General features: G+C 37.8%; 6 protein-coding genes across 7 annotated transcripts; 4 read left to right on the top strand and 2 right to left on the bottom strand.

Annotated features, from left to right (window-relative positions):
* Positions 1-10483: 10483 nt before the first annotated feature.
* LOC112172130 (50S ribosomal protein L7/L12) lies at positions 10484-12884 on the top strand. 2 transcript variants are annotated; one of them, XM_040507599.1, is made up of 5 exons: positions 10501-10639; positions 10867-10924; positions 11152-11282; positions 11530-11576; positions 12234-12884. In XM_040507599.1, the coding sequence occupies exons 3-5, from the start codon at positions 11190-11192 to the stop codon at positions 12700-12702; spliced, it is 609 nt and encodes a 202-aa protein (XP_040363533.1). In that variant the 5' UTR covers positions 10501-10639; positions 10867-10924; positions 11152-11189; the 3' UTR covers positions 12703-12884. The 2 variants fall into 2 exon arrangements, with proteins under 2 accessions (XP_024165093.1, XP_040363533.1); XM_024309325.1 differs by lacking the exon at positions 10867-10924 and having other exon boundaries at positions 10484-10639.
* Positions 12885-14458: 1574 nt separating this feature from the next.
* LOC112172337 (glutamyl-tRNA reductase 2, chloroplastic) lies at positions 14459-17144 on the bottom strand. The gene is made up of 3 exons (XM_024309633.2): positions 16720-17144; positions 16016-16257; positions 14459-15890 (listed from the first exon to the last, which is right to left on the bottom strand). The coding sequence occupies exons 1-3, from the start codon at positions 16949-16951 to the stop codon at positions 14763-14765; spliced, it is 1602 nt and encodes a 533-aa protein (XP_024165401.1). The 5' UTR covers positions 16952-17144; the 3' UTR covers positions 14459-14762.
* Positions 17145-32230: 15086 nt separating this feature from the next.
* Positions 32231-34633, top strand: LOC112168862 (peptide methionine sulfoxide reductase B5). Its single transcript, XM_024305781.2, has 3 exons — positions 32231-32615; positions 34066-34222; positions 34327-34633. Exons 1-3 carry the CDS (start codon positions 32272-32274, stop codon positions 34489-34491), a joined length of 666 nt encoding a protein of 221 aa, XP_024161549.1. The 5' UTR covers positions 32231-32271; the 3' UTR covers positions 34492-34633.
* A 1026-nt stretch (positions 34634-35659) lies between these two features.
* Positions 35660-46256, top strand: LOC112173533 (K(+) efflux antiporter 3, chloroplastic). Its single transcript, XM_024311168.2, has 19 exons — positions 35660-36169; positions 36829-37215; positions 37435-37536; positions 37804-37884; positions 38387-38488; positions 38849-38926; positions 40275-40343; positions 40551-40601; positions 41112-41225; positions 41306-41407; positions 41496-41630; positions 41904-42085; positions 42199-42334; positions 42719-42790; positions 42882-42983; positions 43649-43810; positions 44706-44795; positions 44899-45060; positions 45696-46256. Exons 1-19 carry the CDS (start codon positions 36134-36136, stop codon positions 45990-45992), a joined length of 2460 nt encoding a protein of 819 aa, XP_024166936.1. The 5' UTR covers positions 35660-36133; the 3' UTR covers positions 45993-46256.
* A 748-nt stretch (positions 46257-47004) lies between these two features.
* Positions 47005-51251, top strand: LOC112173534 (disease resistance protein RGA2). The gene is made up of 2 exons (XM_040508928.1): positions 47005-47964; positions 48001-51251. The coding sequence occupies exons 1-2, from the start codon at positions 47178-47180 to the stop codon at positions 50802-50804; spliced, it is 3591 nt and encodes a 1196-aa protein (XP_040364862.1). The 5' UTR covers positions 47005-47177; the 3' UTR covers positions 50805-51251.
* Positions 51252-51345: 94 nt separating this feature from the next.
* LOC112173535 lies at positions 51346-53729 on the bottom strand. Its single transcript, XM_024311170.2, has 2 exons — positions 52653-53729; positions 51346-51815 (listed from the first exon to the last, which is right to left on the bottom strand). The coding sequence occupies exons 1-2, from the start codon at positions 53494-53496 to the stop codon at positions 51442-51444; spliced, it is 1218 nt and encodes a 405-aa protein (XP_024166938.1). The 5' UTR covers positions 53497-53729; the 3' UTR covers positions 51346-51441.
* Between the last annotated feature and the right edge of the window lie 17057 nt (positions 53730-70786).

The following is a 70786-nucleotide window of genomic DNA, read 5'->3' as shown; positions in this document are numbered from 1 at the left end:
TTTCAAGCTTGATAAAAATTATGAAAGCGGAAGAGAAAGAGAGGATGGGAGCTCACCTTGGTCGATCGAAGCGAGAAGACAAGAGAATAGCAGAGAAGTGAATAGGGAACCAGATTAATCTATCGATTTTGACAATGAGTTTGCCGATGTCATCTGCTAGGTTCTCTAGATCTATTTTTTTCTGGGACTCTGGTGGTCCAAGTCGACATCTGTTGGAGTACTTTGAATGTGTGGTTCAACTTGAATTGGAAACCCATATTCCAGGTCAAATGTTTGACCGGCATTGGAAACAGGAGTAAACTATATTCCTATAAAATGTGCTTATTAATCTTATTGTATATTATAGTAGTCTTCATATATCTTCTAATAAAAAAGTCTTTATATATAATTTAAGTCTATATATAGTTATATACTCTTTTTTATATTTTTATATGCTATAAAAATAAATAATAAATTAAAAAATACAAAACCGCCTAGACGCCGCCTAGGCACCCGCCTGCGCGCCTGGGCGCTCCTCCCCAGCCCACCGCCCGACTAGTGCCTAGCGATTTTTCGAACCTTGCTTTGAACCAATCAAATCTTCTCAAGGTCAAAAATCTCCGCACACTTGTATCAATTAGGATGGTGATGGAACATGTAAGACCACACCTCCATTATGTACACTTGGACCACATCTCCACACAATTGTGTTGTTTATATTGGGCGTAATTTTCATTGCTTTTCCTGGGTTTCCCTGATTGTATTAAATCGTTTGGTACGAACATGGACAAGTAGAGCTTTACCCTATCTATAGCAGCATGGACAAGTCTAAGAATCAAACTTGTACCATCCAAAATCATCTAGTACTTTGGGTACGAACAAATTATACTATGTACTACATGTCGAAAAATGTGGCAAAGTTATATGTATCTTTCCCAAATCAACTAGAGAATCAACTAGAGTCATCAACTTATTTGTTTAGAAGCGAAAATGAATGGTAAATATGGGAAGAAAAGAGAAGAAAACTATTTGGGAAATTTGATTTGATACAAGTAATTGATCTAGCAGATGGGAAGATTTCAAGACAAACCAACATAATTAAGCATCAAGAATAAACTCTATTTTGTGAAAAATTATGCGTCACGTGGATATTATCACTAGCAAATTTTAATTTTCAAAAGGCTGTTAAAAAAAAAAAAACAAGAAGAGAAAAGACCGACATATGAACTACTTAGTTATGGTTGAAGCCGACCAAGACTACGTTGGGAGACCACCCTTCCGGTCTCACTGAGTTGCTTTATGAATAGCCTCTTTGTACAACTAGAATAGCCTTTGTACATTAAAATAACATTTTTGTATCCTATATAGAAGATAAGGGAGAGAAGAAAGCCTCTCTTACATATAAAAGGGGACTCCCTTACACTTAGATAACCTTCATTACTATATAATATAATATTCAAGTGGATGTAGCCTATGCAAAATAGGAAGAGAACAGCTATATATTGTGTGTCCCTCTCTCTCATCTCCGAAATCACTCATAAACATTTACAATCAATTTAACCTTTAATTTTTCGCTTATATAAAATGACTAATTGCCTTTTATTTCTTCCTTTTTGACGTGAGCTATATATTTATTTATATTTTTTAAAGTAAACTTGTGCGCATAACGTTAAAGTGTGTTATATTAATTTTATATAAATAATTATCATTTCGACGTGGTTAGATATTCTCACTAAGGTGGCACTTAAACTCTAGGTGAGAATACCCTTTATCATCAAACTTGTAGAATCTATTGAGAAAAAAAAAAAAAAAAACGCCAGCGATGTTGAAACACATGTTCAATAGCATAAACCCTAAAACAACAAAACACAAATCACATATACCTATTGGGGCGGAATTAACCTACAATAAATCAGATATGCATACTTATTTAGATATCTATAACTTGGGTATCTACCTAACAATTAGGTATTATAAATAACCTCCTATCTAGGCCATTTTTTTCTGATTTAAAAAATTCTGATTCGTGGCGTCGCGTATTTGATCGAGTTATTATCTTCTATCTAAAATAGTAAATCATAAATACTTGTATCTAAAATTTTGCAACTGAAACTACAAAACCAAATAGCATAGTAAATGGGGGTTTGGTGGTAAAGGATGAGAAAAGTAATTTCCTTTTGTTGTGAAATAGGACCAATTTGAGTAATTTAAGTTTCTTTGATTTCTTAGGTATTTTATTGGATTTTTTCAGATTCTTTCATTTAATATATCAGATTATAGTGAATCTGAGATTTACTCATCCTCAATAGGTATCAGTGATTTGTGTTTTGTTTTCTACACTAAATCAGATATGCATAACTATTCAGATACCTATAATCTGAACAACTTGAACTGTTTATCTTTTTTGACGTGGTTAGATATTTTCTCACTAAGGTTGCACCTAAACTTTAGGTGGGAGTACTCTTTATTATTAGACTTGTAGAGTCTATTGAGGGAAAAACAAAAATTAAAAACGCCAGCGATGTTGAAATACATGTTTATTAGTATAAACCTTAAAATAACAAAACAACAAAACACAAAATCACAAATACCTATTAGGGAGGAATTAACCTACACAAATCAGATATGCAAACCTATTTAGATATCTATAATTTGGTAATCTACCTAACAATTGGGTATTATAAATAACCTCCTATCTAGCATAAACCCTAAAAAACAAAACACAAATCACAAGTTCCTGTTAAGGAGGAATTATTCTACACTAAATCAGATATACATAACTACCTATAATTTAGATATTTACCTAACAATCCGGTATTATAAATAACCTCCTACTTACTTATTCATTCATACTGGCTTAAATCAAGAATTTAATTATGTTATGTGAGATGTTTGTGAGCGTCAGTTTTATCTATGATATATTTGAGGCTTGTGACATCTTTCATAATTTTTAACAAAAATAGGTTTTCATTATTTATTCTAGTTAATAGGTTTTTTATTTTGAGATGAACCTAATTAATAGGTTGGACTTGCTATCGTCATTAGAAACATTTTGCAAAATTCAAGATTTAAAGTGCAATTGAAAGAGTTTGGCCCTTCTATCACAGTACAGTAGATGCTCCAGAGCCTTGGCTAATCTCAGTAAGAGTAAAGGTATCTTACAGCTTTAGGTCGCTGCGTCTCAACCTGGCTGCGCTTGATACGAAGAAAATCTTTGGTAGGCAAGTAGAGGTCTTTATGGTGATTTCGAGATCACACCTGAATCTATTTGCCAATTGCCACTTCCACTTATCTTACAAGAAGATAGTTAACTGATTTTATGACCAGGTATATGCTAACTTCACGTTGGTTTATATTACAAATTAACAAATTTCATATGTTGCTTGTATGACTTTTGGGGACGGTGTTTGCCATGTTGTTTATAATCACGGGGGTGTAGTGCATATAATTATGGACTCGCATATGTGCTACCGTTTTTTTTATCCTGATAAATGTGAAACGATGATCGAAGGGCAGATATGCCAATTCTCCAAAGAGTTTGCGGTATGATTTTTATTCTATTTAGTAGGTTTTTTTATTTTGAGATGAATCTAGTTAATAGGTTTGGGTGTATTAAAAAAAATTCTTATGGATTGTTTTAGGGAAACGGTAATTGAGAGAGAATTGCTATGTATATATTTTCATTGATAATAGGGGCCTCTTTATATAGAAGATTACAATGCATAGAATCCGAATCATACAAGGAAAGGTAATCATACATTGAATACGAATATCTAAGATTCTTCTAGTTAAACCCTATTACCACTAGGTTAAGTAACCTAGAGTTTGGGCCAGACACATAATCTGGATTTCCTTAAACACTCCCCCTTGTGTCGCCAAAACGTGGTGCTTCTCTCGTTGCCTCATTAAAAATCTTGCCGAGTAACAAAAACCCAGTGGGACAAAAATAACCTTGGTCAAAGGGGAAAAAGAGCACAACACACCCTTCACGTTTCGAGACTATACATGTAGACATCTCCCCCTGATGTCTGCATCTCCCCTTGATGACTACGGTCATGGGAGTTCGGATAACTTCCGCAAATGATGCTACCAACATGTTTCTCGAAAGTGGAATTTAAGCAATGACTTAGTGAGCAAGTCTGCCACACTGCCCTCAAATCGAACATAGTTCACTTTGACCTTGAGGAGAGTTTGTTGTTGCTGATTATTCTTGGTGTTGTCGCCTTTTGATGTAGCCTTGCTTCATTTGTTTAAAACAAGCAACATTATCCTAAATGCTGATAGGCTCATCAGTGGTAGACTTCAAACCACAATTGTTCGAACATGTGTACTTATGGATCCAATCTGTATACATTCACGAAACTCTTCGTGAAGAGCGAAATCTTTGCATGATTCGAAGATATAGCGACAAGGGTCTATTCTGTAGACTTCCAAGATATCACAGTCTTTACCCATGGTGAACACTTAACTAGTTTGGGAAGACATTTGTGTGGGTTAGAGAGATACCCAATATCAGCAAAACCTTCCAAAATACTTATGTCGTTTTGGGGTGGGGATAGTGGACGCAGGCCCTAGTGTGTGATGGGTCCGAATCCATCATCTCTCTGTAGGGATAGAACAAGCTCATATCAATCGTACATTTCAAGTACCAAAATATACCTTTTACACCAATCCAATGGTGTCGCGTTGGCGCAAAGCTATATCTAGCTAACAAGTTCACAACATATGAGATGTCCGGTCTTATGCATTTAGGTAAGTACAATAATGCGCCTATTGTACTCATGTAAGACACTTCTGCCTCCAGCACATCTTCGTCATCATCCTTCAGGCGAAGATGATCATTTTTAGGATCAAGACTACGAACGATCATGTGGGTGCTTGGAGGCTTGACCTTGTCAAAATGACTAAGCATCTATCAACACGATGCTCAAGTTCCAACCTGAGACATAATCGTGTTCTCCCAAAATTCTTCATCTCAAACTCGGATTTCAAGTGTTCAGTGGTTTTCCTTAACTCTTTAAGGGCTTCCAATGAAGATCGTGTCCAACATGAATCGCGATGGAATCCGAAACTGTTATGGAAACTGATAAGCTCATAAATGTACATGATTTTGTGTTGATTTCTTCATGTTTTCTTAGCTATTTTTTCATCTATTTGAGTCATTTACTTTATTTTTATGTTTTGTAGGTGTTATGGAGCAAAGTAGAAGAAAGGAAGCTAAATCAGTAAATATGCCTGTGCAGATCAGTCAATTTCGACATGAAACTGAGAGAAGCTCATAATGAACTAGACAGTGAGCTTTATATTCTTGGAAAGCCTTGGATGTCTAGTTTCCAGAACTTTTAACGGTTCATTCATATCATTTTTCTACAAGAAGTTATGGCCGATTTAGTACAGCAAGGTCGAACAGTCCGAGAATCTGACACTTTGACGGAAATCCATGATTTGAGGCCCGAATTCCTTTTAAAAGCCCACCGACGAGTATTAACTGAATATCTCTATTTATTAGAGATATATGACATATTTTTATGGGTGAAAATTATTAGGAATCTTAAAGGAGAAGCTACTTGATTCCTAAAAAGAAAAGAAGTGAAAATCTTCTAAGCAATAAAAGAGGGACGTGATCAGTTTGGACGTAGGGAGGGCCGCACAAGAGAAAGAAAGAACGACATCTTCTGCCATCAACTAGCCGCCATCTCTTCCTTTTTCCTTTCTTCTAGTTTTTGTTTTGTTTATGACTATGTCTATCTAAATACTTTTGTAGCTAGGGGCGATTTCAAAGACCCAAACATGTTCAATTCATATTGATGATAATTCAGTTTTTGGTTTTCTATATTATCAATTGAGTGTTTGTTTCACCGTGTCTACAAGATGAATCTTTGCTTGTTTGTTTAGGTGCGTAGCTAAATGAATAGGTTAGGGTTCTAATGCTAGGAGTAACACTAGATTCGTATATGTCGTGTGTTGATTCCAATTGAGTAGCAAAATGTTTTCTTGAATTACATGTGACTCAAACCCTAGGTTTAGCAAGACTACCAATGTACTTGTGCCCCTAGATTTATCCAAACCCTTTTATTGCTTAATGATTTTGATATGTTAAACTTAGCGAGCTTGTGTCTAGGTTGCATAATCAGAAATAGATTAAGTGGTGAACTTGTATTCACTTAACGAGGAACTAAGAAAGGGTAATGGGTTAATTCGAGCTTGTGAGTTAACTTCGGGTAAATTCAATTGAGAATTAAGATTCCATAAATGAGATTTGATATGATTGAGTGTGTTTGGTGGTGGAGAATGAGTCCTTAGCTTTGTTTCTGTCAATAGTTTTAAAGTTATAAAATCTGTTTCTGCTTTGTTATCTTACTGTGTTCAGTTTTACGTGAATTATTTCATATACCAAATCAACTCCGATTGTTCTGAAATTTTGTATACGTGTTAATAAATGTGTCTTTAGTGTTCTGTAAAATTTATAGAAAATTCCATCAATTCTAGGTTAGTTAATTAATTTATTTTCGTTAACTGTTCAGTAACATGGTTTAGAGTAGTTTGTGACATTTGTTTAGCAGTTTAGGAACAATCTTCAGCGGGTAATGACCCTTGCTTGATCACTATATTACCAACGATGATATTTGAGTGTAAGTTTTAAGTTGTACATCTTTCAGACGTATCAGAAACACGTGGGCATATCCCTTCCCAATCAAGTAGTCATTTTAGTGAGGGTTTCAACCTCTTTGTAAACGTGCTTCGTGGTCTAGAGCCACTTGACTTGGGTATATGAAGTTCACCATGAACCTTCATGTATATTCCTTATCTAGATTCCCATAGAGATACGAAGTGACCACATTTATAAGCTGCATAATCAGTTATTCAGAAACTACCAAACTGACAGGGTAGTGGAGTGCAATGACATCCATTACGAGAGAATATGTCTCATTGTAGTCGATTCCATGGCGTTTTATGAGAAGCCTTATGCCATAAGGCTAGATTGCCATCTCTTTTTCTCATCACGCTTTCTAACGAAAACCCATTAGTCAATAGGTTTTATGTGAGGGGCTGTTGGCATCACTGGCTCAAAGACCTTCCTCTTCGTTAGATAATCCAACTTAACCTGGATCGCATCTTTCCATTTAGGCCAAATTTCTCTACGTTGGCATTCATTTATCAACGGAGCGTGGTTCGATATTATCGGACTCAACAAACTCATGCGCGACAAAATGCGGACCTACATTATCAATTATGATGGAGTTTCTATCCCACGTCTCATGTACACTAGTGTAATTTTCAGAGAGCTCTATATTCTCAGGAATAGGTTCTGACATTGAGGCATCCCCTATCGATAACCATAACCCGAAAGATACTCATGAGACAGATTTTGAGTCTTGATGATCAAATGATTGGAATGTGCCAAAGTATCATTCGAACCCATGGGCCTCCCACGCATCCTAGCTGTGGCCATGACCTGTAACGCTAGAGTGCCACTCTTTGGCGTTGGAGCCATGCCTACCTCCGTGTAGGGTGGCGCACGTCCTTTCATAGGGACGTTTTGCAGGCATATTTGCAGCAGATGTGTGATCTCGTCACTTTAGTGGGAATCAAGATGAGACATAGTGGGGACAGACCACGACAATTCCTGTCGTTCCTGCTGAACATCTATGTTCTTATCTCCCCCTAACGACGGGAAGACTGTCTCATCAAAGTGACATCCGCAAACCTAGCGGTAAGGAGATCGCCTAGCAATGTCCGGACTACCATCGTAGTCGTTTCCGTGAGACCATTTGGGTGTGTTCATGGGAATATGATGTCCAACATCAGTTCCAATGCAATAACCATCGAAAGTCTTCGATGTAAACTCTTTAGCAATGTCAAATCCAATTGACTGAATAGGATGATCCGAATATGTATTGTGTCCAGTTGGTATGTTTTGTTTGTGTGAACTGAAATATATGTCCAGTTTCTAAATTATTTATATGTTTTTGTGCAGGTTCTTTATTTGGTGAAGACTTGATTGTGCAAATAGCAAACCTTTGCAACTTTTTGGGAATTGATACAATTTTTGTATCAAACATTACAACATTTCTGGGAATTGATGAGGACTTGATCAGTTCTTGTATCAAATCAGTTTTTGTAGCCTTAGTGGCTTAGTACCTCAATGCGATTAATCAGTGAGACTCTGAGGAACTAAGAATGTGAGTTTGAGACTTGAGTTTATGTGGGATTTGTAATTATTTGTATCAACTCAGGTTCTGAAATATCAAAGTATTCAGTTATGTATTTTTTTTTTTTTTTTTTATAGTTAGCAAAATTTTATTTTATGTGAGTTAGACAAAAGCCCGGCCCGACCCTATTCGGAAGGCTGGCCCGGCCCGACTCGGCCCTTTTGGCCCTTGCAGAATGGGCCTGAAGGGCGGGTAAGGGTTTGCATTTTGAGGCCTTGGCCGGCCCTAAGTTCCGTTGACTTAGTCAAAGCCCGATCCGGCCCTACTCTAAGCCCTAAATTTTATGGTAGGGTTGGCCCTAGCCTGGCCTATGATGAGGCCTAGCTAAACTCTTCCTCTCAACATGCCCAACAACTTTCACAACTAGCACAAGGTCTAAATCAAAGTGGATAAGCCAGAAATTACCTCAACAGCCACTGAGATTGAAAATTTTCCAGTTTTCTGAGATGCTTTAGTTCGTGCTCCACACGTTGATTCAGTTAAAGCCGCTTGGTGAGCATGCTTAGCGTTTTCAAGGGATTCCAAAACTAGCAGTGGCTCGAACTATGGTGGCAGAAGGAGGAAGAAACCAGCGTTGACCTAAACTAAGTTTAGAATCGGGTTCTCCTTACAGCGCCATGTAGCGGCTGAGATAGGTTGCAAAGCCACCACAGATAGGTGCAGGAGGAAGAGGCGAAGCTAAAGCAATTGGTGGCACGTCCAAAGGTGGCTGGACGGCAAAGTTATGGCCGGACGAAAAATGGAGGCGATTTTCGGTCGGGAGAGAGAAAGAGAGAGAGAGAGAGAGAGAGAGAGCGTGTCGTGTTTCCAAAAAAGGAAACCTAGGGTTTTTTTTGGCAATTTTCTGAAATTTTTGTCTTTATACAAAAATGGAAACTTTTTCCGAATGTCATAACTTCTTCATACGGACCCCGATTTTCACGTTCTGCATATCCACGAACTCATATCGACGAGCTATACAACTTTCGTGAAGGAAGTTTTCACAAAATCATAACGTACAAAAATTCAACCCTTGAATCGAAGCATTTTGAGTAAATAATTGTTCAAAATAATAACTATTTCTCGATTAACCATAAGAACAAGGCATTGAACCCATAATTTGTACTAACTGAGACATTTATTAATTGCAAGAAACATATGAGAAATTAATACGAAAATCTAGGTCATTAAATTTCCCTCATCTGAACCAAAAAGGATTTCGATTTGCCCATTGTTAGGATTGAATTGAGAAGTCGGTTTGCTAGCTTGATGCTTAGCTTTACTGGATACTGTGGAATGGCACTCTCTCTGCTTTCACTTTCCACCTCTTGTATGTCTAGTTTCTCTTCATTATATAAGAGATTTCTATTTCTGTTGTTGGCTTTTGGTCTTGAGCCAATTACTAAACACTTCATCAAGATCCACGAATTATGCCAATAAGAAAAAGCTTATACAAATCTATTTAGGGTTTAGGTCAAATCTATAATGTTTATACTCTTATCATGTGAGGTCAGATTTATTATCATAGTTTTATTGGTATTACCCTAACCTTTGCAAGAATTGAAATCCATGATGAGTTCCTTTTATGCAAAGCATACATGGTCTCACCTATATGATCGACAAACCATATCAAATATGCATAGTGCATGTATTTTGTTACAATTATTGAAGCTTGCAACAATCATGGGGAGATTCTCATCATGGGGAGCATTCAAAATTATGCTATCTAGGACATATGAGCGTTGTACTCTTTTTCTCCTTCGATCAGGGTTATTTTTGTCTCACTGGGTTTTTGTTACCTATCAATGTTTTTGATGAGACAACATTAAGCGCGTCCAACACCATATTACAAATTTGTGGACATCTAAGGGAGAGTGTTGTAAACATTATAAATATGTGGTTGTCCACGTAAATTCTCATCTTTTCTGTTATTTGGATATAAACTCAACTTCTATATAAAGGGGTCTATGAGAATGAATAATACAAACTTCTACCTCCTCTTATATTCTCTTTCTCTATTCTATCTCTCCCTCTTATTTTCTAGTTTATAACACAAATCTATTTATATAAATAATCATGACAAATTTTAAAAATTTTACAAATCTATCATAAAAATGATTTCTTTTGAAATCTATCACTTAAGAAAAATCCACCAAAACCCAACTACAATACATTCCCCTCAGTTTTCGGAAGTCTCTATTTTTAGGATCCATTAGTCATATTTAAAATGCTTTTAAAAATTTAACCTTAAGCCTTAATTGACTTAATTAATAGTGATATTTACACGTGTGCCACTGTGCATTCTGGCTTTTAGATGCTCAAATGGATACCCACAGAATTAAGAATTAAACCGGAAACTCTGAGCCACCGAAATCGTTACTCACAAACCAAAACCCCCAATTCGAAACCCTAACCCTCCAATCCAATCGACCCCGGCTTCCTGCTTCAATTCGGCTCGGGCAATAAAGGTACGACTCTGCTTTTATATTATCTCTAATTACCCTTTGCATTCTGAATCTTTATTTTTAAGTTCCAAGGCCGACTTGAGGACTAAGATGGCATTGTTGATGATGAAATTATATTTGTGTTTATGCTGAAAAGCCTAAAATTTTATATACGAAACTAAGAATTATGATGATATGTTGTTGTTTGATCCCAAGTTGGATTCTCTCTCATATCTGTTTGTTGGCATTAGGGAGTCTGACTGGTTTCAGCATTACCAACACAGCCCCACCCATTTGTGCCGATTGACCCTAAGTATTAACCAGAAGCTGCTTTGATTTTTAACCCATTTCTTTTGACAGTTCAGTATTGTTATTTTAGTTGATTTTTTTAGTTACTCAGTTGAAAATTTGCTAACAGCATAAAAAGTATACCCAGAACTAAACTCAAGGGGTTAAGAGTTAAAGCTACTGGGATTTATAACTGTCATACTTTCGATTTTCACTTTTGTATCTAATGTTGATTTTGCGTGCGACAGGGTGCAGGTTTGGCTTTCCAAGTGATTTCTAATTTCCAATGGCATGCTCTTTACGACGCTTCTCCAGTCATGCTCGCATTTCTCAAACCACTATTACCGCCTTAGGGCCCAAAGACCATCTGCAAAGCAAGGTACGGCCCTCATCTCGTATCTTTTCAAAATTTACTTTTAGAGCAATATATCCTCAACTTGCTCTTTGAAGGTGTACTTACTCCATGTACTACAATGTATTCATCTTTCATACTGTTGGGTTGTTAATCTTCTTGGGGCATATGTATTGCATCAGTTAATCATTTTTGGGCTTTCTCGAAATTAATGCTTGGTAATTTTTTCCTTTTTTTGTTCTTCCTCTAATTCTTTGCTTGACATACATTCCAGGCTATAATACACCCACCTGCCAGAACTGTGGCTCAACAAATATCAGGGTAAGTTCGGAGGTGGAAAATCAACTTTAGTTTGAAAATGCATGTTCCTTTTTTCCCCCCTTCGGTTTTGTTTCGTTTTACTTATTCCTGTTGTGGTGCAGTACTGTGGCTGGTGTTGAATTTGAATTTACTTTTGGTTCTTTGGGTATTCTGTAAAGTTTTGCATTACAGAGTCTTGTGCACCAGAATTTCTGTGAAATAATTAATTTGATCCGTAGAAGTGCTTATACTTGAGCCACATACAGTTGGGAGATAGGTAATAAATGTGAGTATGTTGGTAATTTTTCGTTTCGTGACAGTTATATATGTTTTTGCTAGATAGTTAGTGGATGTAAGTATATAGGTAAAGTTTTATGTTGTAACAGTCATATATGATCTTGGGAGGTGTGATAGGTAATGAATGTGAGTATATAGGTAAAGTTTTGTTTGGTAACAGGCTTATATATGTTTTTGTAAGATAGTTAATGAATTTGAGTATACACATACAGTCGGAATACTTGAGCCACTGTTATTATGTTTTGATACGGGTATGGCACTACTTGGCTTCCAGAAAATGTAATTACTATCTTGTAGCTCAGCTAGGTAGAATCTTTGTTGTATAAAACTGCAATGCCTTTAGTTTTCCAGTATGTCCTTAGCCACAAAAGTTCCCTGCAGGTCCCTATCCAGATCCGCCACATTCAGTCACTCTCGCACCCTCTGCACAGCCACTGCAGCAAGCGAGACACGGACCAAGAATCTTGAGCGCATTGCTGATGAGCTCTTGGACCTCTCAAAGATTGAGAGGCATGATTACTCCATCCTCTTCAGGCTCAAAATGGGCCTCAACCGGTATGGCCCCGCAATCTCAGGGATGAGTGCCGCATCTTCTGAATCTGGGCCTGCTTCCACAGACTCTAAGGTGGCAGAGAAGGTCGCATTTGATATAAAGCTTGAGAAGTTTGACGCAGCGGCAAAGATCAAGATCATAAAGGAGGTTAGGACTTTCACAGATTTGGGACTAAAGGACGCTAAAGAGTTGGTGGAAAAGGCTCCTGTTGTGCTGAAGAAGGGTGTGACCAAAGAGGAGGCAGGGCCTATTGTTGACAAGCTTAAGGAGTTAGGTGCTACTGTGGTATTGGAATGAAATCACAGTTGTCTTTCGTTTGATTCTTTTTGTCCTTTTGGTTCATGTAGAATAGTTATCGATGAGTCTAATGATAAATGGAGAAATTTTTTAGTTGGTTCAGTTAGGACTCCTTTTGTTTTTATGTTGATTGGAAATTGGCTTTGAATGAATTATACAGTGCATGCCTAACGTTTCAGACATTAGGATTGTTCCTAAATGTTTCCTTCACATAATTGTATGTTTTTTTTTGGGTCCATTTCCATGGGATTCTCCCTTGTTCTCACTGTATACTTTTACACAACCACTAGGAAAAGATTCTCAGTTGTTAGGACTTGGTCGAATCAAGTACTACATTGCTGTAGATTTTTTTTTTTGGGGGGCCTAAAAAGGCTTGTAAAAAAATCAAATAAAAAATAAGCAAATCAAATGGAGTCTACATTGTTTGTATTAATACGGTCAGTCTCAAGGACTTTAACCCAAGCAGATGTCTTTGCATTTAGCATAAAATTTTGTCACTTTCTTTTATCAATTCACTAGTTTTGATATTTCTCAAAGTCAAAATGAGACGGTGGATAAATATCTCACACCAATTCATATCGTTCTTCAGGAACAATATTTCTCTCCCTCATTGCAGGAGGATTGTCTCATTAAAGTGACAATTCGCAAATATGTAAATAAACAATTTGCTTGTGAGTAAGATTAGCAATCATCAAACTTGTATGTGATTCCATGCAACATGGTGGACAAAAGATGACGTAACGGGTCATGCCAAAATAGTGTATCTGGTTCAAGGAACTTCAGGTTCATGACATCATATGCCTTAATTTACTGCAGAAAATTCGATACAGTATATATCTGATGACATAAAGTCTTCTCCAACCATATAGTAAGCAATTAATGCAACAATATTTCAAATTCGGTAACATGATAGTAGCTCATTTGGAGCCATACATCAAGATCTACAGCACTTGATATGGTTGTTACCTTAGCTTCAGTAAACATTAACTATGAAATACTGATAATTGGAATGGACCAACTTCATTTTGAACTACTGGCCAAAATGATATACTCGAAAATTTCGAGTTAAAGACTACAATCCATAAGAACAAGTAACTTTATCATGTGGAGAACCTCAAGTTCTGTGTCACATATAAATGTGTAGTCATAAAGAGGAAGGACTTCAGGCCCTCATATAATTGGAGATCCAAGAAACTTGAGGTTTCAATTTTTTTTCAATTTATAACAACCTCTTAAGGAACATCAGGTTCCTAGATAATCGGATTAAGAAACATTTAGTTTCAATGGGAACTCAAAAGGATACAATAAATCTATGGAGTAGCACAATAGTGCTGTCAAGTTGCTTATTGTAAGCAAAAGACATCAGGGATGTGTGATGATCTCAATGTTCTTACTAGTCAATGCAATTTAATTTGACCAGTGCCCTTTCGAAATTGGCTTGATAATCATCCACCATATAGTGTACCATAGGTGACACACACCCAATTTACAATTTCCTCACATATGTGGATATTAGGACAATATTTACATTGACTCCTGATTTTTCTCTTGCCATGATCCACTTCTGAGACCCAAGGAGAAAAAAAATGTTTTTGATTCGATTCAAGTAAGAACTTGGAAGCTCAAAGAGAAACAAAGGAGGGGAAATCAAAAGAGAAATTTGGGAGGTCTCAATAGGATCTCTCAAACAAATGCAATGTTTTTTTTCCTGGTTTGCAATTCCACATTCAGATTCCATCAACTTCACAGTAAAAAGGAAATAAAAGATGGAAGTAAAGTAACTATCTCAACAGTTACATTCATCCTGAATTAAATGTTAAGTACAAGAATGAACTAGTTATATGTAAATATTAAGCATCAAGATATACCTCAAAATTTTGGCTTGTTGCCTTCAGGCAAAATATCTGTTGCTATGTATGAGAGAGACAGGTTTATTGTCCCAAAAAATGTATCAATAAATGAACAGTACACCTCAATCTATATACTCGTGTCGATCAGTAGCCGAAGTTCCAATGAACTTGCAACTGGAGAAGGAAAAAAAATGCCAGCTACGAAGACCATTACTTCTGGGATCGTTCCATCTTGGCTCGAATCTTTTCTTCTAATAGAGATATATCCGTCTCGAGATCAAACATTCTGTTTATAGCATTCATATTCTCTAATATCTCACTCAAAGGACGATTCTCACTTCCGTCACACCTGAGGTGTTGCATTGGACCATGAAGGAGTTTGTTCACTATTCCCATGCTAAGGTCGTAAATTGCTTTTTGTTGCTTTTTTGAAATGTCATCGCCCATCTTTGACAAACACTTATCGACCTCGGAAGCCCTAATCCTCTCAGCATAAGCTCTAAACTTCTTGATGGTAGGAACAGTCTCAAGAGAATCCTTCCAAGCTTCAAATTTATTTAACTCCTCAATGATAATTGTCTGAGCTTCCATAGCCTTTCGGAGCCTATCTTCCTTGTTGGCCGCCACAACCTCTTTGAGGTCATCCACATTGTATACACATGCAGTTACAAGATCTGAGACACATGGTGCTATGTTCCTAGGGACAGAGATATCAACAAAAAGCCGTTTTCCAAGTTTTGGACTCACAGAAGGAAGCATCTGAACATGTTCTTTCAAGAATAGTGGGGTTTCTGATGCAGTGCTAGTGAAGATGATATCAGCTTCACCAGCACTTGCTTGCATATCTGAAAGGGGTTTGTAGATTATTTCAACATCCTTGAACTCTCCACGTATGGCGGCAACTCTATCTTCACTCCTATTAACAACTACCATTTTTCTACACCCTTTTGCAACCAAGTGTTTAATCACAAGTTTTCCCATCTTACCTGCACCAATCACCAAAACTCTAGCCGTAGAATAGGAAGGTTCAGGAAGCTTCATTAGGGCTAGCTCCACAGCAGCTGAACTGACAGAAACTGACCCCGAGGCAATGTTGGTCTCTGTTCTAACTCGTTTACCAACAGTGATTGCATGTTTGAACAGCCCACTGATTTTCCTATCAAAACCAGGTACTCCCTGTCCAACTTTCACGACATGTTTAACCTGAGCTAGGATTTGGCCTTCCCCGAGGACAAGAGAATCAAGCCCAGCAGCTACTTCAAATAGATGCTGAGTGGCATCCTTGTTGAACAGCAAAAATCGGTGCTCAGAAAGCTCAGATACAGGAACACCACTTAACTGCAAAAACAGAAAAAATTGCAACATTACTTGCCCATTACAAATAATTTTGTTCCAACTAAGAAATCACTCAATTAGGTGCGAAAAGTAGATGCTGAATGTAGAATAAATGAGAGAGTAAATACCTTTGACATCCATTCAGTCACTTCTTTAACTCCACGGTTTTGGGAAAGAGCAACAACATATATTTCGATACGGTTGCAAGTACTAAGAACAGCAGCTTCTTCTATATGGTTCAAAGCACAGAGCTCTCCAATGGCTTGAGACCACTGAGCTTCAGGAATGGCAAGTTTCTCACGTATTTCAACTGGAGCTGTGTGAACGTTTAGTCCTATTACCGCAATGCTGCTCTTTTCCTTAGTGTATCCTAAATCAAATTAAAAGATTGTTAAGAAAATGAGGCCCCTAAATTAATTCGTGAACATTGTACATTCTATTCAAACTAAAAAAAAAAAACTAGTGGCATCAAAATATTATATGTCATCAAGTCTTTGTAGTAAACATAATCCTTGATTTTCAGAAGTTAAAAGAGCATAACCGACTTAAATCAAACAATCTCACCCCAAAAAATAGATGGAAAAAATAGACGATTTTCGGATACAGATGACAGAATGACTAATCAACAGTTCCAGAGGTACAATACAAAAAATTGCAAAGAATTCCTCAATTACAGCTCCTCACCAATTTCGAAACTATTTTTTTTTTTTCTGTGGCTAAAGAAATTAAGGTGATGTACTAAATCAATGCAGAGTTTATGAATATGAACAATGAAAAATGCAAAGAAATGAGAAAACTAATCAGAGATGTGTGTTAATGGGAGAGGACTCACTGTCAGCTGAGGAGGTCTTGAGGAGCTGGAGAGCGGATGAAGATCTGGAGCCGATGGTGACGGCCTGAGCCGGATTCCGGGAAGCAGCGATTTCACACCTAGGGGCTCTGATTCGAGAAGGCCTGGAAGATGAGATTCGGATTTGGAAATGCGGAGACGATTTGCTGGTGCGGTGGTCTGCGTTGTTCGGCCACGGAAGACGGGCGGCGAAGCCACTCGCGGCCGCCGCCATCAGAAACCCTAGGGTTGAACTTGAAAGAAAGATTGGGAATTGATTTGAAGCAACGAAAGGAAAACGGGAATTGGAATTGGTGTGTGTTATAAATGGATCATGATCATGATCATGATATAAATGGAAGGAAGGGAAAGGGCGAGAAAATGTGGAATGAGTTTGTTTGTGTTTTTCAAAGGGTTTGGAATTTGGTGCCAAAATATTAAAAGGTCAAAAGGAATACACGTTTTCTGATAGTGGGGGGATTTGGTTACCAAAACCAAAACTCGTTTATTTTATTTTTCTTAGTGTGAAAATTAAAATATAGTAAAAACACGTTATGACTTGTGACGGCCACGTGAAAGTCTGACCGGACCATACCCGCTCTAATCTGTTGACCACCGCCCAGCCGCCAACTTTTAACTTGTTTAGTGTGCTGTACTGCTGTAGTTGCAAGTACTCAAAATAGCACAACGAGTCAACAAGGTTTTAATTTTACCCTCGCTCTACCATTGGGAAAAATACACAAATAATGTCTGGAGACTCTGAGGACTAATAAAATGATACCTAGACTTTCAAACGTATCAATGTGATACCTGAACTTCTATTTTATTGTCAATGTCGTACTCACGTCAAGTTTCCGTCACGGCTCCGTTAAATTTATCACATGTGAGGCACGTGAGATACAAAATGAAGGTAAAAAGACTGATTTACCCATATAATTTACATTTAAAATTATTATTTTTTGGTAAAAACATTTTAAATATTTTTAATAGAAAGGATCTATTTACCTTTAATTCTTTTAATTAATTTTTTTTACCCCTCCACCTCTCGTCTTCTTCCTCTCCCCTCGATCAACCACTCTCTAAAAAGAGTGACTTCTCTCGCCGATTACTCCCGCAAAAACACCTCAGTACTCCTCGATTTCAGGCACACGGCGCCAACGCAGTTGACCTCGATGAAAGGATTAGCGGCGCACTCCATTGACCTCCTTCATCTGTCCTTCATTTTGGAAGACGAAATTGAAATTGAAATTGAAATTGGGATTTGGATTTGGATATGGATTGGGTTCTCTGTTGTCACGCCCCGAATTTTGAATAACAAATTCAAATCCGAAACATGAATAATAACCAAAACAAATAACGTCCTGAATTTTTTCTTAACCAGCATCTCGCAAACCATAATACAAACCTCATAGCAAACTATCTCTCGAGACAAATATTACAATACCACCATAAATAAAAGTTACGCTCAAAAGAGTCTACAACACACCAAAATAGGTTAAGTGCTGACGTCAACCCCGCTGCTCTACTCAGCTCGCTCTCCACCCTGATTATCCTGACCTGCAGGATTATCCGCTACACCGTTTGAATAGTGTACCGGGATTGCAACAACACAAAACCCGGTAAGCTTTTTGCAAAGCTCGTGAGTAAATAAGAAATGAACGGTTGATTTAATAAATCACAATTCTTTTAATTCAAGTAAAACAATCCAACAATCCGAACACACACAACAACCCCAACAATTTAATCACCAACCCAACTCACGTGGCACAAAGTACTCACAATGCAATAACCTAGTTACCACCATGACCGTACTCCCACAACAGACTAGAGCTCTATCTGAATCGTTACTTGTCACCTTGGCCCAAGTGCAAGCATCCGATATACTTCGGTTAATACTAAAACCGTCGAACTTTGGGCATTTCTACCCGCAGAACAAAATATTTCGTTTATCACAATGATAACCGTCGAACTTTGGACATTGCTACCCTCAGAACAAAACACTCTGGTTATTATAACCATCGAACTTTGGACATTTCAGTCCGCAGAACAAAATATAAACAGAATCTCACCCGTTTCACAATATTACGTCTCCACCCAAATCATACTCACAACAATACCAATTATCATAATAATCATGGCAAATAAATCCTTCATTCAAGTATAAAAATGAAATCATCAAAAAAACCACATATTTCAATGTCACACCATTCCGTATAAAATCAAGTAAATATATATATACGTAATCATCCACTCAGGAATGACCACTAATACCAACTATAGTTCACACGTAGTAAAACCAAGAAATTCATTTTCCTATATACTTTAAATTTCATTTTCTTAAAACCATTTTCTCACACATAACAAATAATTGTGCACTAAGGAAATTCGGTTCGTAAATGAACCATGTGAGATTTACTCACCCCCAATCCCGCTGCGTCTTCTCAACAGCTTAAAATACGGTTTCCAATCGTCCACCAACTCAAACTGTCAATCACCTAACCAAATACGATAATTAACTTAGCGTACAATTCAAGAACGCACTTATATGAATATCCAACGGTCGGATCTTCACCCGTGACAACATAAAGTCTTCGGGACAGTCCTACGATCATTATATCAAAACTATAAGTCTATCGGACGGTCCGAATCTTCACAGATCACAAATCAAACGATAGAAATCAAACGAAATCATAAAATTCATAACTAAATCATACGATATCCAAAATTCACATGCTATATATCGAAATGATTGTATGAACACGTAGAACATAAAAATGGGCAGAAACTGCCCTTGGGATCCCCGGAGGTGGCCGGAAAAGGCCGCCGGAATTAGGGACAGATCCACTGCCGACCACCGCCTATGGTGTCGGGGCCGAGCTTTTCCTCTTCGTTTAATCATTTTGAGCAACTTTCATAACTAGCTCGAAGTCAGAAAATGAACACAAGTGATCGAAAATACCTCAAACAGTCCGGTTTGGCAGGAAAATTTGTAGAAAACGGCGAAGCCTCCGATGAGCGTGAAATCGATCTCCCCAGGTCCGGGCCTTCTTGGTGCTTGTTCAGAAAGTTTAGGCAAGTTTAATGAGCCAAGAATATCTAGTTTTGGTGGCCGGTAGCTCGAGATATTCACTTCGCATTCAAAACGGCCAGAAATGGAAACAAGCTTCCTGCCGCCGCTACAAGCCATGCCACGGCGCAAGGCTTCCAGTAAGGTCAAGAAGAAGCCGTTGGAGGTGGTTTGGTGGCCGGAGGAGGGAGAACGGAGCCGGAGACTCCTTGCTCTGTTTTCGGCTCGGGCTCGGGAGGGAGAGAGAGAAGAAAACGGTGCGGCTGCCAAAAATGGAAACCCTAGCTATTTTTGGAAATTTCCAAAAATAGCTAGGTCCAAAATGGAAATTTTTCCAAACGCAATAACTTCTTCGTACGAACTCCGATTCTGTGTTCCTCATATACACGAACTCGTATCGACGAGCTCTGCAATTTTCGTGAAGGAAGTTTTCCCAAATTCCGTACGTACAAAAAGTCGATTTTAGTGACCCCCCCTAAATAACGTTTGTTTCGAAAATAAACTCATTCGAAACCAAATTTCTCATACAACAACATACAGTCATGCCCAAAATTCATATATCATATAATTGAACAAATATCGAATTACGAAATATTTAACTGAGAATTTCGGGTCTTCACATCTGTAAACTTTAACAATACTCAAAGCGGGATTGCGGCTCCGACTACCGCTCGGGGTTCTGATCATAGTCGCTGGCTTGGTGTTGGATTGGGCTAAAGCGGTGTGTTGGGCGACGGCGGGATTGAAGTCTGATTTCGAATGGAGTTCGAATTTGGGGCCTAGTGATAGTTCTTGTTCACCGACCTTGGTTTGGATCGGATTGTCCGGATCTGAATTTAAGTAGGTGGGTGAGAGTGATTCAAGAGGTCTCCTATTGGTCTCTCTCCCCTTTATTCTCCTTCAGCCACGTTCTGCACCAAAATCACCCTCTTGATTGTTGGTTCAACTAAATTTGTTTCTTTCTGTTTTGCTTTGCTTTGCTACTAATGATTCAACTTTCAAGCAAGCAGCTTTTGTACTTCGTTTGAAAAATTTGCTATTTCATTCCCAGGAAAGTTAGTTGAGCTTTTATGAGTGGACTTCCTTTTGGATTTTGATAGTTTGGGGTTGGGTTATGTTAGCTATTGCAACAAGTTGATCAGTTTTCTAATCCTACCCTGTTACCATTGTACTTTTGGACTGATCTTTGACTTGTGTTAATTATCTCTAGATTTAGCCCTGCATTCTCTGAAAACTTATCATAATACTCGGATGATGATGATGATGAATATCTAGTGCTATTTCGCCCCCTTGATTGTTGGTTCAATTTGAGATCAATGGCTGGAAGTTGATGGGTTTAAGAAGATGAACATGAATGGGTTGAAGAACATGAACAATTGCTGGGATTTTTTTTTTGGGCATTTTTGCTGGGTTTAAGAGGATGAACATGAAGAATTGGTAGGTTCAAATACTTCATCTTGATCGCTGTCACTAGGGTGGGAGTGGTTGTGGAGGAGGAAAGGTGGCTAAGCTAGATTTGGAGATGGAGTTTCTAGATTTGGAGATGAAGTTTCGGGAGGAGATTCAGTGGGTATCCAAATCCAAATGAAATTTGAATTAGCTCTAATATATTCCTAAAGAATCCAAATCCAAATTGAAGAAGATCATAATGAATAGATTTCTTTGAATTTCATGGTCAGGGAAGTTTTGATTTTTAGGTTTTAATTCATGGTCAGAGTGTATTGGATGTAATAGAACAAAGCAAAAAAATTTATTCAACTTTTATTTTTAATGTAATAATTATTCAGTTTTTATTTTTAATTTTGAATTAATTCATTCAGAATTTGATGGAGAGAAAAAGTCATTTTTGTCCTCATTTTGCACCCCACGTGCGTCACACGTGATCAGAATTAACGGCACCGTGACGGAAAGTTGGCATAGGTACGACATTGACAACAAAATAGAAGTTTAGGTATCACATTGATACGTTTGAAAGTCCAGGTATCATTTTGATAGTCCTCAGAGTTTTCAGACACTGTTGGTGCATTTTTCCCTATACCATTTACCATTACCTAATCAATTTTTATTTTTTTATTTTTTATTTTATGAAATAGAGGTGAATTAATTTTTGAGAGAAGCGTACAAAAATAATGACCTCTTAGACCATCTCCAATAGATCGGTCTTTTGCCACCTACAGATCCCAACAACTAGTTTTGATATATTTGTTTACTCCAACTCATGTGTTAATTCTGATGTTGCTGGTGTCAATTCCGACATGACAAAAGACCAATTATAGGCATTGTCAAATTTAACAGCCCAAAGACAATTGTCTTTTATTTTTTTAATTCTCTCTTCTCTCTTCTCTCTTCTCTCATCTCTGATCTCTTTCATTCCTTCTCTTCTTCGTACCCAATATCTAGATTTCTAGCTAAAGCAAAATCAAGAAGGAGAAGAAGATGGAGATTTCAACAACACCCACTTCCTAATTTTTGGGTTTTCCAAGAACAACAAGAAACAAGTTTTTCCCAAACTATCAAAGCCCTAATTATAGCCCCAAATTGTCTTCTCTTTCTCTGATTCTTTGTGATTAATGGCTTGTACGAAGGATTGGTTGCAAATCCACCGACGGCAAAGCTTTGAGGAAGCAACTCACCACTCAAACTGCTCGGAAGTCAACTTCGACAACCGCAGGTGTCAAGAAGCCTCATCGCCCCCAAAAAAATATAACTAATCCATTGGACCAAAAATTTGTCAAATATGACTATGACAAGTCATCCTTCAAATTCAAATTTGACACAAGGTTTTTGACCAACCTGTTAGAGATACTCTTAGAGACAAGTCGTCTCAGACCACCATTTCTTCTCCATGAAAAAGAAATCTTCTTATTCTCTTGTCTGGAAAGATATATATTTTGGAAGCTAGGGAGTTATTTACCGATTGTACTAGATAGGTGGTAGGTAGAAGCTTTAGTATCAATCTTTGGATCTTTAATTGGGTCTTTCATTTTCTCTTTACCATCTTATTCCTAATCAGGATAGGTGTCATATTGATTGGTTTTAAATGTAGCTCATTTTATTCATAATCAATAAATCAACTTTAGAAGAAAGAGGAGCTTCTTACTTTTTTTCCTGAAGATATTGTGCAAAAAAATTCTTCCATTCTTTCAATTCCTATTCCTATTCCACGAAATGATATGCCCACTGAGATTGTTTGGGGCCATTAAAAGTGCTCATAAACCCCTAAACCCTAAACCAAACCCTAAAGTACTTTTGCCATTAAAAGTGCTTCTTGGTTACAATCTCATAATACTCATTCTCATTCTAAAGCAAAGCTCCTTAATGCTATGTGGAAGTTGAATATTCCCCCTAAAGTTAAATTTTTTAGTTGGATCTTGATTAGGGGTAGATTAAAAAGAGATAAATTATCTACTTATAATACAAATATCCCCTCTCTTTGCCCTCTCTGTTAGGCTCAGGTTGAAACCACTGATCACATTTTTATGCAATGCTCTTTTATAAAGAAAATATGAAATTTATTACCTGATTGGTTTTACCCTCTGAATTGGCAGCTCTCTTATATTGATTTTTTATATTATCTCTTCCAAAATCACTCTACGGATTATCTTAAGAATGCTTTTTATCAAATCTTACTTTTATGTTGATCTATTTGGCACTCCAAAAATAAGTTAGTCTTCCAGGAACTTGTTCCTACCCCTACTCAAACCATTTTTAGGGCTGCTGTGCTGGGGGCAAGTTTCTGTTAGGCCAACCCTTCTCATACTATTCACATACTTTCCAAATCTTTTAATATTAAATGGAAACTCCTTGATTATAATGTTGTGAAACTTAACTTTGATGGCTCTGTTAGGCAAAATATTATGGCATCTACAAGCTTTGTTATTAGAAACTTTGAAGGTAATCTTCTGATTGTTGCATCCAAAAGAATTGGTTCTGCTCATATTTTGGTTGTTGAGGCTACTACTTTAAGAGATGGTCTTCAAACCGCTGTCTTTTATGGTCACTCAAGAATATGGGTTGAAAGAGACCCTAAAGTGCTTATAATTATCTTCCCCTCTCTGTGGAGAGCACTAAATTCTACATGGATAGTGGTTTTGCCGCCATCGATCTTTTGAGGGGACTATCGCAAAGGGAATTGGGTCGAGTCTAACCGCACAGAGGGCACCTCAAGGCCAGTAAAAATCGGGGAGCAATGCTGGACTTAGGTCTTTGGGTTGTGACTGATACTGGCTGGTGGTTGAGGGCGACGATTCAACCCTGTCTTTGTTCGTGGCAGAGCTAGGGTTTTAATGACCAAAATAAGGTGACATGGCCCCTTGCACTCTAATTTGTAGGCCGATGAAGTGCCAAGAGTTTTTCAATTCCGATCTGAGGATATGACTAAGAAAGGCTTTGCACCTAGCGGGGGACATGCGGCGGTGAGTTTGATACGGGTAGCGAACATGATGGTTATAGGTGAGGAGCTGCCATTTTCATGGTGGGATGTCCAAAACAAATTGTCGCCCCAACTTAAATTGGAGGCGTAGTGACAGACCCACTCCCGGATTCCAAGGTGGTATCCGAGGTGGATCTGTATAGACCAAGTTAGAGAAATGTTTTATCAAAAATTCGACATAACCTCCCCTAAAAATGGACTACCCAAGAACATGTAAATCCAATAATATACTTCTAATATCATAAATCTTCAATAACATCCAAATAGGACCTCCTGTCCTTCACAAAAACATCCACCACCAACCAAATACGAGGGTTCTAACCCAACAATTACAACTTAGGAATCCAATACTCAATTTATGGTTACATCAGAGCATAAGTTACATGGTCTAATTAAGTAAGAAATATAAAAGTACGAAAGGAAACAAATCCTACAAGTTGAGATGGATGACGGTGGATAAGGAGAATGCCTCAACGTGGTGCGGTCCGACCTCAGGAAAATCTACTACCTGGGCAAAACAGAAATCCAAAGAGCCCTGAGAAAAACATAGAAAATGTGAGACAAGCTTAGTGAGAGGACAAAAATAATATAGTATTTGAAACTACTTTTGATAAATCTTATTTTTCTTAAACTCATTTCTCTTTCGTAAACCTTTGGCATGCAATTGACCACTTATAGTAAAAAAACAAGTTTAAAGGTTATAAGTCACGAATACTTTCACATACCCATTTGTAAGATAAACTCGTAACAAAATAAGCACTTTGCTTTAGTAATGTCTCATAAGAAAACTGAAATAATAACTGGGGACTAACTTAATGTTTACTTGCAAAAGGTAACTTAGTCCAAAAACATTTTTCATAACCTTCTTAAGCCCTAGAGTAGTCTCCAACATAATAAATGTGGAATTCCACCTAGTTGGAATATCTAAGACACATATTTTTCTAGACTCCAGCTTCTCTTTCTCAACACATTTCCTGAAAGCCTCAAGCATTGCCGAACTGCTCCTCACACACTTAACTGCATTCCTAATTGAGCTCACAGATTTATCCAACATTGTGAGTCTTGATCTCACAATGAGATTGAGGATGTGAGCCATACACCTCACATGCAAAAATTTGCCTCCTATAGCTGGTTGCTTCACCCAATTTACCATTTTCTTTCTCACAAACTCAATTGCATGCTTATTAGCAGAGGAATTATCAACACTAATCGACTAATCATCAAAACTCTCTCTATACCCCATCGAATCAAACAACTTTCTATCAGCTTCCCTATGCTTATGCCCTGGTGATTAGAGATTACACATAAGTTTAGAATCCTTTTGTGCATTTTCCATCCAAAATCTATAAATTGTGCAGTCAAGACCATATAGTTTATGTTTTGCACTGATGTCCATGTATTAGTGGTTAAACATAAAGTATGGCTCTGCAACTCCTTCCTCAACTCGAGTCTTTTTTCATCATACATTTTCAAAAACAACTTAACAATGATTCTCCTATATGGAATCTCTCCCACTTGGGACATGCACTGAACAAAAGTGCCTAAACCATTTCCTCTCAATTGAACTAAATGGCAATTCATCCATCACTATCATCTCAACTGCTGCTATCTTATAGGCATCTTGGCTCCAATTTTTCAAAGCTAAATTAGGTTCACCATTCAGATTCCCATAACTACCCAAAACCTGCTGCCCTTTTTCTATATCAGCCCTACCCGGATACTTCTTACACACATTGTTAGTGTGTCTCCTAAGACAGCTAGTTCCATTATCATAAGGATCACAAGCTAAAGCAGTTGTGCAGTACTTACATTGGGCACGAGTTGCAGTCCGGGTTTCCTGCATCTTCCCATCTACCATCTCGAAAATAGGCTTCTCAATTTTGTCAAAGTGCTCCCAAACCTTGGAACGAAACTTTTTTGTCGTCTTCTCAGCCTTCTTCCTCTTCCCCTTCCCTGGGTCAACTGGTGGTCGAGATGCTGGACTTGGGGTGGAGTTACTTGCATCTGCCGTGGAGCCTGCCAGAACAATAGTGTTTAGATTTGCCGACGCACTACCTGAAGCCATGCTTGTTGCAGTTGCACCATTTGGTAATGACTGATTTGAAGCCATTGGAGTTTCAGGGTTTTCAATTATGGGACAGATTGAAACATGTTGAGAGCTCGAGTCAAAATCCTAGGTCTAGGGAAGGATATGATCGATGAATTGAAGAAATTAGACCAATTGATGCAAGAAATTACCCTAAATGGGATGAAATTAGGGTTTGGGGATGAAAATTGCCGAAGAATAGTTGAGAGCTCGAGTTGAATGATCAAGCAAATGAGAGAGAATGAGCTAAGGTTAGGGTTTTCGGTCGTCCACATGTATAAATTAATGACTAATAAAATACTGCCACATGTATAAGTGTATATCGGTCCAGGTTGGTCTACCCGAACTCAGTAACATCCAAAACCAACACCGACCAGTTTGTTTAATATTCGGTTTGGTTTTGACCCAAACAGTGAAGAAACAGACAAAAACCTGAACTGACCCGTCGGTCTATCGATTCTTTTGTTCGGTTCCTCGATCTATTGGCCTCAAACGCCCAAGCCTAGTAAAGATCAACAATTCATCGTGTAAATTGCTGAAGGGCTGGGATGAAGTTGGATTTTGCCATCTGACAATACTCAGCACATTGATCTGCCCCAGCACCGTAAGCAAGCATTCGCAAGGAAGTTGTCACCTTCTGCTCCAGAAGTAGTCCGACTTTCCCCGTAGCATCTGTCTTTTGAACAAAGTAACGATCATACTGGCAAAGGTCAGTAGATATACGCTTGAAGACATTGAGACTCATCCTGTAACGTGTTCGGAACTCCCAATCTTTGCAAACTAGCCGATCAACAAAGTAGTCGGCCATCAATTTTTTGCCCCTTTCTTCTCTAAGGCCATCTCCAACAGAAAGGGCTAAAAATAGCCTTGGGGCTAAATTTTAGCCTTGAAATCTGTACTATTCATCGATTTGACAGCAACCGTCTCCAACTCGTCAAGGCTAAATTATAGCCCTAAAATATATTTAACATTTTGGATATGTTATATATATATATATGTTCTTATTTTTTATAGTCAATTGACTTATAGTAATTGAAATCATTTTTATGATAAAAAATATTTTTTCGGTTGTATTTATTCATAAAAAATAAAAGTTACAAGGAAAATTTATTCATAAAAAATAAAAGTTACAAGGAAATTTGAATAGATTATAACAATTTATTTGGGCAACATTAATTACTCATCCGAGTCATTGAATGACATTTCCGGCCGTACTCATTCGACGTCAAACCGGATGACGGAAACAACTCACGGAGCCGAATTTTCTCCATTATTTATAAAAACATAAAACTAAAAACAAAAACAAAAACCAACGGCTATAAAAAAAAAAAATTTCAAAACCAACAGCTGTTAAAAAAAAAAAAAAACCCAACGGCTAACGTCATGTTTATGTCACATTCCACTCTCAATCCGTGGGCCACAGCTTTCTGATCCCATTTGTTTAAAGGGGTAAAGAGCTATCTTTAGGGCTAAATTTAACCCTTTATACTCACCTTTAGCCCTAATTTTTAACACTTTGATCACCTTCTTATTGGGTTGGAGTTGGATTGGGCTAAAAAATGGCCCTTTAGCACTTTGGTTTGTTAGGTTGGAGGTGGCCTAAGTCTCTAGGGGTGGGCATTTAGCCCGAAAATAAACAAAGGGGCCCGGGACAGACCCGAAACCAGCCCAAACGGTCCGGGCTTTTGAAACAAATTTCACAATTTTGCAAGGCCTGGGCCGAAAGCAATATAAAAAGGTCCGGGCCCGGTCCTAAGAAATAAAAAAAAAAAAAGCCCGAAGGCCCGTTTTCTGACTATTTATTAACTATATAATTCTAAACCTATTTACTCTACTCTCTCTCTCTTCCTCTTTTCACTGCTGCACGTTTCTTTTCTCCTCCTCTTCTTCTTCTTCTTCTTCAGTTCTTCTTCTCTCATCTCCTCTCTTATTCTCTTATTCTCTCATTTCTTTTCTCCTCCTCTTCTTCTTCTTCGTCTTCGTCTTCTTTTCACTGCCGCACATTCTCCTCCTCTTCTTCTTCTTCTCTCATCTCCTCTCTTATTCTTTTCTCTTCCCTTTCTTCTAGCTATGATTTTCGTCATCTTAGACACCCAAGATTTTCATATCTATTCCTCCATACCTCAACTTTAAGTTCATGTGTTGATGTAAACAGAGTTGCAAAGAGGGGTCAGTTTCGGTTCAGTTTCCAGATCCATGCCATGTTGGGGAGAGGGCCAAGAGAATCAAGAGTGAGAGGGGTCAATTACTTCATGTCCTCAAGTAATTTATCATGTTTTCTCCATCTATGTAAAGGGGATTTACTAATTGAGGGGTTAATTGGTGGACCTAGGATTTTGATTTTTTTTTTTTTAGGGATTTTGGATTTTGATCAGGGGCTTGAAGGCTTGTATATTTCGATTTCGATTGCAATATTCTTCAATATCTTGTGTTGATCTTCAATTCGTGAGAAGTAAAACCAGAGCATAAACCAAATCTCAAGATGATGCAAAAGGCCCGAAAACCCGACCCGGAAACTTCAGTCCGGGCTCTCTCCAGTCCCGACCACCCGAAAGCTTTATTTGAGAACAACCTGAAAACTTCGGGCTCGGTCCTGGTCCCTGTAAATATGGTGCCGGTTTGGGACCGTGCCCAGCCCTATAAGTCTCTCCTCATTTGGTGCACGACCTGGATGAGAACCGGTCCCTCGAGTTTGGTTTCCAGATTCTTCTATAACTGCTGTGATCACAATGATGTTGGTGGCCATCATCTCTTCTGTCACACCCCAAATTTTAAATAACAAATTCAAATCCGAAACATGAATAATAACCAAAACAAATAACGTCCTGAATTTTTTTCTTAACCAGCGTCTCGCAAATCATAATACAAACCTCGTAGCAAACTATCTCTCGAGTCAAATATTACAATACCACCATAAATAAAAGTTAGGCTCAAAAGAGTCTATAAAACACACCAAAAATAGACCAAGTGCTGACGTCAACCCTACTGCCCTACTCAGCTCGCTCTCCACCCTGATTATCCTGACCTGCAGGATTATCCGCTACACCGTTTGAATAGTGTACCGGGATTGCAACAACACAAAACCCGGTAAGCTTTTTGCAAAGCTTGTGAGTAAATAAAAAATGAACTATTGATTTAATAAATCACAATTCTTTTAACTCAAGTAAACAACCAACAATCTCAACAACCACAAAGAAAACGTCAAACCAACTCACGGGAAAACAACAAGGAATACAATCTCAAAATCCTCAAATCACATATATCACCACTTTGGTCCTATCCCACCACACGTTAGAGCTCTAACCACATCGTCACCTGTCACCTTGGCTAGGTTCAAGTAAACGACCCAGGTTAACTTGGTAACCCTCGAACTTTGGACCTCCTTGTCCTCAGAATAATATACTTCGGTTAACATTAAATCGTCGCTCTTTGGACTCTTCCCCTGTCCTCAGAGCACAAACACTCCGGTTATCATTAACCGAAGATCCTTAGACCATTCGATCCTCGGAATCCTACATTCTCTACCTTCTATTCAACTCACAAAATCAACATGCTTATCACCAACATTTATCAAAATATTAACAACATGATAAAATCATTTATCAACATTTATCAACATTCATCAACAACATATTAAAATCATGTTATCACAATTCCACACCTCGATGTCACACCATTCAATATATAATCACGTAAATATATATATATATATATATATATATATATACGTAATCATCTACTCAGGAATGACCACTAATACCAACTATAGTTCACACGTCAGAAAACCATGAAATTCATTTTTTTTTATATATTTAAAAACTCATTTTCTCAAAACAATTTTTCACACATAGCAATTAAATGTAAATAATGAAATTCGGTTCGTAAATGAACCACGTGAGATTTACTCACCTCCAAACTCCCGCTGCGTCTTCTTACAACTCAAAATACGATTCACAATCGTCCGCTAACAAATCCGTCAAACACCTAATCAAAACGATATTTAACTTAATGCACAATTCAAGAAATGCACTTATACGAAGATCCAACTGTCAAATTTTCACCCGTGACCACACAGGGTCATCAGGACAGTCCTACGATCTTCATAACAGAACTACAAGTCGATCGGACGGCCTGATCCTCACGGATCACAAACGAATGATCGAAATCGTAAAATTCATAACTAAATCATACGATATCCAAAATTTAAGTGTTGCATGTTGAAATGATCGTATCGACATGTAGAACACAAAAATGGGCAGAAAATGCCCTTGAGGTGGCCGGAAATGGTCACCGGAATTAGAGGCAGAGCCACCGCAGACCACCGCCTATGGTGTCGGGGCCGAGCTTTTCCTCTTCGTTTAATCATTTTGAGCAACTTTCATAACTAGCTCGAAGTCAGAAAATGAACGCAAGTGATCGAAAATACCTCAAACAGTCTGGTTTGGCCGGAAAATTTGCAGAAAACGGCGAGAGCTCTGACGAGAGTGAAAACGTTCACCTCCGGTCCGGGTCTTTTGGAATCTTGATCAGAAACTCAAGGGGAGTTCAACAAGCTAAGAATCTCGAGTTTTGGTGGCCGGAGCTTGGAGAAATCGCAGCTGGTTCGTTTTAGGGCTCGGATAGGTTTCGAGCTCCACCACCGCGTAGCCGCCCCGAGAGAGGAAACGGTGACCACCAGTCGACTAACAGGAAGGAGGCGAGTAGATCTGGGCTTTATTTCGCTTCAAATGATGGCCGGAGCTGTGAGAAACTGGCCGGCAAAGTTTGCTCTGTTTCAGGCTCGGGGAAGAGGAGAGAGAGAGAAGAAGTCGGCTGCCTAAAAATGGAAACCCTATTTCTGGAAACTTTCCATTCATATATATACCCAATTTGGCAACTTTTCCAAATGCTATAACTTCTTCATATGAATTCCGATGCTTGCATTCCGCATATGCACGAACTCGTATCGACGGGCTCTACAACTTTCGTGAAGGAAGTTTTCCCAAATTCAGTACGTATAAAAAGTCAATTTTCACGACCCCCTAAATAACGTTCGTTTCGAAAATAAAATCATTCGAAACCAAATTCCTCATACAACGTCATACGACTCAAGCCCACAATTCATAATTCATATAATTAAACAAACATTGAATTACAAAATATTTAACTGAAAATTTCGGGTCTTCACATCTTCATCATCTTCATCCATAGACCTTCGAATTTTATCCCACAACCTATTCATTGAAACGAGGGAAATTGAGGAAATGTGTAATGCTAGAGATAAGAAAAAGGTGAAGGTTTGTTAAGCCTGGATGGTGTGTGTATGTAGTATAAAGATCATGTCTATTTATTGAAAATTTTCATACAGATAAAAGTATCGGTGGGTTTTCACTCTTTTCAAAAAAATTGTCGGTGGTGTACATATGATAAAAGTGTCGGTGAAGTTTTCAAATTTTTCACTCTTTTCAGAAACTTTGTCGGTGGTGTACATGTGATAAAAGTGAAAAGTGCGGTGGAGTTTTAAAATTTTTCACTCTTTTAAAAAACTTTGTCGGTGGTGTACATGTGATAAAAGTGTCGGTGGAGTTAAAAAAAAAAAATATCGGTGGACATATAATTTGTCTACCCTTAAAGTTTTATTTGGTTGCATTTCCAAAATGTTCATCAATACTATTTACTTACATAATACATTTCTCATTTATACTAAAAAAATTAATAAAATATTTAATAAATAGTAACTGATTGGTGACCCTAACCCAACGGGTGGAAACAAAGGTCCAGTGATAGTGAACAGTTTCCTGTCCTAGTGATTTGGTGACCTAACGGGTAAATTTGCTCTAACAGATTTCATGTTTAATTATCTATTTTATTTAAATTTTTTTTTTAAAGTTTAATAAACCAAAAAAAAAAAAGAACAAACAAAAAGGGAGCGAGGTACATGATGTCAGTTGAAGAGGTCTAGTTTATCTAAAGCCATTTGTTTATCTTAAAATGGGCTTGCAGATTCTGAGGTCTTCTTCACCCCTTTCTTCTTCTTCCAAGACCATAATCTTCAACCCCACGACCAAACCTACTCTAACAAACCTCCTCCTCCTCCGACCTTCAAACCCTACACCCACTACTTCTCTCTTCAAAACCCATTTCACAACTTTCTCACCAAAACCCATCACACCCGCCATTGGGTTTGGCGGGTCTTTGCAAAACGCTAAGCGTAGCTTCCGTGGTGGAGTTGTTGTAGCTATGGCTGCACCTGGCCCGGTTCAGAAATCAGAGGAGGAGTGGAGAGCTGTCCTCTCTCCTGAACAGTTTCGGATTCTGAGGCAAAAAGGCACCGAGTAAGATTTCTGGGATTTGTTTAATTGCTTAGTGATTTATGGGTGGCTTCTATAGATTCTGAGAAACAACTTTCAAACATGTTGTGATTCAGTATACTATGTTGTTGTGTTAGATTAAGACTGAATTACCATAAAGATAGGTTTGAGAATTTGAGCTTCTGAGACTGAGCGTTCACTGCTCTTGTTTCAAGTTGTGAGCTTCATAGTCCAATACACCAGTGTAAATGCGAGAGATGAAAAGGAAGGCCCTTTTTAGATTCTACTTGAACGGAAGAACAAAAGCCATTGAGCTGTTCCTGCCTTATGTGGATGTGCTTTAGTGAATGTCATTCATATATGAACAGTTGAGGGTTAGCATTGTGGTTGGAGCATACCAACAATGGGGGTTTAGCATACCCATTGCAGGCTGAGCTAGTTTAAATTCCTTCTTTTTCTCTTTATCCACAAATTTACTTCCTGAAATCACTACCTTGAGTTCTGAAAATTTTAGGTGAATACCTTCATGACTAGTGCAACTGTCCCTTTGGTAGGTGGGTGAATTTCTTGCCTTTTTTTTTTTTTTTCCCTGAATAGGTGAGGTGATTACAAATATCATTAGGTATTTTTTCAAATAAAGTTTCTTGGTTTTGCATGTCTCAATGTTTACAGCCAGGACTGTCACTTGCTGGAGGGAGGAAATTGTGGTTTTCATGGCATGTCAAACTTCAATATTGGTGAAAGAAGATAGGTGTAGTAGATTGAACATATAGCAAGGAAAAATTGTTCTATATTGATGTTTGCCAAACTTATATCAATTGTCCGAAACAAAAATGAGTGCTTCATAAGGTGTGAGGCTTATATGGCTTGTCATCCTACTACAACACAAGTCTATTTGGGATTGGGACAACTGGTTAATAGGCGAAAGACTTAAGACTGCAAGCATGACATGAGAGCAGATGAAGGAGGGACTGCTGCTATTTTCTATAAACATAAATAGTTATATCTATACACTAACAGAAAGTAGGCTAATATGAATTTGGGAGCAAATGCACATATTAGAAACGGGGAATTTCCATATGTACGCTCTGAGTTGTGAGAATAAACTGTGGGTATATGAAAAAAGTGTCTCGAGATTTATTTGAGTTTCCAATTACTAAACTGTAACTGGAGAATAATTTGTGGGACTTGCATGTTTCTCAAACTAACAGAGCTTTTTAAAATAACATGTAAAATTGAGTGAATATATGGATCTGGGATCTGTCGTAGGCTTTGGTTGGAATAACTATTGCAAAATCTTCGGAAGTAATATGGATAAGCAGACAACTACCATATACTTGATGGCTTCATGCATCAACAATCTAGATTAACTATTATCAATTTTTGTTACATATATTCTTTGCCATGGTATATGAATTGATATAATCAGACAAAAAGTGACTTGTGAGCTTGACATTATTTGGCTGCTGTAAAGGTATCCTGGCACCGGAGTATATGACAAGTTCTTTGAGGAGGGAGTCTATACCTGTGCAGGATGTGGGACTCCTCTCTACAAGTCGACAACCAAATTTAACTCTGGTTGTGGTTGGCCAGCTTTCTACGAGGGTCTTCCTGGGGCCATAAATTCTGTTGTGAGTTAGCTTCGTACTCTTCATGTCGTGCTCTGTTTACTTTGTTAATCCTAATCCTCTTCTAGCTATTATATCTGTATTAATGGAACATCATCTGCTATCAGCCGGACCGTGATGGGATGAGGGTTGAAATTACATGTGCAGCTTGCGGTGGACACCTGGGTCATGTATTTAAAGGCGAAGGTTTCCGGACACCCACAGATGAACGCCATTGTGTGAACAGTATTTCACTCAAGTTTAGTCCTGCCAATTCTAATCCTTCTGAGTGAAGGAGCCCTTTGTATGGTTGCACTACAGTATTCGTAAATTCTGTTAATAAGTCAGGTGGGCATGATGAACATTGATTCTACAACTTTTGTGGTAATGCTGTCATATAGAGCAATCTTAATATAATTTTGTTGCACTTAAATATGTCTATTTTTGCTTCCCTTCCTTCAGATATGCCAATGATTGTCCGAATTCTGTACGGATCCTGAATCTTTCTAGTATGCATTTTGCATTAGTACTTCAATGAAATACGCATTTAAATGGATTCACAAAAAAAAAAAAAAATCCTTGTTTGGGCTGAACTTGGATAATTTATTTATTTATTTATTATTATTATTATGCAAATGTACAAGAAATGGATAGGTTGACATTGATGATCTCCACACCAGCAACTTTATTATTCGTTTCATCGAAAAAAAAAAAAAACTTATTATTCATTTTAATTCCAAATTCCAAAGATGACAGATTTCACAAATTTCTCCTCTCTATGAGGATGATGATTGTCTTTCTTCATTTTTATGTGGGTAATAGCTTTCTCAATATTTTCATTTGGTTTTTGAAGTAGTTAATAACACCAGTTGAAGACTTACATTTTATATTTTATTTTCATCAATGAGAAGGGGAAAGAGAAAAATACAACTGCACCACTACTGGCTGGTGGCATATGAGAATTGAGTAATAAGATGGAAGGTGACCATATAAACCCTTGTGACAAAGGTCCTTGTTAATCTTCAACCATTTGTGAAAGGTCCTCATCCATAAAGTGTTACGGCAAGGTCCTGATTTGGATCATGTATATCTACATTGTGCCTATTTCTATTGTTAGTTTATCTCGTTGTACTTATGGTTCTGCTTTGGGAAAGAGAATACAAAGCCAGCCATTAGATCTATTGTGTCGTGTGATCGGTTCTTCTCAAGTTCAGTGATGTTAGTAGTAGAAGATTAGTTTTGTGAGGTGACAAACCAACTTCCTAGTTCCTACGACACTAAACATGGCTCCATAAGGCGAGAGAGCTAATCTACCGCTACACGGAGTTGATCGGCATTATGTCAGAACTAGTCAAGCAATGCCATAAGCGCATTGCTAACTTTCCCAGAAGCTAGCACTCTGAAAATCACAGACTAGACCTCCTGAAGTTCTGAAAGCAGTTTTACATATCCCATATTTACATTAAAGCCTAAAGCAAAGCAAAGAGGATAAAGCCAACAGAAACAGGCGTTGGGTAACCAGATGTTTGAATATAGATAATTTACAGGCCGCAAGGTTTCTGTGGCCAGTGGAAAATCGGCACGTGGAAATTACGTTAGCTTTCCGACCCAAAAATCATATCGCCCTCTGTCATCTAGCTAGTAGACGTTGAAAGCCGTTTCAACCTGTGCTTCTCCTCCACAAAACACACTGACTGATACGTGAAACTTTCATGGGATTATCGGATTAATCTCTATCTCTATTTCTTATTCACACTTTCAAATTCAACGTGTGCACTTTTCATCCTCATTTATAAGTTCAGAAGGGTCAAACTGACTCAACTCAACTCTGTGCTCTTCACAAGTATCTGCAAGATTGGTTCTGGGTTTTGTAAGAAAAACAAGTCTCTGTGATTTTTTCAATGTGGGTATTCTTGTTGCATCAGCCTGAGCACCATGTTGGAGTCAGTGACTTGTTTTGGAAGCTATAAGGTAAACCTTCTATACATTATCCATATTCTATATTTCATATAATCCATCCATTGTTTCATATCACTTGCTGTTTCCATTTCTTGAGTTGCCAAACACTAGTTCCGCCTGATTGAATTGTTAATTGAAGTAAGATGGATTGATTGTCTTTAGTACCAAAGAATAAAAAAGGGGCTGCATATTCTTCATGTCAATGTTACTAAATTAACCTTCTGCATACAATTCCATATGTTCAAGGCGAGCATACAATTCCATATGTCTTTAAATTTCCTTTTTGGACTGTCCAAGAAGATTTGAAAATCTTGGGGAATAAAAGGATAAGGAATAGTGCTTCTGCTGGTGTTCATCAGTGGGAACAACTAATAGCATTTTAGCAAACTAACTAACTACCTAGAACTTGAAATTCATATTAATTTTGCCGGTTTCTTTCTAATGTTTTTTTGAACGTTTTTCAAACCCCACATGAAACTAGAGTATTGAACTGTCCAAGGGCCTAGAGTTTGAAATCGAACACGAAGTCATTAATTTCTGTAGTCTTCTTTTTATCTTCATTTTGATATTGGAGGTAACTACTAATTCAAGTTTTCTTTTTAGTCCACATCCTCATCAGAAGAGTAAAGGGTGATTATACTACTGTGGTTGATTTGTTCTATTCCTTGCAGGGATACGACATTATCAAACAAAAGAGCCCGTTTATGGCTTGCTCCATTGGCACAACACGGTTCTGTGGGCATTCTTTCAGTCCTTATGTTAGTAACCAGCAAGTGCGCTCGTTATCATATGCCAATAAGTACAGGATAAGACATAGTCCTTTTGTTTCAAGAAATTTCATTCAAGGCAATTCTTCGTTAACTTCCTTTGTACACTGCTGGCGAGGATTTTATTTCTCAAACCATAGACCAGGCCACTCAGCAAGATGGAGGATATATGCAACACTTGATGTTGCCAGTGCTGTTGATGTCATCAATGATTTAGGATTTGATACTTTGACGTTCTTAGCTGTGACTGTTCTGGTTGTTCCTGCATTCAAGATCATCAAAGCTAGCCCTGTAAGAGTGCTGTTGTATTAACCATTTTATATTTTTCAATATTTTATTTGTCTTCGGAAATATGGGTTAGCATTTGGGAAGGGAATGAGTGTTTATATATTGCTGGGTAGTTTCACAGTATGTATCCCTTGGTTGTTAATCCATGCTTTCGTAGAACAGTATTTCGTCAATTACAGGAGATAGCTTCTTATGACATATAGCATGTGTAATGGTTTTCAGATACTCGGTTTCTTCTTTGCGGGGATTGTACTCAATCAGTTTGGCTTGATTCGGAATCTTACAGATGTGAAAATTTTATCAGAGTGGGGGATTCTTTTTTTGGTAAGCTTAATTATATATCTTTGCTGATATTGTCCTGTATCTGCACCATGTTTAAGCATACTACAAATTCATCAATTGGTTAATTACTTTTGCATACTTCATTTTTTTTTTTTGTTTTTTTGTTTGTTTCAGATTTTGAATATTCTGCTCAAATTAAAGACATAGAATTACTTGAGAAGATTATATTTCTTTGATCATGATATGTTCTTTGTTGTAAACTTCCAAAATTGTTCTTATATAACTGTCACTTTGTGTTTTCCATTTTAGCTATTTGAGATGGGATTAGAGCTTTCATTTTCACGTCTAAAGGCTCTTGCAAAATTTGCCTTCGGCATGGGATTAACTCAGGTAATTTGTCTACAAAAATTGATCTTTTTATGGTTCTAGCAGCTAACTAGTTCTGTAATTCAGATGCTGATACTGAGCATAATTATGAAACTCTAACTGGATTATTCAAGGTATGAAACTTTAAAAATTGTACAAATGTGTAGTTTCAAAATTTTTATAAGATCACCTGCTTAATAAGGCTAACTGGATTATTCAAGTTTGTTTCTTATAAAAATACAATAACAATATAATACAAGTAAGTTCTGGTTATGAATAGAGAAATTTGCATGTCTTAATAAGGCTAAAGCTCTTGCGATAGTTTGCTGAGCGATGATACATTATTTGTCAGTGCAGAAATATTATAAAACGTATTACATGTTTTGTCTTAATGGGAGTGTAGGTAGTGGTTTATTCTGATTAAACAAATATAGTACATGTTGCTCTTCATTTGTATCTTCTTAGAAGTGATCATTCTACAAGCGGCTGCTTGGATTTTAATCTTTCTCTTTTCCCCCTCTTGAAGGTCGTATTATCTACTCTTGCTTTCACAGCATTTGAACTTCCTCCTAATGGGGCTATTGGAACGCAAATTTTGACGTTCCTCTTTAACTCAAGGCCTGATCTGGTGAGAACCCTGTCCCATAGAATACTTTTGACATGTGTTGCTGATGATACATTTCTAGCTACCTTGACATTACCATTCATCATGTTGTTAATTTGGAACCCAGTTTATCAAATTGTGTCCAATTTGGATGTAGTGCTGACATTCGTTCATCTTCTTTTTAACTGATTTAATGGTGATTATTTTTATCACTTATATTGTTGTCCCAGATATATTCAAATATGTTGTACTTTCCTCGAATTTCCTTGTTGTTTAAAATCATTGTCAGTCTCTCCTTTACGATTTCCAACTGGAGTCGCAGCAAAGGAAACCCTTCTATCCCAGCTATCTTTAATTTGTTTTCCATCCTCCATCTGTTAATAGGTCAATATCAGAAGCGTTGATGAAGCAGTAGTGATTGGTGCTGCTCTATCTTTATCTTCCTCAGCTTTTGTACTGCAGGTATTTTAAATTTTAAATAAGAAAATGCATATACTAATTTGTCATTCAAGAAGTATAGTTGACTAGCTGCTATTATCTCTACAGATACAGTGATTAATAGGTGCCATGTATAGTTAAAGTGACCATTTACTTGTTCCTTTTTTTTTTTTTTTGCTAAGCTACAGTGATAGTGTACTTGGATAAGTATTTCATACATCTGTTAATATTTTATCTAGTCTTTTTTTGTTTTGACATACTAATCAAGCTCTAGTAAGTACTGGTGGATGAAAGTTTCTTATTACCAGCGGTAATTGGCAACCATTATATATGGGTTGCTGATTTCAATCATGACATAATTGTTGTGCAAACACTACCAGTATTTGAGCTATAGTGGCTTCAAATCTCAGCCCCTTTTTCATGGTTTAAGGATCTGAACTTAAACCTGAGTTTTTCTTGTCAAGCTTTGGTAGCATGCTGCTTTATTGTTTATCTATATTAATTAAGCCAGAGACCTCAGAGGTTAAATCTTCAAAGAAGCAACATATTCCCTTTGTTACTGGGGAAGACTTAAAGATTATAATGAGGATAAACAATTAAACAGAATAAAAAATTTAAAAAGAAATCAACTGAGACAACCCAAGTTATAGGAAGTCAGGAACCCACTAGTGATCAAACAAGAAAAAGATGGTCCAATAGACGTACAGTTCAACAAAACTTCAAATCTAAAACATTTACAAATTAGACCGAATTTTTCTCCCCAACTGTACTCCTACTCCCTTATTTTTTTCCTAACCAGAAGAACTATCTTACATGCTCCTGCCAGGAGGCTAGTTTATATGAAGGAAGTGGAAAAATAATGCCGTAGTTATGAATCTTATGATCTTGTCTGTACGCATAATTGAGGCCATTAATTCTTGTTGTGGATGTAGCTGGTCTTCTCAACTCTCTAAAGGATTCTAACGCTTGCAGTCCTTCGGAACGAAGAGACAGATGACTTTTGTTGTGCATAAGTCTTGATGTTAAGTTGGACTACCACTTGAGTGGGCTTAATATATGCAAGGCGTTTGAAACCCATAGGATCTAAGTTCAGTGACCCAGATGATTTGAGAGCACCCAGTATTCAGTTCTTAGCAATTTAGAATCTTAGACAGTATATACCCCAGAGATTCTTCATTTCTTTCCATTTTCTGATTAGCACAGATCTAACTATTATTGATTTATTTCCCTTCAAACCATGGAACTATTTGAATTGCAACCAATAAAACTAGTTCTCACTTCATTACTCATATCAGTGTCATTAATTTATGGTTAATATTCTTAAAATGATATTTGATATAGTTTTGTAGAGCTTACATAGCATAATATATAGCTACTTGCAGAGAAAGGTGAACTACCTACAAGATTTGGCTCTGCAACTCTTGGGATACTTCTTTTACAGGTCCTATTCCAAAACTTGACTTAGGGTTGCCTATTTATTTTTGTTCTTTGTTTTTATGGTTTCAATTATCCAGATATGTTAAGATTAGTGGAATAATTAGTGGTATTGCATTTTATTTTCCTCACCATTCTTGATTCTCCATGCGAAGTGTACAATGAGAATATAATGTCAATAACTTTTGGATTCCCCACTGCTTGATATTTGCAGGATATAGCAGTCGTACCTCTCTTAGTCATACTTCCCGTGCTGGAAAGCCAGGTACATGAAACAATCAATTAGTCTCTCAAGCTTTACTTGAAAGTTGTAAGTCAATTAGTTTTGAGTATACATTCTTGTAAATGTCATTAGTTCTGATTGTTGAGCACCATTCTGAGGGTGGAAAATCGTCTTTGATTTCATCAAACTCTTGATGGATAATCCATAATGAATATAATAGTTGAAGCAGTGGTTTGCCTTTGAGAAGGCAATGGCTTTATTGAAATATGGTGTTATTGTGGGTTTTTGCATGTTCTGATAAGAAAGGAATGCTAGAATTTTTGAAGGAAAGCTAGGAGAAGAGTTGACATCTCTATTAGATAGAGTAACCTTGTGAATTTCTTTGCAGCTGTTGCTGTGGAGTGCAGAGTCAGAATGATGTTTTTATAATTTTTTGGTCAAAATTGATTATCTACACTATATATTTCCTGTCTATGCCTTCAAATTCCTTAAAAGTTGCATGAAGACACTATTTGTCCAAGTAGTTTTAAAGTCTCCGTCGCTTTTCTGCAGAACATAGTGGAGGACAGTATATGGCCAATGCTTTTGAAGGAGAGTTTAAAAGCTCTAGGTGGGCTGGGACTTCTTTCTCTTGGAGGAAAATTAGTTCTTAGGCGAATTTTTGAGGTGTGCTTAGAATAATTGGGTTTAAGTTCATTAATATTTGTTTATTTTAGTTGGCCCTAAAATTTAGTTTGTAAAATCAGTTTGTAGCAGAAGCAAGGAGCTCAGAGGCATTTGTTGCCCTTTGCTTACTGACAGTGGCTGGGACTTCACTTGTCACCCAGCAGTTGGGGTTCAGTGATACGGTTTGATATCTATTCTCAAAGATGGGGAGTATTTTGGATCAATACCTTGAATTTCTTTGTAATAGTTGAGTTTCATTGCATAATGCAGCTTGGAGCATTTTTGGCTGGAGCACTGCTAGCAGAAACAAATTTCCGGACACAAATTGAAGCCGATATAAGGCCATTTAGAGGCTTACTTCTGGGGTTATTTTTTGTAACTACAGGGACGTCCATTGACACGCAGGTACTGTAATATTTTATGTGGTTCAGTATTCTTTTGTTACAACATTATTTGATGTTTCAATTTCAGGCAACTTGTTCGGAAACAAGTTTTTGAATCTGATTGCTGCATGTTTTCGAATTTTCTGTGTTTATGGTTTCATTGACAGAATTCTTTATCTGTAAACAAGCAGATAATGCAGAATTGTTATAGATGCAGCAATTTTAGATAGTGCAGAATAATTACTAGAATCTGGTCTGCACTTTCTTTGATACATATCTTTTCTTTCTTATGCAGCTTCTTTTTCGAGAGTGGCCGAATGTGCTTTCACTCTTGGCGGGTTTGATTGTCATCAAGACGCTGATAATAACAGCGATAGGCCCTCGTGTTGGACTCACTTTGCAAGAAAGTGTAAGAATAGGATTGCTTTTGTCTCAAGGAGGGGAGTTTGGCTTTGTAGTTTTTTCTCTTGCAAACAGGTGGGTCCTACTCATAACTCTTTTTTTGTTACACCAAATGCAAAAATATGGTGTGATCAAGTATTTGTGGTTTTTTACTTAGTCATAACAATAGGAAAATTTGCTGAAAACAGGCTTGGTGTGCTACCACTTGAGCTTAACAAGTTGCTCATAATTGTTGTTGTCCTGTCAATGGCATTAACCCCATTGCTTAATGAAGCTGGAAGAAGAGCTGCTGCATATATTGATGACAATTTTGAAGCAGAGGATGTAAGCTCCTATATGCGTTAGGAGAGTTGTGTACTAAATGGCTGCAGGCAACATAGCTAGCCCATATTATTAAGGAAAATTCTGCAGTACATACCTTCATGCCATATGTACACTTGATACATACCGATTGAATAACATGTATAGAAGGCCGTAAATGTAAACATATGAATTTCTATCAGAACCTGAACTGTTGACACCCTTGCATGCTTTCATAACTCAATCTCTCTTCATATTAGTCCAATTTTTGCTTGCCTTTTTCTTGTTTTTCAGAAAAAAAAAATTTGTTCAACCTTCAAGCTCTGTTTGAATCTAGTTATTGAGTTATTATATCCCATATCTTCAACTCAATTTATTGCCTGAATCATTTAAAACAAATCGTTACAGAAAGTTCCTGATGTGGTGAATTTCAATTCAAGTGAACCTGTTGTTATTCTTGGATTTGGACAAATGGGCCAGGTAAGGTTTTATTTTTCTGCAAGATACAATTTTGGTTGAGCTATTAGTTCTCGGGTCATCTTTATACCTTTGACTCTCTCTCTCTCTCCAGGTCCTTGCCAATTTCTTGTCCACTCCATTGGCTTCAGGAATAGATGGAGATGCTCTGGGATGGCCCTATGTAGCTTTTGATCTTGATCCATCTGTCGTGAAGGTCAATGAAATTTTTCTTGTGTTGTTTTCAGTGTTAGAGAAGAGTTGATTTTCATGAATGAAAAGTATTTGAAATACTGCCACCCGACGCAAAATATCCTGAACAGTAACAATCCAAATGAAAATTTATCAAATTCCATAATTTAATTGAAAATGGAGTCAGAAGTGGAGAGATATTTGTCAGGTAGAATGTAATTAAACAAATAAAAACCAATATATGGCCTAAAACATACCCTGATACGGAAATGACTGCCAGAGTTGAGTTTTGTGTAAGTGTCCATTCTTGAGGAATAGGTTCTGCAAATGTTAAACTAATCAGATGGTATAAAAGAGGTAAGGGATCTCATCACAATGCCTTAACATCATACCAATAGAAGTTGTAGGACTTGTATCTACCACTGTCCAGGAGCTAAATGACACCAAAGAAGTTACGAAAATTGAAAGCTACATGAGATAAAAAGTTCATGATTTAAGTTTCTGCAGAACCTTTGTGGTCAATCTTCCTCTGAAGTAATTAATTTCTGGAAAATAATTGGAATACTGCAATACTGCCTAATCTTTTTATGACCGGTCTTTTCATTACATTGTAATATTGGGTCTCAACTTGCAGATATAGTTTCTTATGAAATTGTTTTCATAAACATACTTCCACCATTGCATTTACAGGGGTCTAGAAAGCTCGGCTTTCCAATTCTTTACGGGGATGGATCACGTCCTGATGTTTTGCAATCTGCTGGTATATCTCTCCCAAAAGCTGTCTTGGTTATGTACACTGCAAGGGAGAAAACAATTGATGCCGTTCAAAGGCTTCGACTTGCTTTCCCTTCAGTAAGATCTCTCTCTCTCTCTCTCTCTCTCACACTCTCTCTCTCTCTATCTTTCTGTGTGTGTGTGTGTTCACTATATCAATATAGACAGAAATGCAACTGTGTCTTATGATAAAACAACTATAAGATTGAAAATTTATTGGTTTTGAAAAGGGAAATAAAATGTCCTCTGAAGCTTCATTACTTTTAAGCATTCTTGTATCATCAAACATGTTTTCATATCAATGATCCATGTCATCGGCCATGGTTTGGATTTGTACATGGACTTATCATGGAGTTGAGTTTACTTCCTTTCTGGAATTTCAATTAAGTTGTAAAAAATCCTATTTTGTAGATGAATTCTGAAATTCTACAGATTTATAGTTTTTGGTCTTAATTTGTTTATTCTTATCATTTGTGGGTATTTAAATCTTTCCACCTAAGGTCTCCGACTGACCATGACACAGATCTCTAAGACTTCTTCCTTCCTCCCTCCCTCAACCTCATCCTCACCCCCTCTCACTGACTTTAATCAAATTACTAAAGAAAGTTTAGCTCATGTGGTAAAGCATCTGCAATACAATCTTATACCCGAAAGATAGGGTTTGGTTAATATTATATCTAGAAACAGGTTTTTGTTTTTGAGAGAAAAGAATGATGATCAATTTAGCTACATTCATCATGTTCAAAGTCAATTTTGCATCAAGGTAAATTACACTGATTCGAGGGGCATTATAGAGCCAATAGATGAGAAATTGGCATCCAATTCAATTTGAGACTCCCAGTGCTCAAGTCTATAAAGGCTCAATTCCTGCCAGTAGATACCTAGACTAAATTTATATTTTCTGCTCTGAAATCCTTTCCTATTATTTCCCTTGTTGGTTTGTTCGATAAATTCATGTAAATTTTATTGGCAGATCCCTATTTATGCCAGAGCTCTGGACCTGAAGCACCTTTTAGATCTGAAAAAAGCAGGTGCAACAGATGCCATTATGGAAAGTGCAGAGGTATGAAATTAATTGATTCTTTTGTTTGAAATATTCAACATATAACCATGAAGTCTTTATAACATGACTTGACACCTGACTGGACTTGACAAACTTCATGCAGACAAGTTTGCAGCTGGGCTCTAAGCTTTTGAAAGGGTTTGGTGTTATGTCTGATGATGTGAACTTTCTTCGTCAAATTGTTCGTGATTCCATGGAGCTGCAAGCTCAAGAAGTAGTCGGGAAAACTGATGATCAAGACTTGAATAATTTGAAGTCATTGCAGGTACTTGCAAGTGCATAAAATCTGCACTGAAATTACTTTAAGATATATTCATATATTTATATTCAGACCTGACTTACAGCGCTTTAGCCATACCATGCATTTTCGTTTCCCTTCTAATTTAATCTTTATTTAAATAGGAGGCATCCTAAATGGGTCTGATTATGAACATAGATTTTGACACCAAAGTGACCCTAAATATTTACTGAACACCATTCACAAAATTTTATTCATGTGATTTTTCTTGATAGTATTATATTTCAAACTGATGTGAAGTGTGAACTATCCATTTCTTCTGCTAACATGGACTCCTTTATGTCATTCTTATTGTACTCTTGTATAATCACGAGATTATATCCTTGGTCAGACCTAAAAAAGATTAAAAAGGAAAAAGTAAAAAAGGTTATATCCTTACTGGACCAGTTATGGACAAACTGTTGAAGTGCAAACTTGAGCCACATGAATTACCATGTTATCTTTTGAATTTTGATTAGATTAACGCTTGTATTCTATGACTTTGCATGAGTAGGATAAGATATGTGTATAATGTATAATGTATGATTCAATTGATGCATTATATATATTTTTGATCATGTATGTATGTGTTGTGTACTGCTAATGGGACTTTGCTTGACAAGGTGAGAGTTGCTGACTTAATTGATGACCCCTCATCCGTTTCATCAACTTCATCGGAAGACAATTCATGGGAGGTAAACAAGGTGGGTGCTTCTTATATCTCGACGTTGCAGGGAGATGTAGATGAAGCAGAGCATGACAGTGAACTCCAACGGTCAGGGCATACGGATGGTGAAGAAATTTCGCATGGTAACTTAGACACAAAGAATGGCTTTCCAGTTAAACCGCAAGATGCTGAGGGGGAGATAAATACAGTAGACCCATCATCCCGCCGTGTAACGACTAAGGATGAACAGTAATGTGGAGTCAAAATGGGGGAGACTTGGGGTTTCACTCCACTGAAATTATAATTCCAGTGCAGAGGAACGAAGTTGGAACTGTAAGAGGGCATTTCAGGAAAAGTAGCAAAGGGACACTAATTCTTTTTATCAAACCACAGGCCTGTATATTCTTTTAATTTGTGGAGGCGCTCGAGAATATATAAGAATGTTTTGCTTCGCTCTCTGTCTAAATTGCCTTCAGCTAACACGCAGACCTTTGAGGAAGAACATTGGACTTTTTTCCCTAAAGATCCAAACCTACTGGCATGGGAAGGTATCCTTCCCTCCTTTTTGTTTTTTTCCTATTCTATCTACATTCATATGAGAAGAACAGTTTTAAAAAGAGGGAAATTGCAATCGAGCCACGTACATACACGTCCAAATTTTTTGCTGAATGACCTTGAATCTGCTTGCTGTATATTCATATGACTGATAGTTCGATGCTGTGAATATAACACACCAAATATAGGAGACAGAAACCCATACATGTGTACATGAAAATAATGAAGAAATTATGAATGATGAATTAGCAATCGCTTCTTCGAAGCGTTACACCACCGAGCATAAGAGAACCCTTTAAAAGACTTGAACACAGAAGATTGCACAGCTGAGGTCAGGCAAACATACCGGGCTGCTCTTCTTTTCAAACATCTGCTTGATAAGAATTTTCATTACTTGCAATTTTCTTCTCCTTGTGATTGTGGTATGCTCTATTTTTAGATGGATTAGTGGGGTCATATGTAATTCCATACTCCATTTAGTGTGTAATCTCTGTACTACCATGTATACAGGGAGAGGTGGCCTTTCTGTATTTTAAATGAGTTACCGCTTAAAACTATTTTACTAGATTAATCATGTAGATTTACTAGTCAAGATCATGATGATTATCTTTTTGGTCGATAGTCAAGATCATGATTATCGATCGGCCAGGACTTCAAAAGAACCAAAACAAAATTACAGCCTCTCATAGTGTTGTGTGGGGTCACTGGTGACTGGTGAGCCTTGACGTGTAGCACAACAGCTAGCCATCTTTGCCTTAGAGTTGATCAGATGATCTGATTCAGATCATTGACCCAAAAAAAGAAGAAGAAGAAGAAACCGGACCTGCTTGTTTAGATTCATTCGAATTCCAATTCTACTTGTTTGAGTTTGGTGTCGGTAGAGATGGAAGCAGCTGCAAGCATAGTTTTATCTCCTGCTTTGCAAGTGCTGTTTGACAGACTAGCATCCCCGCTCCTCGAAAGGACTGCTGATATTTTCGGTTTCAAGGACAACCTCCGCAGCCTACGACATGCGTTGTCAAGGGCTCAAGCTACCCTGGAGGATGCAGAAGAGCAACAATTCACCAGCAAAGCCATTAGACTCTGGCTGTCAGACCTCAAGAATGCAGCCTTGGATGCACAGGATCTTCTGGACTTCTTCATTGCTCACGAAACTGTGGAGAAACAGACTGGCAAGGATGTTCCTCTGGTTATGCTTACTGCTTCTAATCATCCGGACAATGTCAGAAAGGTTCTTCAGGCCTTAGAACTGAGTCTATCAGAGGGATTTCCACTGTTGAGTGTTAGAGATCCTGCCCTGCCTCGTATGGCCGATCGAAGATGTGATAACAGGGAGACTAGTCCCTTTTTTGTGGACTCGAAGATATATGGAAGAGATGATGACAAAGACAGGTTAGTCCAACTCTTGCTATCTTCTGCTGCAACCAGCCAGGTGAGTCAACGGGAATATGGATGTGTTGCAGCGTGCGTTCCAATAATCGGTATTGGAGGAATTGGTAAGACCACTCTTGCTCAACTGACATATAATGATAAGAGCATAATCCAACACTTCAATCTTAGGGTGTGGATTTCTGTCTCTACAGTCTTCAGTGTGAAACATATACTGCAGACCATTCTTACTTCTGCAACAAAGGATGAGTGCAAGCTTTCAAAGATCCGGTCGATGGAAAATTGTTCTATCGACTGGATGATTTATAGACTTAAAGATTTGCTTTATGAATCTTTACACAACAAAAGGTATCTGATCGTATTAGATGATGTCTGGACGGAAGACCAAGATGACTGGGACAAATTAAGACCTTTGTTTACAGCGGGTCTGGATGGGTGCAAAATCATTGTCACCACCCGCAGTAAGAAAATCCCATTCATGATGGACTTCCCAAATTACCCATACCATTTGAAGGGTTTGGCAGAGGATGATTGCTGGGCTCTGTTCAAACACCGGGCATTTGGATTAGGCGAAGAAGCCAAGTATCCAAACCTTGTGCTGATTTCAAAGCAGATTGTTAAAAAATGTGGAGGTGTACCTTTAGCAGCAAAAAGTTTGGGAAGTGCAATGCGCTTGAAGAGACAGGAAAGGCAGTGGTTGTTCATGCGAGATTGCGAACTCTGGAAATTAGATGCAAGCCAGCATAAAGTTCTACCTGCTCTCATGCTGAGTTATCATCATCTACCATCTCATCTTCGACAATGTTTTGAATTCTGCTCATTGTTTCCCAAATATTATGAGTTCAAGAAGCAGCGATTAATTCATCTATGGATGGCAGGAGGCTTAATTCTACAAGAAGGAAACAAGCGACCAGAAGACATTGGAGATGAGTACTTTGATGATTTGTTGTGGATGTCTTTCTTTGAAGAAGCAGAGCAATGTGATTGTGGCAGCACAGCAATTGCATACAAAATGATTGACATCATTCATGATCTTGCACGATACGTTGCAGGTAAAGAATATGTGATCCTTGAACATGGTCTTTCACTACATAGTCCAACACAAATTCGCCACTCATCTCTTGTTCCTAAAGGGGAAATCACAATTCCAGAAGCTCTGTATGAAGCTGAACATTTGCGGTCTCTCTTAGTCATTGGAGGTTTTGGCACATTCAACAACCAAAGCAAATTATTTTCAAGTTTTGTATACTTGCGTATGCTAGACTTGAAGAGGTGTGATATAGATGATTTGCCAAGATCACTGGGTGGCTTGATATGTTTGAGGTATCTTGACATGTCTTACACACGCATCTCCATGTTACCTCAAAGCACAAGTAATCTCTGTCTTTTGCAGACTTTAAACCTTGTTGGCTGTGGTCACCTTAAAGCGTTACCCTTTTTGGGAAATATGATCAACCTGAGACATCTCAATATAACCGGATGTAATCGTTTGAATGAGATGCCTTTTGGTATTCAAAGATTACTTCAACTTCAGATATTGCCATTGTGTGTTGTCAGCAGGAACCAAAGGGCGCTCACTATGCTTGAACATTTGAATCTTTATGGCGAGTTGAATATCACCTACTTGGAGAACACAAGGTCTCCAGATGAAGCACAATCAGCTCGATTAAATATGAAGGAAAATCTTGAGTCGGTAGGATTACATTGGGGATCCCAACCTCTGGATCAATCATTTCCGAGACTATTAGGTAAATCCCAACGTGATGTAGTCATGTCCAGCTCTCATGTAGCGCCACAGCTGTGTAAACGTGCGGAAGAAGTTCTTGACGGTCTGCAGCCACACAATAATCTGAAAAAGCTAGTTATAAATGGCTATCCGGGAATTAGATTTGCTGATTGGGCTCTCCCAAAAATGCTGATTACAGTTGATTTGATCAACTGTACAAATTGTCAACATCTTCCAGCCCTTGGGAATCTTTCGCTGCTCAAGACACTCTATATGCACGGAATGGATGGGGTCAAGTGCATTGGTACAGAATTCTATGGTGACGGTACTGACGTAAGGTTTCCATCTCTGGAAGAACTATCTCTCAGTCATTTTCCAAATTTGGAACAATGGTCATGTGCAGATGATGGAAATGCATTTCCTCATTTGAGCAAGTTAACAGTTAGAAGCTGCCCCAAGTTACAACAGATATCATTATCTCAGTCTCTTCAACATTTGGAGCTACGGGATTGCAATCCAACATTGATGTGCATAGAAAATTTAACTTTGCTTTCTGTGCTTGTAATAGAAAAAATTCCAGAGCTAACCTCTCTCCCAGAAGGGCTTTTTGTGTCAACTCGCCTGTCTTCTCTGGAGATCTTGTCATGTCCTAAGCTTCGTTCACTGCCTATGAAGATGGGAAACCTTACTGCTCTGAAATCATTGACCATTCGATGGTGTGAAGAGCTATCCACCCTACCCCAGAGTATAGAGGACCTCAAAGCTCTGGAGTCACTGGAGATTAGTAACTGTAATAATATAATCTCCATGCCGGATGGTGGAATTGCAGGTCTGAGTTCCCTTCGAACTTTGTCTATTGAAAACTGCAATAATCTGATTTCTTTGTCATCGAGTTTGGAGAATCTCACATTCCTTGAGCACTTGGTCATTATGTATTGTCCAAATCTTACTTCTTTCCCAGAGGGGACGGGCGCGCAAACTCTCTCTGCCCTACGAAGTTTGACTATCTTGGGTTGTCCTTGGTTTGATTCTCTACCAAATGAATTGCAAAATCTCAGGACGCTACAATGCCTGGAAATTGGTGGCTGCCCCAATCTAACTGCTTTGCCAGACTGGTTTGAGAAACTGGATTCTCTCCGATCCTTGACCATTTGTGATTGTCCCAATTTAATGGTACTGCCGCCCTGTCTAACGCTTCTCACTAAACTCCAGCATCTCTCCATTCAAGATTGTCCTCAGCTCGAAGAAAGATGTAGATGGGGAATTGGAGAGGATTGGTTCAAAATAGCACATGTGCCCCATCGATACATTGGTCCAAGTCAGGTGACTGAGGTCGGGCCGTCCATCATCCATGTTGGAATTAGAATAATGCCCCGGGCCGTCCATTATCCATGATAGAATTAGAATTAGAAGGCCCCCATCATCCATGATCGAATGGGCCGTCCATCATCACATGATAGAATTTGAATTAGAAGGCCCCCATCCATGGTAGAATTAGAAGGTGACTGAGGTCGGGCCGTCCATCATCCATAAAAGTCTGTCTCACTTTTTTTTTTTTTTTTAAAGAGGATTAAAGGGTTTCACTCCTGCACCATGGTGACTCAAACCCATGACTTCGTACATAGGTAGTGGGTGCTCTAACCACTGAGCTAACACCACTTAGTCGGAAGAAGTCTTTCTCACTTATTTATAATGCATTTTACTTCCTAATTGGTCACCTACTTGTGCTTCAGTTGACCCTTTGTAAGGGCACCTGTCCAACTTCTATATCCTCTTCGTGTTGCCTGTGGAACAAATTAGTCATTTGATGTGTATACATGTACAGGAGTAATTATGTACTTATAGAGTTTAGTTCCTTAGAGTTTAGATTTAATACCTTAAAGTCTTGAATCTGTTTACTTCAAATTAAGCTCGTTTATACGGTTAACAATGTGAATGTAAAGACCAAATATAGGAGATACTATTTCAAAGCTCGTTTATACAACCGACTTGCGAGAAGTGTAGATAACTACAGTATGCAACAATAAAGAAATTATGAATTGTGAATTAGCAAGTGCTTGCGCGAAGCATTACACCAGCGAGCATACGAGGCATGTAAATTAGGCCAATCAGAAGAGGAGCAATATGTGAATTGGTGGAGCCACAAGGATAGAACTCGCTCTTGATCTTCTTCTGCCAGCTTCTCTATGGTCTCTTCCAGTACTCTCTCCAGCTCAGCCCTTTCGCTGATGCTCAAAACAGGCACATCAGTGCCATTGCTGGCTGTGCACAGCAACGGAATCCACAACACCAACATCTGCATCTGCATCTGCATCTTTGCTTGTTTTCTTTCTTGCTGATCTTTCGTGCTCTCATTATCATCATCTTCATCCACTCCCATATCTTTAGCATACTTCAACAACAATGCTGCATGCACGTAATCAATCAATAGTGAGTCATAGATTTGCGGCTAATCAACTGTTGTACGTACTGAAATATTTCTACTTTAGTCTACGAAAGTATTCACTTTCAACAATTCAACAATTCAATCTCGCTTTAGTTGCCAGAAAAGAAAACAAATCCTCTTCGTTTACTGATCAGAAATTCAAATAAAGATGGCGCAGTGTGTGATCTCTATTATGAATTTATGCTTGTACCATCATGTTACTGCACTTGATGAGACTTAATCTTATCACTCAATCATCTCAATAATGACAGAATTAGAACAGAGATATAAAAATCTTGTATAAGGCAGAAACGTACAAACAAGGAAAAAGAAAACCTACCGGTCAAAGACAAACAAAAGGATATATAAAATTATAAATCCTTTTTTTTGTTTGGCAATAATAAGGATAAATCCTTAGGACTGGCATATTCTAGTGCATAAACTTCCCACTAGATGCCAACTTTGCTATCATCGATGTATTGAAAATTTGGAACCAACAGTTATATTGGAATCGTTGGAGCTCATTTTCCAATCTTGTACTGCTATAAAGAATGCAACTTTCTACGCTAAAGGATGCGTGGGAGATGATCGTACTATATATAATGAAAAATCTTGTTTGTTTGAGAACTCTGAGACCGCTAAACAATCATTAAACTCCAAAAACAATCCCCTAACAGATTATAATCAGCCAACCAATTCATTGAATGATAAGGCATATGCAAACTCCATTTATATCACTGTGTAATGTTGCAATTGAAAAGAAAAATAATTACAACGAAGAGGACTGGAATAAAGAAAAATCAAAAAGAGGAATTTACCTGTAATCTTGACTAAGGAGGCCTGCAGGCGCGGCTCGGCTGAAAGAGAGAGGCGAGCCATACTAGAGGCTGACGCCCATCTCCTCACAGACTCTTTAGCAAAGCCACAAGCCGCCATCGTCTCAGCCAACCAGAGCAGCTCCGCCGCTAGCTTCTCCGCCGAGCTCCTCGACCCGCCGCTGCTAACCCCCTTCGTCCACACCACGCCCGCAACGGACCGAACGGCCCGTACTATCCAATGATGATGACCAGAATCCAAACCATCAATATCACCATCGCCGCCGCCCTCGCCGCCCTGCTGCTGTTCGAGAGTTGCGGCGGCTTCAAGCTGGCTGAGAGTCCTCGAAAACGCTGCCGACAGAACCGTGCGATTCACTTGACGCAAAGCCTCCACGCCCTCTCTCTGGTTGTCATAGATGACGTTCTCCGCTAAAGATCGAACACCTTGGTACTTGCGGGAACTTACCGGGATATTATTGACGATCGACAGTAGCTGCGAAAGTGCTCGAGCTATAGCCGTGTCGCTGCCGCTGCCGTCGTCGTCTCCGCTGATAGCTGCGGGCATATACTTGTGATTTCTTCCTCCAATACCCTTCTTGGGAGGCTTGTCTTTATAGTCGTACAAGATGGAATAGGGGGATTCATTATTGTTGGTCGACCTAGGGTTTAAAGAAAGAAGCAAACGCAGGAAAAAGAGGAAGGAAGAGACGAAAACGCAGCGTATGAGTTCTAGGGCTTTGTGTTTTTGGGCCAAGCTGCAAATGGAATTCTCTGCCAGAAGGAGGAGGGAGGTTACAAGGTTGCGGAAAAGCAAAGGAGTTATGGACGACGAACTCTCCATCATCGTCGTCGTCCCTAGTACGTCCACCGTTAGGTTTAGCTCTGAAGCTTGCAAATTTGCAATTGCTTGATTCTCGATCTCTCTCCTACGTCCTAAAAACCAGAATAAGTAACCGAAGAAGGCTAGGAAAAGAAAGGATGATTGGAAATGTTGGGCGGTAAAGTTTGACGATGTTGAAATTTAGGGTTGTGTTGTGACTTGTGAGTACGTGATTCATTGATTGGTGGCGTGCAGATTAGTTGGGTGAATTATTAGTGATAGAAACTTGTGAGGAAGAAAATTAACGAACAGGGATGGTGGTCACTTCTAGCTCCAGCTGTACGTTTAGATGACATATACAACTCATGAAGACAAATCTTTAATTTCGACCTTATACTTTTTTGTACGTTTACGCAGAACCTCTTTCTTTAGGATAAAGATCTAATTAGCGAGATGAGATGGAGGTGGATCTCCCCAAATATTTCACACGGATTCTAAAAACAGAGCGGAGAATCCAAGTCTGTGCTTGCAAATAATAATTTTCTTTTTGTTTTTATTTTAAGAATACTGATTACTTAATAAATATAATGTTGGGATAAATCACAATTCTCACTTTTTTTATTCTTAAAAAATATTGGCTCGATAATGCTACTTCTTGAACTAGGTTTAGTGATTACTAGGAACTGTTTTGAGCCCAAAAGTATTTTTGGCAAGATCCCTTAAGGGGGTTCAGCGTAGCGGGCTGATACTTGCGGCCCAAAATTAAGCCTACTTGGGATTGGGTTATAGATTCGCCCATTCCGGGATCCATAAGGAAAACGAGCCCTTATAGGAAGCAAGTAGCAGAGACCGATTATGAATCTTCAGTCAATAATCCTTCTACTGCAAGGAACAGTCGAAACCTTAAGGTATAAATACGGGTTTCAGGGACATCAACAAACATCAACTCTCCAATCAATCTCAACGATTATCCAAAGTCTCTCCAGAGCAAACGTACCTTCAACCTAGTTGAAACCAGCGAAGCAAGGGTAACGCCCTCACAACCCAGCGAAGCTAAAGTCACGCTTTAGAAAAACCCGTGCTTTCTCCTACTTCCCGGTGATTGCTCTGCTTAACCTACAACGTTAAGTATCGACTCGATGACGCAAGACATCACACCACAAGTCCTTATCTGTAAGGCAAAAGTCCTTTTCCGAAAGGTAGAGAAAAGAACCTGGTGACTAGGTTGATGCTCTCCACGTCCACATCGTTTGATCAAGAAGTCAGGTCAAGGGACGCCCCGACGACTGCACAACATGGTGCTGGCACGCTCGCACACTCAAAAGAGACTGTTTGCACGCCAGACTGGTTTTGGAGCCAAATAGGAACAAATCTTGCACGATGCTGCAGGGCAGAAAGCTAGTTGTAGTGTGTTATGGCTTGATTAACAAAAATAACTAAGCTATGCCCATATGAAATGAAAGATATGTGAAATTAAGTGTTTCGAAATTGTTTATAAGTTAGGTTACATTGTATCAACCTAGTTGTAGGAGCTGCATCGTGTATGCAACATATATACAAATAATTGGATTAATTTCAGTTTACCCTCCTGAGGTTTGGGGGTGTCTGATAGGAGCATTTTAATGTGATGTTTTAGTAGTTAATTCCTCATATTTTGCTTAGTTAATTCCTTAACCGAATCGTTTTTTAACTCAATTTCTATTTTTAGGTATATTGGAGTAGATGAAGATGAAATGAGCATTAGGTCCATAATTATCTAGAAATGATGGAGAAAAATGGAAATGTACTAAAAGGTAAATTTTACACATATTCCTACTCCGGTTAGGAGAAACCAAGCCAAGCAAGGAAGAAGGAGCGGCCGCCTGACCAAATGAACTCCAAATGACCAAATGAACTCCAAATGAGCTGAAACTTTCCAGATCCATTCTAAACATCCTAAGAAGCATTTCGTATGAATAGTTCAAGATCCAGATAGAAGTGAAAGGCCTTCAAAAGATCGGTCCAAATTTCTGACTAAAAGACGAAAACTGTAAATCGGACCTGAACGTATTCTGGAAGCATTTCCGACCAAACCACTATTCCAAAAACTCTGAAATTTTACCAGGATGATCTATATTCATAAAGGAACATTTGTTATGAAGAAGTCACGGATAAAATCTGAACTTTCGGTGGAGATAAAATTTGTCTCCCACTTATGACAAGTGGGAAGACTTTTTCGGCATTATAAGTCATTTTTGGTTGGCCAGATTTACAACTTGTGTTTACATATTTGTCTAACATATCTAGCCCTTCATTTCTGTTCATCTCCACCCTCCATTCATCATTTTTGGGCTATAAATACACTCCACCTTCACTTGGATGTTTTTCATACATTCCTTCATCCATTTCATCTTCTTTGTCTCTCCATTTCCTCCACATTTTCCTTTTCATTCTCTAGTCTTCTAGTTCTGCATTTTCAAGCAAAGAGGAGAAGAAGAAGAATCCGTGAGCAATCCTAGCCGCCATAGTTCCACCTTGTGCCGTGATAGTGAAGCCTTGCTTTCAAGATTCAAGATCAACGTCTCAAGCTCTTCATCATCCACTCCCTTCACGGTGTAATTCAATCTTTTTCCTTATAACTTCTTTTGGTTTTCTTTGTTTGGATTTGTAGAACTATGAATTGTAGTTAACAAATAACGTTAAGGGCAAAGTTTAAAGCCCGTCTTTATGTTTGAATAAAAGTTGCGAATTATGGTTGGTTTCTATGTTGCTTATGTGAGATTGCTTAATTGATTTTGCATTATAGAAAGCTTTTATATGTTTATGTTCTTTGAGTGCACACTTAGGATATATGCATGTAATTGGAGCTAGATTTAGGTAAACAATTCACCTAATAGTTTTGTGAACCTATTTCATAAGTAGTTAAGGCTTTAGACAAAAGTCGAGATCAATTAAAGAGGATTGCAAATAGATAAACTTTTTCATACTAGGTTGTGCACTTTGGTTGACATCCTTTCTTTGTTCTTCATGCATTGAATGTGTTCTTGATTAGCTAGCTTTCCGGACTATGATTGCATGTTCAATAGGATCGATTTAGGTGCTTTCACTTAGATCAATTATTCAAGGAAAGTAAAATATGAGAAATTGTTTGCTTATTAACGTTTCACATGATCAACTTTTTTCTCATGACATTAGACAACCAACTATAAGAATTGTAACCGAATTTCTTGCATATGGTTGTGGTTTTGATATTTGTTCCTTGCGTTCCACCCTTATAAATGTGTTTTTACATTTTCTTTATTTTATATAATTTTAATTCTGATTCTATATTCATAAAACCCCCTTATTTGTGTTACTTGTATATATTTCTTTTCTTTATTTCATTTTTATAAATAATGCTTCTTATTGTTTAATTTCTTTATTTGTTTACACAATTACAGGTGTACCCTCAATCTCCGATTTGAACGATCCCTATTTACCATATACTAATGATGACATTTTACAGGGTTAAATTGTGTGCTACTTTTAGCATGTCAAATTTTTTGCGCTGTTGCCGGGGATTGAAAAATCACTTGTTTTTATTTATAATTATAAATTGTTTGAAACTTAGTTTAAATTAACTAGGATGTTATTTATATTGTTCAACGCGAGTTTTAATTGTAAGTTGTAAATTGAGCGGAATAGGTGAAGTCTCTTTTGTTAATATTGGCCTAAACCCCTTATTGGTACCTAGTTCAGGTCCCTTAAGGTTGAGGGCGGCCTTGATTAGCATTCGTTGAACTGTCTCCACACTTATGAACTTTTTCATCTTAGTAAGTATAGCCTATGTGGAATGGTGTCTAGGAAGGGGACAACGTTCATGACGGGTTTTTGGATCCAGAAGTGCTTGCAAATGGGCCTAAACCACTATGTGGGAGTAGCTCATGCCAAAATGGATTTTGCCTCTCGTGTTCGCCCTCCTCTACCTGGCCATTTCAGTAAGGTTGCCCAAAGGATTTGAAAGGGAGTTTGTGTCTAGACGACTATACTTGGGCCGCATGTCCACTTGATTTACCGCTTGGAATTAGATTCGATTTCAATCATATTTATAACAAAAGAAAAAAAAGAAAATGTTGTGATACACTAAGTAATATTGGATAAAACATAGACTTGAAAAAGGGTAGCTGTTTCAGTCCCATTGCACATCGAGACTCCCTGTTCTCGTACCTAAGTGTTGAAAATAAATTAAATTGTAAAAGGAAAAAAAATACTTGTGAATACTCTATACTTGTAAATTATTGTGTTGTTTCACACTTTATACTTGTAAAAATTGTGACATTTTTTTTCTTTTGTTATAAATATTATTGAAATCGAATCTAATTCCAAGCGGTAAATCAAGTGGACATGCGGCCCAAGTATAGTCGTCTAGACACAAACTCCCTTTCAAATCCTTTGGGCAACCTTACAGAAATGGCCAGGTAGAGGAGGGCGAACACGATAGGCAAAATCCATTTTGGCATAAGCTACTCCCACATAGTGGTTTAGGCCCATTTGCAAGCACTTCTGGATCCAAAAACCCGTCATGAACGTTGTCCCCTTCCTAGACACCATTCCACATAGGCTATACTTACTAAGATGAAAAAGTTCATAAGTGTGGAGACAGTTCAACGAATGCTAATCAAGGCCGCCCTCAACCTTAAGGGACCTGAACTAGGTACCAATAAGGGGTTTAGGCCAATATTAACAAAAGAGACTTCACCTATTCTGCTCAATTTACAACTTACAATTAAAACTCGCGTTGAACAATATAAATAACATCCTAGTTAATTTAAACTAAGTTTCAAACAATTTATAATTATAAATAAAAACAAGTGATTTTTCAATCCCCGGCAACAGCGCAAAAAATTTGACATGCTAAAAGTAGCACACAATTTAACCCTGTAAAATGTCATCATTAGTATATGGTAAATAGGGATCGTTCAAATCGGAGATTGAGGGTACACCTGTAATTGTGTAAACAAATAAAGAAATTAAACAATAAGAAGCATTATTTATAAAAATGAAATAAAGAAAAGAAATATATACAAGTAACACAAATAAGGGGGTTTTATGAATATAGAATCAGAATTAAAATTAAATAAAATAAAGAAAATGTAAAAACACATTTATAAGGGTGGAACGCAATGAACAAAGATCAAAACCACAACCATATGCAAGAAATTCGGTTACAATTCTTATAGTTGGTTGTCTAATGTCATGAGAAAGAAGTTGACCATGTGAAACGTTAATAAGCAAACAATTTCTCATATTTTACTTTCCTTGAATAATTGATCTAAGTGAAAGCACCTAAATCGATCCTATTGAACATGCAATCATAGTCCAGAAAGCTAGCTAATCAAGAACACATTCAATGCAAGAAGAACAAAGAAAGGATGTCAACAAAGTGCACAACCTAGTATGAAAAAGTTTATCTATTTGCAATCCTCTTTAATTGATCTCGACTTTTGTCCAAAGCCTTTACTACTTATGAAATAGGTTCACAAAACTATAAGGTGAATTGTTTACCTAAATCTAGCTCTAATTACATGCATATATTCTAAGTGTGCACTCAAAGAACATAAACATATAAAAGCTTTCTATAATGCAAAATCAATTAAGCAATCTCACATAAGCAACATAGAAACCAACCATAATTCGCAACTTTTATTCAAACATAAAGACGGGCTTTAAAGTTTGCCCTTAACGTTATTTGTTAACTACAATTCATAGTTCTACAAATCCAAACAAAGAAAACCAAAAGAAGTTATAAGGAAAAAGATTGAATTACACCGTGAAGGGAGTGGATGATGAAGAGTTTGAGACGTTGATCTTGAATCTTGAAAGCAAGGCTTCACTATCACAGCACAAGGTAGAACGATGGCGGCTAGGATTGCTCATGGATTCTTCTTCTTCTCCTCTTTGCTTGAAAATGCAGAACTAGAAGACTAGAGAATGAAAAAGAAAATGGAGAGGAAATGGAGAGACAAAGAAGATGAAATGGATGAAGGAATGTATGAAAAACGTCCAAGTGAAGGGGGAGTGTATTTATAGCCCAAAAATGATGAATGGAGGGTGGAGATGAACAGAAATGAAGGGCTAGATATGTTAGACAAATATGTAAACACAAGTTGTAAATCTGGCCTACCAAAAATGACTTATAATGCCCAAAAAGTCTTCCCACTTGTCATAAGTGGGAGACAAATTTTATCTCCACCGCAAGTTCAGATTTTTCCTGTGAATTCTTCATAACAAATGTTCCTTTATGAATATAGATCATTCTAGTAAAATTTCAGAGTTTTTGGAATAGTGGTTTGGCCGGAAATGCTTCCAGAATACGTTCAGGTCCGATTTACAGTTTTCATCTTTTAGTCAGACATTTGGACCGATCTTTTGAAGGCCTTCCACTTCTATCTGGCTCTTAAACTATTCATAAGAAATGCTTCTTAGGATGTTTAGAATGGATTTGGAAAGTTTCAGCTCATTTGGAGTTCATTTAGTCAGACGGCCGCTCCTTCTTCCTTGCTTGGCTTGGTTTCTCCTAGCCGGAGTAGGAAAATCTGTAAAATTGACCTTTTAGTACATTTCCATTTTTCTCCATCATTTCTAGGTAATTATGGACCTAATGCTCATTTCATCTTCATCTACTCCAATGTACCAAAAAATAGAAATTGAGTTAACAAATGATTTGGTTAAGGAATTAACAAAGCAAAATATGATGAATTAACTACTAAAATATCACATTAAAATGCTCTTATCAAATTCCCCCGCACTTAGCTTTTGCTAGTCCCTTAGCAAAATCAAAACAAAGACACAACTTAGACTCCACAAAAACTTAACGAAAGAAAAGACAAAGACGTTACGGCATACAATACCCTTCAACATTTAGCCTCAGAAATCTCATACTTTCATAGCACCAAGATTAGCACTCAACCAAGAATCAATATTTAGATATTCGAGAGTTAATTCAAACATATAATCCACATATACATAAGTAGGACTTGAGTGTAACAATGGTGATGGGATGGAGCTTAGCATGCTTCAGACAAGTATGATTCATATCCTCACAAGGTATATCCACTCTTTCTTCACTCAGATCAAGGCAATGCTTAAAAGCTTATAATCACTCAATTATATGTGAGAGAAAATATTTTAAGGCAATCAAATAGCTCACATATATAAGAAATGAAAAGCACTTTGTGAATATAATTTTTCAAGATCTCATGAAAGATATCAACTACTTGCACAAATGGACCCAAACCATAGGTTCAACTCTTATAACTCATCTCCACAGGTCAAAGGCTGTCCCATCTTAAGGATCAAAATTAAAAGGTCTTATAAAGGGTTTTAATGGGGCCAAGGCTCAAGGTTTTAAGAAACAAAGGGTAAGGAATCACAAAAAGATCCTAAAGACCTAGCAGAGCATTTACAATTCACCTTATGTCTCCAAATTAAGGGCCAGAATTCATTTTGTTGGGCCCACCCATCATTTTCAACTGCTTGCATCATTGTGAGAATGAACAAAGGCCTCATATTATGATTTTGGGCCTTCAACATACACAAACTCCAAATTCACAAAACAAGGATCATGTCCTACACTTTTTTTTTTTAATGGCCTCATTGTTTTTCTTGGACAAATCCTCCCCCACACTTATTTCTCATCACCCCTTCACACAAGACATCACAAAATTAAGCTCTACTAGGCCCTACGGACATGGGTAGAGCCAAAACTATACTAAGGTTCACATGGTGAAGATTATGTGGGTGATGAAAGAAAGGCTTATACATGTAGGCTCAAAGGGGTTTATCTCAGGGGTGTACAACTTGTGCACACAATTAGAGACACATGGCATTTTGGCATTGGTGATAATTCCTAAGGCGCCTTTATACTTTCTAGAATCAGGGACATGTATTGATAAAAGTCTCAACAAACATAAGAGTGAATTCTAGCATTCTCTAGTCCATTAAACTTAATCTATGGCAAGCAATCAATCAAATGAAGAATAATGAGATCATCAAAACATTGCCAAGAAAATAAGAATATATTTTTCATTTATCACTCCAAGAAAAAGAGACATGGGCTCAAATATCTCACATGGGCTTTTGTGAATCAAAACTCATCTTAACATGCTCATATTCTATACTAAGGTCACGAAATCCATATCCACTACTTATGCATATGTTTTTCATATATCTCAATTAACCAAAGAATACCATTTAAAATCATCTCGATATTGTGATCCTCTCTTAGCCATAATTTCAGAGATATAAGCTCATCCTAGACAGTTGAAAGGGCATCCTATGACTCAAAAACAAAAACAAAAATAATTTATATATATATATATATATTTTTTTTCTTTAATTATATGACTACAAAAACTAACTACTAAAAACACAATAAAGCAATAATCCTTCCCCCATACTTAATTCATGCATTGTCCTCAATGTATAAACAAATATAAAGCATGCAAAGCATAAATCAAGCATAGAAGAGAAAGTCAACGCAACGAAACCTAAAACAAATTAAAATTCATGAAAATAAAAGAGAAGGAAGAGTTCAAGAAAGCAAATCTGCGTTGATGGCTCCTCCACAGCTACGGTTGAAATGGGTTGCCTCCCATATAGCGCTTAATGTTTAAAGTCTTTCAGCCTAGACTTATACCTCCATTTATTCCTTTGGTTGTGGCGCCTCTTGGAGGGGTACTTCCTCCACATTTTGCTCCACAAATGCCTCATAGTAAGGGTTAAGACGATGTCCATTCACCTTGAACTCCTTCATTGTCTTCTCACTCTTGATCTCCACAGCACCTTGAGCAAACACATTAGTAACTATAAATGGGCCAACCCAACGAGAACGAAGTTTACCTGGGAAAAGCTTGAGTCTGGAATGGAATAACAGAACTTTCTGGCCCACTTGGAAGCTTTTTCCGCGGATCATTTTGTCATGGTAGGCCTTTGTCTTCTCCTTGTAGATCCATGAAGCATCATAGGCCTTATTCCTTATCTCCTCAAGCTCATTTAGCTGTAGCTTCCTATGTAGGCCCGCTTCATCATAATCCATGTTGAACTTCTGGACAGCCCACTAAGCCTTGTGCTCTAGCTCCACTGGAAGGTGGCATGCCTTTCTGTAGGTCAACCTAAAGGGAGACATCCCAATAGGCGTCTTGTAGGCCCACAACACATCATCTAATCTCTGACTCCAATCCTTGTTGGGCCTTTTAGTTTCCGATAATCGATACATACCCTATGACCAGTCACTAATCTCTAGGGCACTAGCTCATTGTCCTCGTTCTTCACCACTGTCACCCCAGACTTCTTGGGCACCACTTGTACTGGAGAAACCCACTTACTATCAGAAATGGGGTAGATCACCCCACAATCTAGCAACTTGATCACCTCATCTTGGACGTGCTCATTCCTTGGGTTAGGCATCATGTTGCTTGGTAGCTTCCCTGTTTCAGCAATCCGGCCCATGAAATCCACCACTTGGACAATTTGATTCTTGAGCTCCACAATATCCTTTGAATGGGTCCCGTGTCCTACAACCAAAGCTGGTGGGCGCTGAGAATTCTAACCTGGGCCTTGAGGTAGTCTCAAGGTGTTATTGTTGTTGGCCCAACGAAAGTTGGGGTGGTCTCTAAGCCCAGGATTGTACGTAATGGAGTAAGGGTTGTACCTCGGGCCTCCATCCATGAGTTGAGGGCATTGATCCGAGACATGCCATGACTTGTCTTTTTCGAGATTTACGGCAATTAATCTGCTTTCAGCTACTGCTTATCTGCCACACCTCCTCGAAAATGGTGCGGTTCCCCCACGTGCCAATAATCCTTTCTTTTTTGAGATTTAGGGCAATTTAATCTGCTTTTCTGACACTTAGTTTGACTCTTCTCTTCGACTATCATTTGCCTAAATCTTCCTCCACATTATAAACCCAAATCCCCAACCCCAAAACCATTTCATCAACTCCAATCTTTCTAACAACAATCTTTCTTAATCACTCATCATCACCACTCTTCAATTCTCGCATTCTCTCAACCCATTATCAATGGAACCACAAACCCAGCAACCAATCGAGGATGGAGAAAGCAACAAAGCAGCCGGGAGTAAAATTGTCACCCCAGACTCTCTGAGATCACTGCAAGGATCAGAAGACTTAAGAACCCTAATTACTGGGGCCCTTCACAAAGTCCTTTGAAATCTTTGCAACTCGAGCCACAAAGCATGTTAGCACTACTCCCGGCTGCTTTGTTGCTTCCTCCATCCTCAGTTGGTTGCTGGGTTTGTGGTTCCATTGATAATGGGTTGAGAGAATGCGAGAATTGAAGAGTGGTGATGATGAGTGATTAAGAAAGATTACTGTTAGAAAGATTGGAGTTGATGAAATGGTTTTGGGGTTGGGGATTTGGGTTTATAATGTGGAGGAAGATTTAGGCATGTGATAGTCGAAGAGAAGAGTCAAACTAAGTGTCAGAAAAGTAGATTAAATTGCCCTAAATCTCGGAAAAGAAAGGATTATTAGCGCGTGGGGGAACCACACGATTTTCGAAGAGGTGTGGCAGATAAGCAATAGCCGAAAGCAGATTAATTGCCATAAATCTCGGAAAAGACAAATCATGGCATGTCTCGGATCAATGCCCTCAACTCATGGATGGAGGCCCGATGTATATTTGTTTATACATTGAGGACAATGCATGAATTAAGTATGGGGGAAGGATTATTGCTTTATTGTGTTTTTAGTAGTTAGTTTTTGTAGTCATATAATTAAAGAAAATATATATATATATATATAAATTATTTTTGTTTTTGTTTTGGAGTCATAGGATGCCCTTTCAACTGTCTAGGTTGTGCTTATATCTCTGAAATTAAGGCTAAGAGAGGATCACAATATCGAGATGATTTTAAATGGTATTCTTTGGTTAATTGAGATATATGAAAAACATATGCATGAGTAGTGGATATGGATTTCGTGACTTTGGTACAGAATATGAGCATGTTAAGATGAGTTTTGATTCACAAAAGCCCATATGAGATATTTGAGCCCATGTCCCTTTTTCTTGGAGTGATAAATGAAAAATATATTCTTATTTTCTTGGCGATGTTTTGATGATCTCATTATTCTTCATTTGATTGATTGCTTGCCATAGATTAAGTTTAATGGACTAGAGAATGCTAGAATTCACTCTTATGTTTGTTGAGACTTTTATCAATACATGTCCCTGATTCTAGAAAGTATAAAGGCACCTTAGGAATTATCACCAATGCCAAAATGCCATGTGTCTCTAATTGTGTGCACAAGTTGTACACCCCTGAGATAAACCCCTTTGAGACTACATGTATAAGCCTTTCTTTCATCACCCACATAATCTTCACCATGTGAACCTTAGTATAGTTTTGGCTCTATCCATGTCCTTAGGGCCTAGTAGAGCTTAATTTTGTGATGTCTTGAGTGAAGGGGTGATGAGAAATAAGTGTGGCGGTGGATTTGTCCAAGAAAAACAATGAGGCCGTTAAAAAAAAAAAAAAAGTGTTGGACATGATCCTTTGTTTGTGAATTTGGAGTTTGTGTATGTTGAAGGCCCAAAATCATAATATGAGGCATTTGTTCTTTTTCACAATGATGCAAGCTGTTGAAAATGATGGGTGGGCCCAACAAAATGTAATCTGGCCCTTAATTTGGTGACATAAGGTGAATTGTAAATGCTCTGCTAGGTCTTTAGGATCTTTTTGTGATTCCTTACCCTTTGTTTCTTAAAACCTTGAGCCTTGGCCCCATTAAAACCCTTTATAAGACCTTTTAATTTTGATCCTTAAGATGGGACAGCCTTTGACCTGTGGAGATGAGTTATAAGAGTTGAACCTATGGCTTGGGTCCATTTGTGCAAGTAGTTGATATCTTTCATGAGATCTTGAAAAATTATATTCACAAAGTGCTTTTCATTTCTTATATATGTGAGCTATTTGATTGCCTCAAAATATTTTCTCTCACATATAATTGAGTGATTATAAGCTTTTAAGCATTGCCTTGATCTGAGTGAAGAAAGAGTGGATATACCTTATGAGGATATGAATCATAATTGTCTGAAGCATGCTAAGCTCCATCCCATCACCATTGTTACACCCAAGTCCTACTTATGTATATGTGGATTATATGTTTGAATTAACTCTCGAATATCTAAATATTGATTCTTGGTTGAGTGCTAATCTTGGTGCTATGAAAGTAGGAGATTTATGCGGCTAAATGTTGAAGGGTATTGTATGCCGTAACGTCTTTGTCTTTTCTTTCGTTAAGTTTTTGTCAAGTCTAAGTTGTGTCTTTGTTTTGATTTTGCTAAGGGATTAGCAAAAGCTAAGTGTGAGGGAATTTGATAGAAGCATTTTAATGTGATATTTTAGTAGTTAATTCCTCATATTTTGCTTAGTTAATTCCTTAACCGAATAATTTTTTAACTCAATTTCTATTTTTAGGTACATTGGAGTAGATGAAGATGAAATGAGCACTAGGTCCATAATTACCTAGAAATGATGGAGAAAAATGGAAATGTACTAAAAGGTCAATTTTACACATTTTCCTACTCTGGCTAGGAGAAACCAAGCCAAGATGGAAGAAGGAGTGGCCGTCTGACCAAATGAACTCCAAATGAGTTGAAACTTTCCAGATCCATTATAGAGATCCTAAGAAACATTTCTTATGAATAGTTCAAGAGCCAGATAGAAGTGGAAGGCATTCAAAAGATCGGTCCAAATTTCTGACTAAAAGACGAAAACTGTAAATCGGACCTGAACGTATTCTGGAAGCATTTTCGGCCAAACCACTATTCCAAAAACTCTGAAATTTTACCAGAATGATCTATATTCATAAAGAAACATTTGTTATGCAGAAGTCACGGACAAAATCTGAAATTTCGGTGGAGATAAAATTTGTCTCCCACTTATGACAAGTGGGAAGACTTTTTTATAAGTCATTTTTGGTAGGCCAGATTTACAATTTGTGTTTACATATTTGTCTAACATATCTAGCCCTTCATTTATGTTCATCTCCACCCTCCATTCATCATTTTTGGGCTATAAATACAGTCCCCCTTCACTTGGACATTTTTCATACATTCCTTCATCCATTTCATCTTCTTTGTCTCTCCATTTCCTCTCCATTTTGTTTTTCATTCTCTAGTCTTCTAGTTCTGCATTTTCAAGCAAAGAGGAGAAGAAGAAGAATCTGTGAGCAATCCTAGCCGCCATCGTTCCACCTTGTGCCGTGATAGTGAAGCCTTACTTTCAAGATTCAAGATCAACGTCTCAAGCTCTTCATCATCCACTCCCTTCACGGTGTAATTCCATCTTTTTCCTTATAACTTCTTTTGGGTTTCTTTGTTTGGATTTGTAGAACTATGAATTGTAGTTAACAAATAACGTTAAGGGCAAAGTTTAAAGCCCGTTTTTATGTTTGAATAAAAGTTGCGAATTATGGTTGGTTTCTATGTTGCTTATGTCAGATTGCTTAATTGATTTTGCATTATAGAAAGCTTTTATATGTTTATGTTCTTTGAGTGCACACTTAGGATATATGCATGTAATTGGAGCTAGATTTAGGTAAACAATTCACCTAATAGTTTTGTGAACCCATTTCATAAGTAGTAAAGGCTTTGGACAAAAGTCGAGATCAATTAAAGAGGATTGCAAATAGATAAAAAATTTCATACTAGGTTGTGCACTTTGGTTGATATCTTTTCTTTGTTCTTCATGCATTGAATGTGTTCTTGATTAGCTAGCTTTCTGGACTATGATTGCATGTTCAATAGGATCGATTTAGGTGCTTTCACTTAGATCAATTATTCAAGGAAAGTAAAATATGAGAAATTGTTTGCTTATTAATGTTTCACATGGTCAACTTCATTCTCATGACATTAGACAACCAACTATAAGAATTGTAACCGAATTTCTTGCATATGGTTGTGGTTTTGATCTTTGTTCCTTGCATTCCACCCTTGTAAATGTGTTTTTACATTTTCTTTATTTTATTTAATTTTAATTCTGATTCTATATTCATAAAACCCCCTTATTTGTGTTACTTGTATATATTTCTTTTCTTTATTTCATTTTTATAAATAATGCTTCTTATTGTTTAATTTCTTTATTTGTTTACACAATTACAGGTGTACCCTCAATCCCCGGTTTGAACGATCCCTATTTACCATATACTAATGATGACATTTTACAGGGTTAAATTGTGTGCTACTTTTAGCATGTCAAATTTTCTTTATTTTATTTAATTTTAATTCTGATTCTATATTCATAAAACCCCCTTATTTGTGTTACTTGTATATATTTCTTTTCTTTATTTCATTTTTGTAAATAATGCTACTTATTGTTTAATTTCTTTATTTGTTCACACAATTACAGGTGTACCCTCAATCCCCGGTTTGAACGATCCCTATTTACCATATACTAATGATGACATTTTACAGGGTTAAATTGCGTGCTACTTTTAACGTGTCAGTGTCATCATTTCAACTCTCGACTCTCAATTTCATTTTTTTACCCCCTGAACTTTCCAATTTTTGTCTTCCGTGCCCAATGTGTGATGCCCCAGAAATTCATATTTATTTTCCGAGGATTTTCCGGAATCTAAATTGTGGTTATTGGACGGTTTCGTGGCTCGTGGATGGAGCGGAAGTGTTTCGAGCGAATAATTAATTGAAGGATATGACTTTAGGGGTGGCGCAAAGGTTGACTTTTGATATGTTAAGATTCTCCCAAAACTTCCTTCGCAAAAGTTGTAGAGCGCGTCGATACGAGTTCGTGGACATGTGGAACGCAAGAATCTGAGTTCGTATGAGAAAGTTATGAGCGTTTGAAGTTTTGGGAAAATTCTATAAATAGGAGTTTCCATTTTCGGAAACTTACTATTTACATTTCACATTTACCATTCTGGAAAAATCAGAAAACGCTCCGTTCTCTCTCCTCGCCCGCGACTGACCTGACCCGACTTTTTCGGCGAACTGCGGCGGTCTCCGGCGACGAAACTTTCTAGATAGGATCGTCTCCTCCGTCTGGTCGTCCCTCTGGTGTCCTCTAGCGCCGATTATCCTCCACGGCGGTGCTGCAAGGCGGTGCAGTTGGGTGTTTTCGGACCCGGTCGGTTCTCCGATCTCCGACGTCGGCGGGGCTTCATGTTGAGCTTGGGGAGCTCAGAGCAGCCTCCTTGATCGATTCTTGGTGGTTGTTTGGATCGATTCACGTAAAACTTGGTTCAACTCAATTTGGATTACTGTTCATAGCTTGTGAGGTAGTTTTTGACCCTTTATGCTTGTTTTCTGACTTCGAGCTAGTTATGAAAGTTCACAAGCATGCTTAGATGAAGCTTTTTGATGTTGAGAGTTTTGTGAAATATTGACTTTTGGCCGGTGGCGGTGCTGAACTGCCTGTGGCGGCGTTCCGGCAGTGTTCGGGCCACTTAAGGAACTGTTTTTGGTATTATATATGTTCTACTCGTTGATACGAGCGTTTCGATATATAATATGCAAATTTTGGAGTTCGTATGGAATTGTTATGATTTTTGCAGTTTCATACCGATCGATTTATTCGATCCGTGAGGATTCGAGCGTCCGATCGACTTGTGGTTTGGTTACATCTATCGTGGACGTATTCCAGAGACTTTGGGAGGTCTTCGATGTGGTTTTGCCTCGATTGGCGCCACTTTGGGGATTTTAGTTCAAAACAGGGGTTTCGAACTTAAATCAAATGTGAATCGTTACTGATTTGAGATCATTGGTGAATAGGTGCTTCTAAAAGGTGAATTGGACAAGTTGTTGGTGAGAGTGTTAGTTCGGTTCTGTATAGAATACGCAGCGGGAGTTTCGAGGTGAGTAATCTCACGAAGTTCATTCACGAACGGGAATACCCTTATTGTTTTGAGAGTTATTTATTAACTGCAAACTATAGTTGGTTTTAGTAGGCATTCCTGAGCGGATGACTACATATAGATATATATTTACGTGAAATATATATGTTTTGGTGGTTTTGTGGATTTATGAAAACAATATGCATGAAATGATGCTCTTTATTGTTTTGGGGTGTGGCTTTTCGGAAAACAAATGGTGGGAAATGGTATTTCTATTGTTTTGAAAAGTGTTTGAGGATTTGAGAGTCACAGGTTGTGATTTCTCCTTTTGATTTGATTTAACATTTTGATCCGACGACCGGTGGTCTGAGGATTTGAGAGTCACAAGTTGTGATTTCTCCTTTTGATTTGATTTAACGTTTTGATCCGACGACCGGTGGTCTGAGGATTTGAGAGTCATAGGTTGTGATTTCTCCTTTTGACTTGATTTAACATTTTGATCTGACGACCGGTGGTTTGAGGATTTGAGAGTCACAGGTTGTGATTTGATTTGACGTTTTGATCTGAGGGTCAGGTTGGCCTAAGGATCCGGGGTTGCAGGTTGCATCCTCATGGCAATATTATATCGTAAGGTTGAACCTTGGCCGGGTGACAGGTTACGATTCAGTTAGAGCTCTAGTCTGTCTGTCATCGTACCTCATGGATCTAAGTAGGTTACTTAAGACTCCTGGGTACATACTGTTTTGTCCAGGTGTCACCGATTTGCTGTTTTGTCCAGGTTGGACCGATTTGCTGTTTTGTCCAGGTTGGACCGATTTACTGTTTTGTCCAGGTTGGACCTATTTGTTGTTTTATCCAGGTTGGATCGATTTATCATATTTTAATTGTTAGGTTAACGATTTATATGATTTTGTCACGGTGTGACTTTCGTTGTTTCTTTTGGGAAAAGAGTATTGTTTTGGGAAGCATGGTATGTTTTCTTTATTCGCGAGTTAAAAGGTTTTCCTCGTTTTTGGCGTGAGTTGTGCATGTGTGTTTTCAGTTACTCATATGGGCTTGCAAAAGCTTACCGGGTTTGTTGTGTGGCAACCTGATAGGAGCATTTTAATGCGACGTTTTAACTACATTTCCCTACATTTTCTGCGTTATTTCCTTAATAAAACTCTGTTTAGGAAAGTTTCCATTCTTCGATTGGGAAAGTTCCTATTTGTAGAAAGTTTCTATTTTGTAGTTTCTATTTTTCATTTCTAGAAAGTTTCTCATTTTCAGTTTAGGAAAGTTGCCATTTTTCATTTTAGGAAAGTTTCTATTTTCTTATTAGTTTCTATTTTCAGGACCTCCAAGCTAAAAAGTGGAAATGAACTCACAAATGGAAAGAGGAGCTTGCGAACACCAAGGGGAGCAAAAATGAGAAACAATGGACCACAGAAATGAGCAGAAATGAAGAAAAGAAGTTTTCCTGCTTCAACCAGGAAACCCTGC

This window comes from Rosa chinensis, chromosome 6 (assembly GCF_002994745.2).
Source record: "Rosa chinensis cultivar Old Blush chromosome 6, RchiOBHm-V2, whole genome shotgun sequence".
NCBI lineage: Eukaryota > Viridiplantae > Streptophyta > Magnoliopsida > Rosales > Rosaceae > Rosa > Rosa chinensis.
This window is presented reverse-complemented; position numbering and strand designations above follow the sequence as displayed.

What these genes read in the sequence shown, in the direction of transcription:
- LOC112172130 (XM_024309325.1), top strand. Translation starts at nt 11,190, where the DNA reads ATGGCATGCTCTTTACGACGCTTCTCCAGTCATGCTCGCATTTCTCAA. An exon ending in AAGACCATCTGCAAAGCAAG is followed by an intron (nt 11,283 to 11,529) that starts GTACGGCCCTCA and finishes CATACATTCCAG; the next exon opens with GCTATAATACACCCACCTGC. An exon ending in GTGGCTCAACAAATATCAGG is followed by an intron (nt 11,577 to 12,233) that starts GTAAGTTCGGAG and finishes AGTTCCCTGCAG; the next exon opens with GTCCCTATCCAGATCCGCCA.
- LOC112172337 (XM_024309633.2), bottom strand. Translation starts at nt 16,951, where the DNA reads ATGGCGGCGGCCGCGAGTGGCTTCGCCGCCCGTCTTCCGTGGCCGAAC. An exon ending in CAAGACCTCCTCAGCTGACA is followed by an intron (nt 16,258 to 16,719) that starts GTGAGTCCTCTC and finishes AATTTGATTTAG; the next exon opens with GATACACTAAGGAAAAGAGC. An exon ending in TGACTGAATGGATGTCAAAG is followed by an intron (nt 15,891 to 16,015) that starts GTATTTACTCTC and finishes CTGTTTTTGCAG; the next exon opens with TTAAGTGGTGTTCCTGTATC.
- LOC112168862 (XM_024305781.2), top strand. Translation starts at nt 32,272, where the DNA reads ATGGGCTTGCAGATTCTGAGGTCTTCTTCACCCCTTTCTTCTTCTTCC. An exon ending in CTGAGGCAAAAAGGCACCGA is followed by an intron (nt 32,616 to 34,065) that starts GTAAGATTTCTG and finishes GCTGCTGTAAAG; the next exon opens with GTATCCTGGCACCGGAGTAT. An exon ending in CTGGGGCCATAAATTCTGTT is followed by an intron (nt 34,223 to 34,326) that starts GTGAGTTAGCTT and finishes ATCTGCTATCAG; the next exon opens with CCGGACCGTGATGGGATGAG.
- LOC112173533 (XM_024311168.2), top strand. Translation starts at nt 36,134, where the DNA reads ATGTTGGAGTCAGTGACTTGTTTTGGAAGCTATAAG. An exon ending in AGTGGGGGATTCTTTTTTTG is followed by an intron (nt 37,537 to 37,803) that starts GTAAGCTTAATT and finishes TTTCCATTTTAG; the next exon opens with CTATTTGAGATGGGATTAGA. An exon ending in GGACGTCCATTGACACGCAG is followed by an intron (nt 41,631 to 41,903) that starts GTACTGTAATAT and finishes TTTCTTATGCAG; the next exon opens with CTTCTTTTTCGAGAGTGGCC.
- LOC112173534 (XM_040508928.1), top strand. Translation starts at nt 47,178, where the DNA reads ATGGAAGCAGCTGCAAGCATAGTTTTATCTCCTGCTTTGCAAGTGCTG. An exon ending in AAAGATCCGGTCGATGGAAA is followed by an intron (nt 47,965 to 48,000) that starts ATTGTTCTATCG and finishes ATAGACTTAAAG; the next exon opens with ATTTGCTTTATGAATCTTTA.
- LOC112173535 (XM_024311170.2), bottom strand. Translation starts at nt 53,496, where the DNA reads ATGATGGAGAGTTCGTCGTCCATAACTCCTTTGCTTTTCCGCAACCTT. An exon ending in CTCCTTAGTCAAGATTACAG is followed by an intron (nt 51,816 to 52,652) that starts GTAAATTCCTCT and finishes ACGTGCATGCAG; the next exon opens with CATTGTTGTTGAAGTATGCT.